The sequence below is a fragment of the Phaseolus vulgaris genome, chromosome 9 (assembly GCF_051622355.1).
Source record: "Phaseolus vulgaris cultivar YP4 chromosome 9, ASM5162235v1, whole genome shotgun sequence".
Classification (NCBI taxonomy): domain Eukaryota; kingdom Viridiplantae; phylum Streptophyta; class Magnoliopsida; order Fabales; family Fabaceae; genus Phaseolus; species Phaseolus vulgaris.
The window spans coordinates 12,018,451-12,090,539 of record NC_143506.1 but is presented as its reverse complement, the minus strand read 5'-3'; the positions used below and the strand labels follow the sequence as shown (position 1 = coordinate 12,090,539).

At 28.8% G+C, this 72,089-nt stretch overlaps 4 protein-coding genes and 1 long non-coding RNA gene across 6 annotated transcripts in view; 4 read left to right on the top strand and 1 right to left on the bottom strand.

The window, feature by feature from the left end:
• TAP46 (2A phosphatase associated protein of 46 kD) overlaps nt 1-2,412 on the top strand; it is a 4,244-nt gene extending 1,832 nt beyond the window's left edge. Inside the window, exons 3-9 of the mRNA XM_068624268.1 lie at nt 1-31; nt 168-272; nt 364-525; nt 925-960; nt 1,045-1,116; nt 1,478-1,755; nt 2,027-2,412. The exon at nt 1-31 is cut by the window's left edge and continues 56 nt beyond it. Coding sequence (XP_068480369.1) covers nt 1-31; nt 168-272; nt 364-525; nt 925-960; nt 1,045-1,116; nt 1,478-1,755; nt 2,027-2,276 — 934 coding nt within the window. The 3' untranslated portion in view covers nt 2,277-2,412. The remainder of the gene's footprint in view (nt 32-167; nt 273-363; nt 526-924; nt 961-1,044; nt 1,117-1,477; nt 1,756-2,026) is intronic.
• A 14,028-nt stretch (nt 2,413-16,440) lies between these two features.
• Nucleotides 16,441-20,543, top strand: LOC137820477 (Ribonuclease P protein subunit P38-like protein). Of its 2 annotated transcripts, XM_068624593.2 has the most exons (5): nt 16,441-16,659; nt 16,770-17,202; nt 17,467-18,647; nt 18,745-19,652; nt 19,888-20,543. In XM_068624593.2, exons 3-5 carry the CDS (start codon nt 17,501-17,503, stop codon nt 20,230-20,232), a joined length of 2,400 nt encoding a protein of 799 aa, XP_068480694.1. In that variant the 5' UTR covers nt 16,441-16,659; nt 16,770-17,202; nt 17,467-17,500; the 3' UTR covers nt 20,233-20,543. The 2 variants fall into 2 exon arrangements, with proteins under 2 accessions (XP_068480694.1, XP_068480695.1); XM_068624594.2 differs by having other exon boundaries at nt 16,529-17,202; nt 17,473-18,647.
• An 8,729-nt stretch (nt 20,544-29,272) lies between these two features.
• On the top strand, nt 29,273-30,545 carry LOC137821973 (uncharacterized). The gene is made up of 3 exons (XR_011082900.2): nt 29,273-29,363; nt 29,515-29,589; nt 30,367-30,545. It is a non-coding gene; the product is annotated as an uncharacterized LOC137821973 (long non-coding RNA).
• Nucleotides 30,546-39,494: 8,949 nt separating this feature from the next.
• LOC137821902 (uncharacterized protein At4g00950) lies at nt 39,495-41,503 on the top strand. Its single transcript, XM_068626698.2, has 2 exons — nt 39,495-40,269; nt 41,309-41,503. The coding sequence occupies exons 1-2, from the start codon at nt 39,724-39,726 to the stop codon at nt 41,399-41,401; spliced, it is 639 nt and encodes a 212-aa protein (XP_068482799.1). The 5' UTR covers nt 39,495-39,723; the 3' UTR covers nt 41,402-41,503.
• A 6,327-nt stretch (nt 41,504-47,830) lies between these two features.
• Nucleotides 47,831-49,416, bottom strand: RKD4 (RWP-RK domain-containing protein). Its single transcript, XM_068625670.2, has 3 exons — nt 49,166-49,416; nt 48,428-48,974; nt 47,831-48,106 (listed from the first exon to the last, which is right to left on the bottom strand). The coding sequence occupies exons 1-3, from the start codon at nt 49,414-49,416 to the stop codon at nt 47,942-47,944; spliced, it is 963 nt and encodes a 320-aa protein (XP_068481771.2). The 3' UTR covers nt 47,831-47,941.
• Between the last annotated feature and the right edge of the window lie 22,673 nt (nt 49,417-72,089).

The following is a 72,089-nucleotide window of genomic DNA, read 5'->3' as shown; positions in this document are numbered from 1 at the left end:
GATTCTAAAGGCTTCCCAGGCAAAATTAAAGGTGAGAGATGATCCATACAAAGGAAACGCCTGCTCCCTTTCACCAACAGCCAATTCAACATAACACGTAGCATTCCTTGTTAAAGCTTTGAAATATTCATTTTAATCAAAGCTTAGCAAAGACATTTTTTTTGTAGGAATTTATCTCATTTTGTGAAGCAATGGAGCTGGTCCCAAAAGAGGAGTTAGAATCTTATACTGAAGGAGCACCAAAAACTGTTGTGGATCAGAGAGCCAGGAAGGTGTTACTTTTTCTACATTTTTTTTGTATAAGTTATATATTATGATTTTGTATAGAATTCAGGCACTGTAAGTTTGTATCCTGTTGTGCAGATTGCTAGGTTCAAGCGTCAGAGAGCTGCAGAATCAAAGTTGTTAGAAATAAAAGAGCGAAAAGAACGGCGCGGACGTTCTACTAAAGCAGCTGCCCTGTCCACACCTGTTGAGGCAGGAGAGGAGGAAGTATTGGATGATGATGGCGAAGAAGAAAGAGAGGTTTGTGTCTGGTCTGCTATTTCTTTTAGTGTGACACTGTTAGTATTCTGTTACTGCTGCTTTATTTTGTGAGCATATGCTAAAGGCCTGTATTGCAGAAAATGTTTTAATGTGATTCATTTGCTTCACACTAGATAGGCTTAAATTCTGCTTACTTCTTCTGACAAGACAGCATATGTATTTATTCCTCACTGGGTATATTTAAATGGTTTGCATAAGGTTTTAAAAATTGGTTGCTGGGACCTGTATTGGTTTTATATGTACTTGACTCTGGCTTATATTTTTGAAATGGATTTTAGCTGTTTCTGATGCCTGAAAGAATTTGTGTTTGTGATTGCAATATTGTGATTTCTATGAAGTATGAGTTATATCTGCTCATTCAATCATTTATTTTTTCAGGCTTGGACCACCACCATATCTTTGGCAATCTGTAAGGTTGGTTTGTACTTACGCAGCAGTTTCTGTTTAGAACTTCTATTTCCATTGTTCTCATGTCTATCTTGTGCCAACTGAATCCAGGCCCTAGATCTGCTGGATATGTTGAAGAAAGAGGAAGAGATGCTTTCTGCTGTGAAGGATAGACAATCCGAGGTAGTTAAATGCTTGATGTGTCAAATACTTCTGAAGCACTGTTGTGTTTGCGTAGTCAGCTGTGGGCCTGTTGCTACTATTTTACATTGATATTATTACACTGGGAATATTTATTATTTTATGAAATGTGGTTAGTTAGTTAAAACTTGAAGACATTTTATGAAGTTGCAGAAGTTAACTTTATTGACACATCATTGCATGTTTCTCAAGCTAATTCTAGAACTCAGGCCAAATGTAGCACGTACAGTACTGTTAATTATAATAGACAGATTATATTTGAAATTGGAACAGGAAATTGTACATTTTTGCTGACTTAGGTTTGGTTTTATTTACTATTTCTTGTAATTTTGCCATGTTTTAGGATGGGGATGAGTTCTCTAGGGATGTTCTGGATGAACGTGCCAAGAAAGCAGAAGCTTGGCATCGTGATGCTGCAGTTCGTGCAAGGTACACTAAGCCCTCTCCACCAATTACATGTGCCACTTTTGCCCAAGATGTTCTAGAAGGAAGAGCAAATGTTTCACAAGCACACGATCACAAGCACCAACCACTGATATTTGGACCAGCCAGCCTTGTGAATGGAAGCTTAACAACAGATAGAGAAAGAATGGCTGCTCAGGTCTTCCAACCTAGTCATAGGTACGTATTACCACCTCTATCAATAAAATGCACGCAGCCTGTCTAATGAAAGGCTTTTGAATAGGGACATATAAGTGTGTTTTAAACAGACAGATCACATGCCTGAAAAGAGATGAAATAATTTTTATTTCCTTTTGTAGTTTTCATTGTTCTATTGCCTATGGTTGATTGAGAGAGTGACTTGGTTGAGTTTTACAAATCCTATGGGAACAAGGTTTAAAACACTCTGGTTATATTTTTTGTGATGCTAAGTTGAATATATTTTTGAAAGGATGCCAACTATGAGCATTGAGGAAGCTGGGCTAAAAGAAATGGAAATAATGAATAAATGGCAAGAGAGAAATGTCAAACTCATGGAAGAAGCCAATTCATCTTGGCACAATGATAGGAAGTCAAAGCCTGGAGAAGACGATGAGGAAGATGACGACGATGCAGCACAAGAGAAAGCAAGGGCTTGGGATGACTGGAAGGATGATAATCCACGAGGTGCAGGAAATAAGAAACTTACCCCTTGTGGGTAAACTGAGTTCTTCCCTCCTAGAGAGTAAACGGGGTTGGGATAAATGTTTTTGGACGAAATCTCGTAATTAGACTGTGTTAAGATTTTATGTGTACCATGATTTCATTTTATTACATGTGCATATTCGAGGAGTGCAAGTATGGTTTTACTCCATCATGCGAATATTTGTGGAATTAGTAGCTTGTTTTGCAATTTGCACCAAAGGTGATAATATGCCTTGTTAATTAATTATATCAACGAAGCTAATTATATTCGCGAAGCATGATTTTCTTTCTTACCGAATGACTGAATAAATTTTTCATTAAACTAAATTTTCTAGAATACAGATCCTTTGCTAGCTAAACAGCAAGAATTTCTCTCCAGCAGATGTTAACCATTGATCATATTCTCCCTCTTTGTTAATTTCTATTGCAATAGCCAATCAATGGTTCAGATTTTGTAGCATTGTGGCTGCAGAGGATCAAGTTCAGACCCTTTAGAGAATAAATTTTATCTGTTCATTTTAGCTACGCCTCAAATTTCACCTTTTGGACCTCCGTTATCCAAAAATAGTTCCCAGTTCATTGAAAAAATGTGGGATGGCTGAAATTACTAATGCTATCTATTGGTCTACATATGTGTACAGGATAATAGAATAATGATATTTTCAAGTTTTTGCTTCAATAGTTCTGTTTAATCATTCCTCTACAAGCGTGCACGGAGATTTGTGTATTTTGCTATGTATCATGATTTATTTGAGTCCATAGGTGCTGACTAAATGATTTCTGTAGGTAACCGAAATGTTTTTTTTTTGTTTTGTAGTACGTTTAACATATATTTATTTGTTTTGTTAGTTATACAAAATGTTAGAAAAGAGAATTTTAGTCTTAGACCATAGAAAAATGAGACTGTGCCTGACACTTTTGCGAGATTGATCATAAAAAAATTATTTAAATAATAAACTATATAAAATAAGTTTATATTTGGATAATAAACTATATATTATTAAGTCGGCTATATACGAAGAAAATATGATAAAATGGTAAGAAGAAGAGATGTTTGTTATTATCTTCATGTATAGGAAATATATAGGGAGTTTCTCTTTCCAATTTACAATCTAATTAGGTAGGGATATTAATCATGAGATTCTATCATTATTAAATTGATTGCATATAATTTGGTACAATATCGTACAATATTGCATATAATTTGATAATTATTATTTCATTAATACTCCCTCAAGTTGGTAGGTGAAGATCATGAACCCCAACTTGTGTCGTAGCGTCAAAAACCGTTTCTTGCCTAATGCCTTTGTAAAAATATCTGCAAGCTATACTGTGTCGGTACATATGAAAGACTAATTATCCCAGCTTGTAATTTTTCTCGCACAATGTGACAGTCTATGTCAATGTGTTTTGTGCGTTCATGAAATACTGGGTTTGCTGATGCCGCTTGATTGTCACATAAAAGTTGAGCTACATGGCACCTTTAAATCCTGCAACAGATATCGCAACCAAATTATCTCCAAACAAGTATTGGCCATCGCGCGGTATTCTGCTTCCGCTGATGATCTTGATACGTTTGTCTGTTTTTTTACTTCCATGAGATAATAGAAGAACCAAGAAAAATGCAATACCCAAATACTGATCTTCGAGTTGTCTGACAACCTCCCCAGTCTGAGTCGCAATAAGCTGTAGGACTCGAATTGCGGCATCCCAATGAGGTTTCCGTGGATCCTGTATATATTGACTTAGGGTCCGAACCGAAAATACTATGTCAGGCCGAGTAACCGTGAGGTATATCAGTCGTCCCACGAGTCGCCTGTATTTGACTGGATCCTTTAATAACTCTCTATCGTCTCGTGTGAGTTTTAGGTATTGTTCCATTGGAAATTTGTCTGGACGAGCACTTGTAAGTCCTGTATCCTGCAAAATATCAGCTTTGGAACAAGAAAATTCAATCCCTAGAAAATATTTTAGGTCTCCAAGATTTTTAATGCGAAATTGTACCATCTTTAACACGCTGAATTTCTGTCAAATCATTTCCTGTCAAAAGAATATCATCCACATAAATCAAAAGGGCAGTAAATGATGAGTTATTCTGTCTTGTGAATAAAGAGTAATCTGTCTTGGACTATTGAAATCCTACAAATTTAATCACATGAGAAAATGTTGAAAACCATGTTCGAGATGCTTGTTTGAGACCATAAAGGGATTTGTTGAGTTGACATACAATGTTCTCCCCTGTCAATGATGCCGAGTGACAAGTCCATGTAAATAATTTCATGCAATGTGCATTTTGCACATCTAGCTGGTGAGTAAACCAATTTCTGGCTGCTGCAACAAAGTTGTTAATTTTGCTGTTGGTGAAAAGTTTCAGAATAGTCGACACCTCCGATCTGAGTGTACCCCTTTGCGACAAGGCGCACCTTATATCTATCGACGCTACCATCTGAGTACTTTATTTTATAGACCCATTTGCATCCGATGGGTTTATGGCCAGCGGGTAACGGTGTCAAGGTCCATGTTTGATTTAGTTACAAGGCGGAAAGCTCTTCATCCATTGCTTTTTGCCAATTTGGATCAAGGATAGCTTGAGCATAAGTGTGAGGTTCTTTGGTGACTGTTGTAAGAAATTATGTAAATTAATTTCTATAAAATGACTCACATGACTTAGAGTTTGGGCTTTGGGCCCAAATATGATTTAATAATAATAATAGAATAAAGGTCCATTGGTTAATGTGATATACCTAATGAAAACCTACATATGATGGAAATTGGGTACTAAAGGTTATAGGGTTCTGTCTCTGCAAATAATGTTGTCTCACTGTTAACCATCACGAAAGTGTGAGACAAGAACGGAATTGCAAGAGATAGATTGGGATAAAGGAGATAAAGTAACTGCTCAATTAGGATCACTCATGGATCAAGGTAAGTGCCTATTCCTTCTTGATTATATGATTGTGTGAGAGTCATGATATGATCAGATCTATTTGTGAACATAAATTGTATGTGTTCAATTTACGTTTATTCATGTTTTGACTTACATGTGGTATCAGAGCCTGTTGCTCATGTTCTGATTCTCCATTAATGCTTTTCCAAAAATCAAAGAACCCTACTTTTAAAATATTTTCAATTTAAGAACTCTAATTTTAAAATTAGGATTTATAGATTAAGGTTTTCATTCCTCTATAATATATCCCTAATTGTCCTAAACCATCAAAATTAAAGAACCCTAATTTTAATTAATCCCAAATTAAAGAACCCTAATTTTAATTAATCCCAATTGAAGAACCCTAATTTTTAAAATTAGGGTTTATGGATCAACGCCATTAACGGCGTAAAACCTTTTGAACCCAAACGCAAGAGAGTGATTGCTGCTGCTGTGGCACGGTGACTCATTGTGAGAGGGGTGGTTAACGGCATCCCTGCAGCATAAGCAATTTTGCTTCATAAAAAAGAAGCAAATTTGATTTATTGTATCTTAGATTATCAATTTTATTAATATTATATTAGAAATATAATATAATGAAATCCGTGAATGAATTATTTACACTTTACGTGCACATTAAAGTTTAGGAATGAAATAAAATATAATTAATAAATTCACGCATGAATTTATTCCTGCAAATTAGATCATTCATTCATGCACTTATCTTATTTTTTATTGTTTTTTTTTTCTAATTCACTTTACGTCATAATTTTATTTTATTTTGATTAATGTTTAATTAAAGTTTTTAATTCAAATTTACGTTATGTTATAATGTAATGCAATTTACATTTAAATTAAAGTTTAATTAATTAATTAAAAGTGAGTAGCGGAAAATTAATTTTTCTGTTTATGTATTATTTTTTTTAAATGTAATTTAATTTGCATTAAATTAAAGTTTTAATGATTATGTTCATTAAATTAAAGTTTAATTAAAGTTTTAATGAAATTTTATTATATTTTAATGTAATTTTATTTGCATTAAATTAAAGTTTAATTAAAGTTTTAATGAAATTTTATTATGTCATAATGTAATTTAATTTGCATTTAAATTAAAGTTTAATTAATTGATTGAAAGTGAGGAATGGAAAATTATATTTCCGCTTTATGTATTTAATTTTAAATTGAAATTTTGGAATTACTTGTATGATGGATTTGTAATCACCAAAGTGATCAAATCTTTAGGTTTTATTTAATTCCAAATTATGGATGAAATTTTATTTCATATAATGATATTATTTATGGAATTATTTGTATGATAGATTTGTAATCACCAAAGTGATCAAATCTTTAAGTTTTATTTAATTCCAAATTATGGATGAAATTTTATTTCATATAATGATATTATTTATGGAATTATTTGTATGATAGATTTGTAATCACCAAAGTGATCAAATCTTTAAGTTTTATTTAATTCCAAATTATGGATGAAATTTTATTTCATATAATGATATTATTTATGGAATTATTTGTATGATAGATTTGTAATCACCAAAGTGATCAAATCTTTAAGTTTTATTTAATTCCAAATTATGGATGAAATTTTATTTCATATAATGATATTATTTATGGAATTATTTGTATGATAGATTTGTAATCACCAAAGTGATCAAATCTTTAAGTTTTATTTAATTCCAAATTATGGATGATGAAATTTTATTTCAATTAATGATATTATTTATGAAATTATTTGTATGATAGATTTGTAATCACCAAAGTGATCAAATCTTTAAGTTTTATTTAATTCCAGATTACTGATAAATTCTATTCCAATTACCTATAGAATGGATGCTAAATTATTTATATATATGGATAAATGGAAATTCATTATTATAGGGCATTATGGATCACCCAAAGGTTGATTAGTTGTCCTTATTATAATTAATGGATATGATTGTTGGTAGTGCGTATGTGTTATTAGTTTTGCTTGTATATCCAAAGATAACAAGTGTTTCTAGTTAATGCATACATCTTGCCAAATAAAGTTAATACTATTAGCATCATTATGTTTTGTGTATTAATGGATCTCCCAAAGGAGAACATTAGTATACATATAATGTTTTCTGAATCTGTATAGTATGTTTAGTTTATGACTCGAAGTATTAATGTTAAGCATGTGTGATTGCAGTATCTGTTCCTGTAGCCTTACGTTCACAAGTTACGTCTGTTCCAGTCTTTAATGCTTATTATGTATGTTTTGAATCAAACCTAACTGAAGTTCCACATAATTCTTGGTGGATTGATTCTGGATGCACAACTCATGTTTCTAACATGATGCAAGGATTCCTTTCAACCCGAACCATAAAGCCAAATGAAAAGTTTGTCTTCATGGGAAATAGAGAGAAGGTTCCAGTGGAAGCAGTCGGGACTTATCGTTTAATCCTCAACACTGGATTTTATTTAGACCTAATGGATACTTTTTACGTACCTAGTATATCTAGGAATTTAGTATCATTGTCTAAACTTGATGTTGCCGGATACTCTTTTAAATTTGGGAATGGATGTTTCAGTTTATATCAGCGTACCTATTTGATTGGATTTGGTACTCTTTATGATGGATTATATAGATTGAATATCGATAATCTATATGTTGAAACTCTTATGACCTCGCATCATGATGTTGGCATTAAACGAAGTTTGGTGAATGAATGTTCTGCTTTCTTGTGGCACAAACGTTTGGGACATATTTCCAAGGAAAGAATGGAGAGATTGGTAAAGTATGAAATACTTCCAAGTTTGGATTTTATTGATCTGAATGTATGTGTGGATTGTATTAAAGGCAAACAAACAAAACACACAAAGAAGGGAGCCACAAGAAGTACTCAGCTTCTTGAAATTATACACACTGATATATGTGGACCTTTTGATGCAAGTTCTTTCAATAAAGAAAGGTATTTTATCACCTTCATTGATGATTTTTTCACGTTATGGTTATGTCTATTTACTGCATGAAAAATCGCAAGCGGTGAATGCCTTGGAAGTTTATATAAATGAAGTGGAAAGACAATTAGACAGAAAGGTGAAAATTGTCAGGTCAGATAGAGGTGGTGAATATTATGGAAAGTATGATGAAAGTGGACAACACCCTGGTCCGTTTGCTAAGTTCCTTGAGAGACGTGGTATTTGTGCTCAATACACAATGCCAGGTACACCATAACAAAATGGTGTTTGAGAAAGGCGTAATCGAACCTTAATGGATATGGTTAGGAGCATGTTAAGTAAGTCAATTGTACCTGTTTCATTGTGGATGTATGCTTTAAAAACTGTCATGTATCTGTTGAACAGGGTTCGTAGTAAGGCAGTTCAAAAGACACCTTTTGAATTATGGACAGGAAGGAAACCCAGTTTGAGACACTTGCATGTTTGGGGATGTCAGGCAGAAGTCAGAATATACAATCCGCAAGAGAAGAAATTGGATGCAAGAACAATCAGTGGATATTTCATTGGTTATCCAACAAAGTCAAAAGGGTATATGTTTTACTATCCTACCCATAGCACAAGAATTGTTGAATCTGGAAATGCACGGTTCATTGAAAATGGTGAAACCAGTGGGAGTAATACTTCACAAAATGTGGAGATTAAGGAAGTTAGAGTACAAGTTCCTTTAACTAGTACCTTTACTTCAAGTATTGTTGTTCTTAATGTAGCTGAGTCACTCAACGATGAAGAAGAACAACAAATTAATGATCATGAAGAAAACAATGAACCCGTAGTAAAACAACCACAAGAAATAGTATTAAGAAGATCTCAAAGAGAAAGAAAGTCTGTTGTTTCGAATGATTATGTGGTTTATCTACAAGAGTCAGAAAATGACTTAAGTATTGATAATGATCCAGTTTCATTTTCAGACGCCGTCAATGATAATAATTATGATAAGTGGTTAGATGCTATGAAAGATGAGCTTAAATCAATGGCACAGAATGATGTATGGGACCTTATAGAATTGCCAGAATGATGCAAAAGAGTCGGGTGTAAATGGGTCTTTAAGACTAAACTTGACTCTCATGGCAATATCGAACGTTACAAGGCCCGACTTGTTGCCAAAGGTTTTACTCAAAAGGATGGCATTGATTATAAAGAAACATTTTCACCTGTTTCTAAGAAAGATTCCTTTAGAATTATCATGGCATTAGTAGCTCATTATGATCTTGAGTTGCATCAGATGGATGTCAAAACTGCTTTTCTGAATGGGGATTTAGAAGAGGATGTTTATATGGACCAACCAGTGGGGTTTATTGAAAAAGGAAAGGAACACATGGTGTGTAAACTTAAGAAATCAATATACGGGCTTAAACAGGCTTCTAGGCAATGGTATCTTAAGTTTAATGATACCATTGTGTCCTTTGGGTTTAAGGAAAACATCGTTGATCGGTGTATATATCTGAAGGTCAGTGGGAGCAAGTTTATATTCTTGATTCTGTATGTTGATGATATCTTGCTTGCAACTAATGATCTTGGTCTATTAAGTGAGACTAAGAAGTTTCTCTTTAATAACTTTGAGATTCTAATAACTTTGAGATGAAAGATATGGGTGAGGCATACTATGTGATAGGAATTGAAATATTCCGTGACAGATCACAAGGACTGTTAGGTTTGTCTCAGAAAGCATATATTAATAAAGTTTTAGAGAGATTCAGAATGGATAAATGTTCGACATCTCCTGTTCCAATACAGAAAGGAGACAAATTTAGTCTCATGCAATGTCCAAAGAATGACTTGGAACGGAAACAGATGGAGAATATACCTTATGCATCTATTGTTGGGAGTTTAATGTATGTTCAAACTTGTACACGACCAGATATTAGTTTTGCAGTTGGTATGCTTGGTAGATACCAGAGTAATCCAGGATTGGATCATTGGAAAGCTGCAAAGAAAGTTTTAAGATACTTGCAAGGAACGAAGGATCACATGCTTACTTATAAAAGATCTGATCATCTTGAGGTGATTGGATATACAGATTCAGATTTTGCTGGCTGTGTGGATACACGAAAGTCTACATTTGGTTATGTGTATCTTTTAGCCGGAGGAGTGATTTCATGGAAAAGTGCGAAGCAGTCAGTCATCGATGCGTCCACTATGGAGGCTGAATTTGTGGCATGCTTTGAGGCCACAATTCAGGCTAATTGGTTGTGGAATTTTATTTCAGGACTTGGAATTGTTGACAGTATTGCCAAGCCGCTGAAAATTTATTGTGATAACTCCGCAGCAGTCTTCTTTTCTAAAAACGACAAGTATTCCAAAGGTGCTAAACATATGGAATTCAAATACTTTGCCGTTAAAGAAGAAGTTCAGAAACATAAAGTGTCAATAGAACATATTAGCACCGATCTTATGATTGCTGACCCTTTAACAAAAGGGTTACTGCCCAAAACATTTACTGGTCATGTTGTAAATATGGGCATTATGTTTACTAGTGAATTATGAATGTTGTTAATGCTTATTTGACACTCTGAGCTCATTGATAAATAAAGTTTCTGAAATTTATGTTGTTTTCTACTTTATGTATATGCATGCAAATTATGTTATTATGGTGTGGAAAACAAATTATGTTGTTATTGATGACAATGACATTATGTTTGAACCTATTATGGATTTCTCACTATAAAGTCATATTAAGGAGAAAGAATGATATAGTAGTACATGGAAGGAAATGTGTTGATTCAAATGACATGTAACCGCCATGACTCTTATTATTTCTGTATTCTTGATTATGAATATTGATAGAACCAATTTATGTAAGGCCTTTTAAATGTGCATTTATGTAATTATTAAACCATGAAAGTATTATAACTCATATGAGTCAAGTGGGAGAATGTAAGAAATTATGTAAATTAATTTCTATAAAGTGACTCACATGACTTAGAGTTTGGGCTTTGGGCCCAAATATGATTTAATAATAATAATAGAATAAAGGTCCATTGGTTAATGTGAGAGAAATATATATATCTGATGATATACCTAATGAAAACCTACATCTGATGGAGATTGGGTACTAAAGGTTATAGGGTTCTGTCTCTGCAAATAATAGTTGTCTCACTGTTAACCATCACGAAAGTGTGAGACAAGAACGGAATTGCAAGAGATAGATTGGGATAAAGGAGATAAAGTAACTGCTCAGTTAGGATCACTCATGGATCAAGGTAAGTGCCTATTCCTTCTTGATTATATGATTGTGTGAGAATCATGATATGATAAGATCTATTTGTGAACATAAATTGTATGTGTTCAATTTACGTTTATTCATGTTTTGACTTACAACTGTGATGTTAGCAAGATATGCACTATGTGTAGAAGAAAATCGTGAATTAGAAAGAAAATGATGCATAGGATACCTGGTTCCATTTGGCCGATCTTGGGCAGTGGTCGAATGATTGGCTTGGGATCTCGTTACGTAGTCTTGAAGCCAGGAAGGTGGGGTTGATGTGCGACTGGATCGTCGAACAGGAAGGTCGGTTGGAGAAGGTTTGGTAATGGGTGCTAGACTTCTTGGCATGGGAGAAGAAGGTTGATCTACTGGAGGTTGATCGAGTGAAGGTTGGACAAGAGTGGGTAAGTCAATGTCAACAGTGGGCAAAATACCTTGTAATGGAGGTGAGTATTGTGAGGATAACCAACGAAGATGCATTGTCGGGCGCGCGAATCAAATTTTTGCTTAGGTGAAACAACAGTTGCATAACAGAGGCAACCAAAAGTTTTTAGGTGAGAAAGTGAAGGTGGTTGATTATATAGTAGCTTAAAAGGTGATTTATTTTTTAGTAAAGGTGATGGCAAGCGATTAATGATATATGTGGCGGTTAAAACGCATTCTCCCCAAAATTCTAATGGTAAATTGAACTGAAATAGGAGGGTCGTGCTGTGTTTAAAACATGTCTATGTTTGCGTTTTACTACTCCATTTTGTTGAGGAGTGTAGACGCAAGTGCGTTGACATTCAATACCTTTTTTGAGAAAAAAATCATACATTGAAATAAATTTCAGTACGTTGTCAACGCGGATGGTTTTAATAGATGCCTGAAATTGATTTTGTGCAAATGTAATGAATGACTCTAAGAGATGTTGGGTTTCAGATTTGTGATTCATAAGAAATAGCCAAGTACATCTAGTATAGTCATCGACTATAGTGAGAAAAAAACGTTTTCCAAAATGAGTTGGGGTTTTATGAGGACCCCAAATGTCACAATGCAATAGATTAAATGGAGAATGAGATTTTATTGTGCTTGTTTAGCTTTGGGACAAATACTACAATTATTATGAATGAGATTTTTAGTGATAGGGATATGTATTAAGGAAGATACATGTTGTAGACACGCCAGAAAAGGATGTCCGAGGCGCTTGTGCCATAAATCAAGGTCGGTTGATATTTGAGATGCGTGGGCTTGGTTTGGAGGAGGGGACATGTAGTATAAGCCTGCGTGTTTTACCCGAGCCAATCATCCTCCCCGTAGCCAAGTCCTGTAAAATGCAACCATGTGAACTAAAAACGACAAAACAATTTAGTGAACTAGTTATCTTACTAATGGACATGACATTTAAATTAAAAGAAGGAACATCTTTGAGAGTGATTTTGTCATTGAATTTAATTGTGCCTGTAGATGAGATGGGCGCAGTTGAGCCTGTAGGCAGATTAACATTTGAAATAAATGATGATGAAGTGTGTAGAGGAAATTTGTGAATCAGAAGCAATGTGATCGGTTGCTCCGCTATCCAAAATCCATGGTTTCGTAAAAGTAGAATTAGAAGAGGAGTTATGGGCAAACAGACCTGTAGAGCTAACAAACGTGTCACTTTTACCGTTATTGTTAAGCGAGTAAATAGCATTTTCCAATTGCTAAACTTGTTCGGCACTGAAGGCTTGTACGAGGTTTCTATCGGACTCGTTACTGATGCCTTCTTTGCCAAACATGATTTTTTATTTAGGGGATAAAAATGGAGAGGTTGTCAGGGCACCAAGATCGGTGCTCTGATACCATATAAGAAAATGATGATAAAATGGTAAGAAGAAGAGATGTTTCTTATTCTCTTATGTGTATTGTTACATCACTTCATGTATAGGAAATATATATAGAGTTTCTCTCTCCAATTTACAATCTAATTAGGTAGAGATACTAATCATGAGATTTTATCATTATTAAATTAATTGCATATAATTGAGTACAATATTGCATACAATAATTGTATATAATTTGATAATTATTATTTCTTTAATAATTCAAAACGAAGTAAGAAAAAAATAGAAAATCAAAGTTAACTTAAAGCAAGGTGCTGAAGAGTATGCCAGTAGTTTTTTTTTTCTTCCACCAATCATATTTTAATCTTTGAAAAAACCTTAATCTAAGTTTGTTGAGAATTGAACTTTTTAACCTGTAAGGAAGCGAAATCTTAAATTTAACTAGGGAGGAACCGGTTCAAATGGCGAATCCACTGTGTATTCTTTGTAGGTGTGAGGAGGAAACAACTTCCCATATCTTGTTAAAGTGTATGGTGACTTGGTGTGTTTGGAACTTATGCAATGGATTGGGATTAGAGCATCAAATCACAATTTGTTGTATGAACATTTTAACTAGTTATGTTGTCCATGGTTCAACAAAAAAAGGTAATATTTTATAGTAAGGAGTGTGGATATCCATTATTTGGTGTATTTGGAAACATAAAAATAGGATAGTGTTTAACCAAGAAAAATAGATGCCGTGAAAATTTTATCCCTGAAAGAACTACAATTTTGGGCATGTTGAAAACAAGGCTCCAAAGGTTAGTTTTCCTTTTCTCTGACTGGGTACAGTTGCATTCTTATGACTTCTAAATTACAGTTGAAAAATAGAGGAAGGCTGAAGGATATTGGGATGTAGCTGAAACAGACAGTATTGGGGACTAAGACAATATTGTTTTCTCCCTTTAAAAATCAGCAGAGAGTATGAGGTGTTGTTCATTGTTCGGGTGCAATTGCACAGGACTAAGGGTAGTTGCATAATGCAGGAATTTTGTGGTGGATATGCTGTTTGTGGCAGCAACTTGTTTATCTTTCTATCAAGGAGAGAGCACCTTTAAGTGTTATATTCTTTTAATATATTAATTTGTTGTTTGATGTAATAAACATTCACCATAAATTCTTTTGATATCTTTATATTAAATGTGAAAAAGTCAATTTTAATATTTTTAAATTTTTAAAATAATTTTAAATAAATCATAATCTCACATTTTCAAATAAACTCATGCATTTAGCTTCCTTTCAACATCATCACTTTCATTTTTTTTGTCAGTTGTAGCATTTAAAAGAACGGTTTCATCATTTGACATGTTTTAATTTACTCCATAAGATAAATTCACACTAATCCAAGGACTTGATATTTTGTAATTAAAAGTTTTTCCTCAGACAATATCGTAAAAATTCTATCAAGAACGTAAATATTGTTGCACTCACAATGGTTCCATGAAGTGGACTCTTATTGTAACTTGAAGCAAATTCAAATTACTAACCCTCAAAACTAGAATTTTTCTCGAAACTAGAATTTTTTTCTACTTTGCAAAGATTTTTTTTTTAGTTTTGCACTCCATTTTTATACTCCACTAGTTTTCTTTGGAAGGTTCGTGACTAAATTCAAATTACTAACCCTCAAAACTAGAATTTTTCTCGAAACTAGAATTTTTTTCTACTTTGCAAAGATTTTTTTTTTAGTTTTGCACTCCATTTTTATACTCCACTAGTTTTCTTTGGAAGGTTCGTGACTAAATTCAAATTACTAACCCTCAAAACTAGAATTTTTCTCGAAACTAGAATTTTTTTCTACTTTGCAAAGATTTTTTTTTTAGTTTTGCACTCCATTTTTATACTCCACTAGTTTTCTTTGGAAGGTTCGTGACTTATGGATCATACAATATGAGAATGAAAAATACACTTATCACTAGTAAAAATATTACAAAAATTATTTTAATTTTATATCAATTACCATAAGCCACCATCACCAATTGAAAATCACATATTTTAAATATTGTTAAAAATTAAAAAAAAGTATGGAGGTGGAAGATGAATGTAGGGAGAATTTGCCACATTCACTCATCACCCAATGAACACTGCTATCGTATCAATTTGCATGGGCCCAATATAAGCATCATCAAAGTTCGAGATCCCTGAAGGGAACAAAGGCTACGATCTTCTTCCGCTAAGATCAAAATTTTCTCACACTTCGTTGTCGTACTAATACTACTCAATAAGGTGGATAAATATCACATCAGCCTTTGGCCCCTCCAATCTCCTTGTCTTTTAAAGTTTTAAAATCAAAATTAAAATTAAAAAAGTACATTTCTAAAATTAATGTATGGGAGAATTTGAAGCAGGCATTGCCGAGTTCACACTCCAATAACAGATCTTGAATTTTCCAAACTGCAAAATGTTAAAATTTTACATAGAAACTGCAAAAGGTCCGGTGAGTGATATTCAGGTCAATAATAAAGGCAAAATTATAATGTATGATATGATATAGCTATAAGAAAACAATCATTGTCTTGATTCCAATCAAAATAAATCTCACAAAAATACCAATGATACTTATGTCTGGCTGACTCTCCTATTAATTATTGAATAATCATTATAAGAGTCTATTAGCAATATACTTCCACAGGTTTACCATTAATTGCTTCAACTTAGGAAAGTGTTTGTGACTCAAAAATAAAAATAAAAATGTAATTTTAAGTAGTGAAAAATCATTGCAATGTATTACATAAAAAGAACACATATCAACCATGAAATTCCATAGAAGTTCTGTTTTCCCTTCAATTGTTTTGCTATGTGCCCTGACATAGTTTGCTGTTGTATAGCTTTTGTTTAACAGAAGGCAGCTTTTACAGATCTCTACAGTGAAAAGGAAATAAGTTAAAGAGAAGCATATCCCTCTAGTGCATTTGGGGTTCATGATGACCCTTTAACAACTTTATTGCTTGGAGTTTGAGAAATATATGTACTGAGGGCGACATATATATTTTTGCCCCACAACCATGAAGGATCTGAGATTGTAGAATTGGTGGAGAAGATAACTTGTGAAGGTATTATATTTATATGGATGCAAACAATTGGGCAGTAATCGTAGGATTAATTAACGGATAAGATAAGTGGGTGGTCCCGGTGAAGATATTAATTGCCTTGTTTGTATTCTTGTTTTTATACTATATAGTACCAATCACCACAGGGACCAATTTTTCAAAATTGGGTAAACAACGTTACAAGCCAACCCCTTCTTCTTCATCTCAACTTGTGTTACTTACTTGTATACTTATTATATGAAGAAGTGAAATTGGAAAGGAAAATATACTTCATGTACTGTTTATGATAACTTATTTATATAAATTTTTTTATACCCTGATGAAACTCTGGTCTTGAAAGACTATTATTTATTATTATTGAGTATTTTGATCATCAATGGACAGGTAAGCAAGTCTGATTTTGTTGAATATTCCACAGGCAAATTGATTTTAGATATCTATTCTTTTTGTTGCTGAGTTTCTCTCTCTTGCAATTAATGGTGACAACCATCCAGGAATCTAGTGCTTTTTGGTTGCTAAAATGGTTAAGGGCTTAGGCAAAGAGAAAGGAGGGTGAAGAGTGGGGGGTTGGTGGTGGTAGGAGAAGAAAGGGGAATTAAAATAAAAAGAAAGGGAGGAGCATGTGGGGTTGATATAGGGCAGTGTTTCACTGAAAACCAGGGTGCACAATTCATAGTTTTCTTTCTATTGAGTGTAGAGTGGTAGAGTGCCCTTTTTCAACCGAATGTGCAGTGTTACACGTGCAAGAGACCATCTTTTATGCATTTCCATGGTCCTTTTTTGGAAGATACCTTTCACATCAGTTACGTGAGATTTGCTGTTTGGTGTGACGGGTGGAGTTAAATCGTCCGTTGGGATGCTTTTTCCCTAGCTGCAGTTTCTGCTTCATTGCCTTGTTTTTTCCCTGGAAGTTGCAGCAGTGGAAGTGTAAGTTGTTGAATGTTTTTTAAGGATACTGTTGCTTTAGTCACATTCTGCACCCATCAATTTCACCGGGTATTGCTGTTCCTCAATTATTGCACTGCCAATGTACTAAGCCTAGTTGGTTCCCAATTATTGAATCATTTCGTGATCTGTTTAATCAGAAGTGGGTCTCTGTTTTTCCCATATATGTGGTCTGAATCATGTGAGTTGTAAGGTAATGTGGGACTTCAAGTTTGCTGGTTTTGTTTTTTAACTTTTGGTTTTCAGTTGCAGAGGTGCCAGAGAATCCGATCTCACAGGAATGGGTGAGAAGGAAATTTCTGTTTTGGATAGAGTTGGGTGTGACAACAAGAGTGACACTGAAAGCATGTATCCCACGTATTTTGGTGTTTCTTGTGCATTCTTTGCGATCCAAGTTCTCACAGAAGTACCACAAGTTGAAATCGAAAGATGGTCTAAAATCCGCGACACCATGCTTCAAGGGAGTGCTCAGCTCTTGGGGTTGGCCGTGTGGAGGCTTCAAAAGGGAATGCCAGATGCGGGAGAGTGCCGACTCAAAAGTGCTGAGAGAGAGATTGAGAATCTGAAAAGGATGAGGCACGAGGATGCCAAGGCCAATGAGAAAGTTGTGGGAATCTTTGCAGCACAAGAGCAAAGCTGGTTGAGTGAAAGGAGAAGACTCCGCCAGCAGATTGGGGCTCTACTGAGTGAGTTGAGAGTTTTTGAGAGAAACAAGGATGCTGCTATTTGTGAATTGAATCAGAAATTGAAGGACATGGAGGGTTTGGTGGAGTCAAGAGAGAAGGAGATGGATCAAGAGGAGCAGAAGAGGAAGGAGCTAGAAGAAAAGCTGAACAAGGTTGAGAGGGATGCAGAAGAAATGAGAGAATCTTCTAGGCGTGAAGCTCAAGAGCATTCTTCTGATCTAAGGAAGCACAAAACTGCTTTCATTGAACTGGTGTCAAACCAAAGACAGCTGGAGGCTGAACTTGGTCGCGCAGTTAAGCAAGTGGAAGCTACTAGACAAGAACTTGCTTCTGTAGTGGAGAAGAAGGAGGAATCAGATTTGATGGTCCAGAAGTTGTCTTTGGAGATTTCAAAATTTCACAAAGATTTGGAACAGAAGGATAAAATTTTGTCAGCTATGTTGAGGAAGTCTAAACTGGACACTGCAGAGAAGCAAATGCTGTTAAAGGAGGTTAAGTTATCGAAAGCTAGGAGGAAGCAAGCTGAGCAGGAGACACAACGATGGAAAGCAGTTTCAGAAGGAAAACATGAAAGACATTCCTTAAAAAGCATGTTGGTGAACTTGAGTTCAAGGATGGATGTTTTCCCTAGTGCTAGAGGTATGCAGCATAGTTCCACAGGGTCCTCACACATTGCAAACGAACCAGACCAACCTTCTCCCTTTCCTGATCACTATTCGCAGCAAAGAATTGGAGACCTGTGTAAGAATAAATTCTTCAAAGTTCTATTGTATCTCATTTTATTTGTTGCTAGTATACAGAGTTTCCTTGACCCCTTCTCCCATTATTTGGTGTTCAGCCATTCCTGCTAATGCTAAACGTTTGGAAGATTGGATGCGAGCTGAGGCAGAAAGGTACGCAACCTTGATTAAACAGCGGCATCATTTGGAGCTAGATGCTTTTGCTGAACAAATGCAACTCAAAGACGAGAAAGTAGAGGCGTTTCGCTGGCAGTTGTTGAGAACAGAATTAGAAATGAAACAGATGCAGGCACATATGGAGGAGCTGGTCAAGGATGTGACACAGCTAAGACATGACAAGATGAGATTGGAGACCTTACTGTTGGAGAGAGAACATGAACTGACTTCCCTGCAAGAGAAATTTGTATCAAAATTGAGGCCCTTTAAAAGTAACTCAAATTTCCCTCCACAATCTTCAGAACTAGCCGAAGATGCTGTCTGGTCAAAAGTCAAGGTTGTCAAGAGAAAGCCAGGTGAAAAAGTGCTAGAAATGATGGAAACTTCAGTTGAGGAAGATTGTGAGAAGGAAGTACGCTGTCTGCCCGATGATCAGCTTAACAGAGCTAGTTTACTGGTTCAATCTCCAGAAAATGAGATTGAAGAAGAAGAAAAAGTTTCTTGGGAGGATAGTCCTACTCCTATTCAAAACCAATGTCCAAATAAAGTAGAAGCTGATGCTTCTGAAAAGATGGCATCTACCAGCCAGATCCCCAGTACAACAAAACAGCCCCTATGGAAGATGGATCTACATGCTCTTGGAATATCTTACAAGATCAAGAGGCTGAAGCAGCAACTTGTTCTTGTTGAAAGGTTAACAGGAAAGCAAGCGAATGAGGAACAAGCAGAAATTACTGATGATAGCAAAGTTGGTATGAAGGCCTATCTGTCCTTGACTACTTTGCTGAATAAGCAAGTTGGAAGATATCAAACCCTCCAAGAGAAGACAGATGATCTTTGCAAACGGATGGTAAGCACTAATTCTATGTAGTTCTATTTTTGTTTTTGTTTTAACAATACAATCCATTGCCTGACAACATGCTCAGAATATCCATGTGAACATTTTTGGCATCTTTTTGAAACCCGTTTATGACATAGAAAAATGGAGCAATGAAGCATTAACTGCTATCTAAATTCTAGTGTCCAACTCCATTTGGCATTGCAAAGTTGAGCATGAATCAATCATTTCTTGCACATGATTTCAGCACGGGAATGAGCTCTATGCAAACCGTGGAGATGTGAATGGTGCAAGAGCAAAGGAGAAGACATCAACACTGGAACACTTCCTAGAGGAGACATTTCAATTACAGAGATACATAGTTGCAACAGGACAAAAATGGATGGAAATTCAATCCAAGATTGTTTCTGGCTTTGTTGGAGTGGCTGAAGAGATGCAGAAAAGTTCTGGCATTGACATGAACCGGTTTGCCGACAGTATTAGAAATCTGTTCCATGAAGTTCAAAGAGGTCTAGAAGTTAGGACGGCAAGAATTATAGGAGACCTTGAGGGAACACTAGCTCGTGAAGGAATGACATGTTTTAGAAGATAGCAACCAATTCCTGTGGCTTAGGAATGACCTTCATGTGTTTATTTGTCTATACTATACCTATTACTCTACTTAATAACACCAATTTGTATATGGATTTCACACAAAGATTCCAATGGAATTCAAACTTCCATCATTTTTCCTGTCTCCTTAGTTGACTTGAACCAACTCATAGTCCCACCTTGTTAAAACTTCACAGGGCATACCATACCCCAACCAACAAAAACCCAATCTAAACTTCACCTCAGCCTTAAATTATTTGTTGTTTGTTAGGTTGGATAAATTAATGAAGATTTTAGTGCATTCTTGTTTTATTCCAAAATTTTCATATTCCCATTTATAACACACTCCACCAAATATACCTACCTATAATAATTATGTCGCTCAGATTTTTAAATAATCTGTTTTGAAATTATAATTTTTTTTTAGCATTTTCACTTTCAAAGTACAGTGAATGAAATACTGGAATGTCATGACATTATGATCTTTCTGAATAATTAACTTTTTTTAGGTAGATCTGTGTGGGACATGTGATTGGTGATAATTAATTTTCTTTGAAAATATGATTGAACATTTTCAATAAAAAATTATTTTTTCCATAGATCTAACTAGACTTATTTATATATATATATATATATATATATATATATATATATATATATATATATATATATATATATATATATACACATAATGCTTCTTTAAAGTTTACAACAATTTCTTTTATAAAATGCATCACATAATGATTGTAACAATACATAATGCCCATACGTGTATAATTTTTTATTTTATTTTTAATAATATTTTGAAATCATAATATAAAATTTGTAATGAAAATACTGATATAAAAAATAAAATAAAATAAAAATATGGCAGAATAAATAAAGAAAACAGAAAATAAAGAAACACATTAGATTAAAAATAATTACTCACTTTTTAGGTATAATTAAGTTGTAAGTATTTACAATGGTTGATTTATATATATAATTTTCTAAACAACATAATTTTAAGTACACTATATTATAAATAATATATTCAATCATTTTATTTTTATATAATAAATAAAATTACATAAAAGAGATAATATAGAAAGAGAAGAATGATATGCAATTAAAAGAAACACCTCAAGCGGTATGAGTTTAATTTACTCTTCCACTCATAAGTCTCTGTCCCCACTTCTCATTTCTAATCACAGTTTTTTTTAATTAAACTTTGGTAATCACATGAGTTTTGATTAGACTACGTGAAATATCTTCATTTTGTTGAAATAATATTTCATCAAATAAATAAGGTGGGTATATGATGCCTGAGTGAGTGATGTAACAATCTCTCTCTCTCTAAGTTGAGTGAACAAGTCTCATACATCTAGCTTTCAAATTGAAAAAGTAGAAGAAAAGCATAAAAGCAAAAAAATAACAGCAAAAGTGTAAGCACCAAAAAAAAACTCATTGTCTATAAAAATCAGTTTCATTTTGAGTGGTGTAAGTGTGGAAAAGACGTCTTCAGTACAACATACTAATCCAATCCTTTATTGGGCCACTAAATAAACCCTAAAAGTTATCCTTTTGGGTTCCCTAACCATCCATATTGGCAAAAATTCTCCCTTCATCACCTCCATACATTCTTCATATTAATGTGAAAAGTTGTTCTTCATATTAATTGTCTGTGAAAATTTGTTTTTAAGTATCTTTTAAAAATTTAAATAACCTTAAATAAAGGATAATAGTATATTTTTAAATAACCTCATTTGTATCATCTACATGTACCTTTTTTCTAGTCGCATATCTCTCTTTCAGCCGTAACACTTATATTCGTCTTCAATTGTAATGTTTGAGAGAGCAGTTTCATCGTTAGAGTGTGTGAGAAAGTTGACGAGAAAATTCAATGCATTAGACGTTTCCTAGTGTAAAAATATTGTTAATTTTGTACTTCATTCTTGTATCTCACTGATTTTTTTTCTAGGTTTTATGGCTTTCAAAATAAGAAAAAAAATAAGCAACAAAAAACGTAACCATCACTAATAAAAACACTACAAAATTTACATCAATCACCAACATTTACCACCATTTACCATAAAAAAAAAACACTACAAACAAAAAGTCACCACTTAAAATAAATTAATTATAATATAATTTGGCTCCATATATACAACCAGTATCGTTCATCTTACACTTCAAATAAAAAATTGAGGCTATTAATATATTTTGTATAATTTTCTCAAGCCGTTTTAAGGCTGGACAAGCTATTTATCAGATACATTAATTCACCAATAAATATGAGGTGGACATTTCAGAAGTAGGCAAGTGTTTGGTATAAGTTGATTTTCCCTTTCACTTAAGTAGGTTGCTTCAAGAGAAAAAACATAAAAGGAAATGAATATTGGATTAGCATTAAGTTCAAAATAACTTAAACAAATCTACTTTTATTTTTTTTCCTGTTTAAGTGGCTTATCACTTCAACTAAATCTGCTTTTTTTCCTTTATCATCTTTACATACCATGTTTCTCTGCTTTTAGTGTCGCACTACGAAGGGAAAAAGAAGCAATAATAATTTTGAGAGGAAAGAAAAGCGAAAAAAAAGAAAGAAACAAGAAAATAGCATAGAATTTAAGTAGTGGATGCTTTGGAATTTAGACAATTTATTATTCTCCTCCACCAACTCGACTAGAGCTTCTTTCATATTTTTGTTATAGTACAAAGCTTTCTCAGCTCATGATAAATATATGAATGAGAGAGTTACGTAAATCCTAAACCTATATTCAAACACTATTTTTAGTGGCTCTCTCATTCATACTATACCACTGTCAAAACGTGGTTACAATCACCATTTGAAAATGTTTCAGCTTTATAAATTTAAATATTATAATCCTCACAATCTTTGATTTCCGTAAAGAATTTATTTATTGTTATTTCATAGGTTAAGTAAAAGGTTAATAATATATTATCTAACAGACTTTATTTATTTAATGTATACAAGAAAATTAAATAATAATTAAATTTAAAAATAAAAAATAATTAAATATTAATTAAATTAAATATTATTTAAGAGACTACAAAATTATTGGTATATTTCTATTATAAATAAATAAAATTATAATTTTTTAAAATTAGTATCTAAATTAACTACTAAAATTTTTTAGCTACTAATATTTTAGATTCTAAATTAATTTCTACAATACTAATTATTGAGACTAATTTAAAAATATAAAATGGTTAGTAACTAAAACCATAACAGATAATAGTTAAATAAAATACTAATTTAGACACTACTTTATAAATTTTTATTAATAATAGAAATTATTTTAAATATTAATAATTTATTCAGTTTATAAAATATTTTTAATTTAATAAATAATTTTGTTTATTTATAAAATTAATTTTTATTTAATAATTTTTTTTATAGTGATTTTACTTTTTATTTAATGAATCATCTATTCATCTTTTAATGCATTTTAACTAATAATAATATAAGATAAAAAAAAATATTGCTAATATTCAACCAGGGAGATATATTTTTTACGCGTATTTACTACTAATATATTAAATAATATATTTTCTAATATAGTATTGCTTATTGAACAAACTATAAAAAAAAAAAAAAACATAAGTTCACTTTTCAAATGCATTATTTTTTATTTTCATTTTACAATCTTAATTTATTATAAAGTCTATTCATAAAATAGTATTAATTCATATCCATCGTAATTGAGTTGGATAATCTATACTTTTATTTATTTTTTTTTATAAAAAAAACATAAAATACTATTAGTTTTTCGTAAAAATTAGTGTAAAATCATTGAACTATTAACAATTTGAATCATGCTTATCACTTAACAAAAATATCTCTAAATTATTAGTGTCAATTAATAACTATTAATTAAATTATTTAACTTATGATAATTTCTAGAATAAATTTAAATTTATAATAGTATTAGTTAAAACTAACCAATACAATTATTTTTTATGCATAGGACTACTGGTAATATTAAAAAAATATAATGTATATTGTAATGGATGCACTGGTAAATAACTTTGGGATTTGAATACTTATTATTATTATTTCTTACCCTATTTCAAGTACTAAGAATCTGAATCTGCGAATAGCCTGTGAAAATTCCTAAGACTTGTGCCGACACTGTACATGACTGTATGGAAAATTTAGATCATAATTTTAATCAGAATCGCAAGTTAAATGTTTTGGAGTTCTAAAATTTCTGGCATAGGAACTTTTCAAATCATAAAAGCATGCATGCATGCATGAGATTGGAAGACAGTGGTGACGATGGAGTTGGTTGTCACAGTCACCATGAATGAATGGGCATGTTCCCTATCGGTGCAACAGTTTCTAGCACAAGTTGTTGTGCTTTGGTTCTAGCCATTAAGTTCTGAGGAAGATTAAAGATGTTGTAGTTTCCGTTTACTTTTCAAGAAGCCCTGAATTTGGCCTTCAACTGATAAGGTAGCCTCATGCCATAACTTGTCGGTGCTATATCATAGCATTAATATTTTGAACTTGCTAAAAAATCAAACAATAAACCAAACTCAAAGAGGAAATTCACTGTATAAATTGTTGTCAGATTTATTACGATGGAGAGAGATTAGAAAACGAAAGCTTCCTGCACTGCTACATCATGTATCTTCAATAACCATCACTATACTGTTCTACAAATATATATATATATATATATATATATATATATATATATATATATATATATATATGCATACGTTACATCTTCATTACTTCATTTGACTTCAATTTTTCAGTGTATGGAATACGTATATGGATCAGTAAGGAAGTGATTGTTAGTATAACATGGCACACTGTTAGTATAAATCCATTGTATATATATGGTTTAATTTCCATTAGATAAATATGTTGGGAAATTCAGAATTAATGTGTAAATACAAAATAGGTATTTATGGAAGGAATAAACAAATAACAGAAAATATAACAAAATAAAATAATGACACTAAGAATTTTTACCGTGAAATTCCTTCAACTTAGAAATAAAAATTCACCGGACCTCGTCGAGAAATATGCTTTCATTATAAAAGTATGATTACAATATTTGTTTCTTTTCACTTTGTGAGGATAACACTCAATTCTATCTACTTTTTTTTTTCTCTATGTTGCTCTTCTTACTTGCTTTATTTTTTCTCTTTCCCAGAAGTTCCTTTTATAAAGAGAATGAAAGACTTCTTCATAAATAGATTAATGCTCATTATATTTTCAAAAGAGAATTACAATTTACAAAAAAAATAAAAAATATTAAATGGTCATCATTGAATATATTTAATGGATCAATTACCAATATTCATTGATCATAATCTCCCATTAAATTAAGGAGGGATTCTTAACAAAAGACTATGTCATTAATGAAAGTTTTTTTAACATTATTAACCCATTAGTATATGAAAATTAAGTTCCTATGGAATAAGAATTTAACACGTCTTAATGTTAATTATGAAATGTTGTTAAGGGTAATTTTTAAATAGATTAAGCAATGATAAAAAATTAATCTTATGGTTGACATTTACTTAGATTTAAAAAAATATCTTATACACCAAAGTTAACCTGTAAATAACTTACTTTAAAGTATATAAATCTTTTATAAATTAAAAATCTCACCTACACTGGACTACTAGAAAATTATTAAATAAATATTAATTTAAAAAATAAATAATAAATTTTTATTATATTAAATAAATTAAATACTATAATTTTATAATTTTTTTAGTTTAAAATATCATTTTAAAACAAAAAAAAATTAAAATAATATATTTGTATATATACACATATTTTAATAATTTTTTTGGAACAAATTCTAACATAATACTAATAATCGAATTAATTCTAGATACTAAAAAAACTGTTGATATCTAAATTAGTTTTTATTATTCATAAATAGTTTTTAAATTGATATATAATTAACTATATAAGTTTAAACTATCAATTATTTAGATTTTTGGTCATTAATTAAATAATAATTTAAAAACTATTTATAAATAATAAAAACTAATTTAGATACTAATAACATTTTTAGTATTTAATTTAATAATTATTCTTGGTCTCTAAAAATTGGTTTCTATATTTTCTTATAGTAAGATTAGATCATTTCATAATATATAAGTGAGTGCAAACCTCATTTTATAAGTTATGATTTTATAAGATTGAGTTAAACGACTCCAGTTCCTAATAATATGAAATTAGATTCATTTAGAGTTAATATTAACTAGAGTTTATCGACAACGAACTTTTATAATAAGTAAGTTGATGACACTTATAAAGTTGAATTAGACTTAAAGTCTAATTTTTAATATTATATACTTAATTTATTTATTATTTATTATGAACTTTATTTTGATTAAAATTAATTAATATTTATCTTAGTCTTCAATATGTAACCCTCACAATAATAACTAAGCGTATTACAAGCAATGTATTTATCTTACTAATAGTCAACATCACAAGTTCATGTGATTTTTTTACTAATCACTACAAGAAAATCATGAAATAGAAATCAATTTTTAGAAACCAAAATAATTAGTTGCAATAGTAACTAAATTAGAGACCATTTTAGAAACTAAAACAAAAATTGATTTCTAAATTAGTTTCTATTGTTGTTAAATAGTTTCAAAATTGGTATCTAATTAACAACCAAGGTTTTAACTACCAATTATTTAGTTTCTAAATTTGGGGTCTAAAATCTTGGTTGCTAATTAGATACCAATTTAGAAACTATTTAACAATAATATAAACTAATTTCGAAACCAATTTTTGTTTTAGTTTATAAAATGGTCTCTAATTTAGTTACTATTGTAACTAATTATTTTGATATTTAAAAATTGGTTTATATTTGAATGAATTGGGTAATCCAACACCGTGTCTTCCTTTTATAAGATTGTGAAAACGTGTTCCATTTTTTTTCTTCTCAAATTTATTTCCATGTTTTACAGTCACTAAAAGAGACTCTTAGGAAGAGGATGCGTAAATTTGAAAAGTGAATTCGAGTCTCAAATCCTCGTAAGTAACAATGATTGAGATCATTGAGTGAAAAATATTTTTTCTTCTTTATCTTCTGATTCTTGGTTTTGTAAGATTGTGATTTTGTATTTGGTTTAGCATTATAAACAACTAAACATATAAGACTATAATAGACTTTATGTATGAGATTTTTTTTTTCAATTTTTTTTTTCGTGAGATTACCTTACATTTGATTTCCTTTTATGACCAATTTTAAATTGTATTCTACTTAATGGATTATTGATGACCATTCATAGTCAATTAGTGGGAAAAATTAGAAATGTCAATGAAAAGTAAAAAGTTGGAGAGGTTTTATAATATCAAAAGAGGAATATTCTGAAAGAAAGATAAATTCTCCCTCATTTGTGTGTTTTTTTTAAAAGTGCTTGCATGATCTGATAAAAATGTATTTAATTTCTTAATTTGTATACACAACTTATGTATAGTTTTCTTTTTGTATAAAAACTATTCTCTTTGGCAGTAAAAAAGACTAATGACCAACCAGGAAAATTTATCTGGAAAAAAATATTATTTATTGATGGTGCATATGACACCTGATATAAGAGATTATTGGATTTTTCAGGAAAACTTTGCATTATTATTTAAAAATAAGGTTGAATAGTTAAATATAAGGGAAATATTAATCCTTACATAATTGAATATTTATTGGCATGAATTTAATTATTACCTTTCTTCACTCTTGATATCTTTATTTAGATTTGCTAATAATGAATCTTTTCTTGTGTGAATTCAATTTCACCTTTTAGATTACTCTAAATAATAAGATTTAGACTAGCTAGAGAGCATGAAATTCTTTCAAATGTGGTAACAATTATTTGTTCTCTATGGGTTGACATTGACATTTAAAACTCTTTGATTCGATTAAGCCTACTCTATTGTATTTGTCAAGCTTTTGGCACCATTTAGTGGGAAACAAGTATAGCAATATCAGAGGGGGGAGGGAATCCTATTATACTCTAAATAATGATTCCATTTCACTTTATTTATTCTTATAGTTACTAGTATTTGTATGCTAATTCATTCTCAATTTTCTCCCTTATTATTTGCACTCCAAGAAAATTCTAAAATAGAAATCGTTTCTATTATTGTTAAATGATTTCTAAATTATTATCTAATTTATTATCAAGGTTTTTGCTACCAAATTTAGAATTTAAATAATTGGTAGTTAAAACCTAATTAGTTATTTAAAAGCTATTTAACAATAATAGAAACTAATTTAGAAATCAATTTTTTTAGTCTCTCCAATTGGTTTCTATTTCATAGTTTTCTTGTAGTGTTGGACCAGATCATGCTCTTGCTCTTTTTTAAAAAATTACTAAAACCACATCACTTTACACTTTAAAAATTATTAAATTAAAATTAATTTTTAAAAAAATAATAATTAATTATTATATTAACTAAATTATATATTAAAAAATTATTAATATTTAAAATATTTTTTATTATTAATAAAACTTCTAAATTAATTTCTAAATTGTTATCTAATGAGCGACTAATTAATAAATTCAATATTAATTTAAAAACTACTTTAATATATCAACAATTTTTTAGTCTATAAAATAATATAATTTAATTGATATAATATTTTTTTTTTTAAATTAAAACTTCTTATTTAATGATTCATTAATGTTAATTCCTACTATATATAAAAAAAATAACACAATACTAAAAATAAAAAGCTTATAATAAAAAAGAAATATAACAAAAAATTACATTATACCATAAAATGGAATAATAAAATCAATTTAAAAAATTGATATATTTTAAAATAATAAAACTCCATAAAAAGATTTTTTTTGGCCATCGCATGGGAACCATAGTTACAATAATAAACTATCAAAAGATAACAAATAAAAAAAACAAAATTAGTAATGTAAGAGCACTTTTTTTAAAAAACAAGACAACAACCCCTGCACGTGCACGCATATTTTTCTTTCCTTCCCTATCTCCATTTCTCTCTCTCTCCATATTCTTTTCTCTCTCTCTTAATTTTCTCTCCCAATCTTCATCTATTTTAGAATCTGATCGGACCACATTGTAGCTGGCAAGTTAAGGAACATTTCTACCCGATCAGATTTTTAAACAGAGTAAGTTCATTTTTGTTCTAAAGTTCCTTTGTTCTCTATTTTTCCTTAGAATTTAGTCATCAATCTTAGTGGGGACAGTTGAGAAGTTTAATCCTCTCAACTTATTCTATTATATACTAAATTTTTGTTCTGTTTGGATAATTTGCATTAGACCCGTAAATCTTGAAGCTTATCCAAACGGTGGGGAATAAAATTCTAGAAGTTGCTTGGAAAGCAAGCAATTGAGGTAAGGGAAGCTAAATTTAATTTTTAATAGCACCCTAGGATAAAAGATCTGAATGCGAAAGGGACGTGGTCCCAATATTCAATTTTCTCTTGCAGGAATGTTGTGTGTTCATATATTGGGTTGTTTGTTTGTATATTATTTAAATTTGTAAAAATATTATATTTTGATGATTTAGTATTAAAGTGTTATTTTTTTCATGTCAAATAGACTTTTGAATATTGTGGATCAATTTTTTGAATGATATTGTATGACAGAATGGTATGGAATTGAATTCATACATTTGGGATAATGTATGGACAGATGTTTGTTGTGTATTAAGTATTGATGCCTATGTGGTAACAGAGATCTCTGAGCTTCACTGATGATCTAAGTCACACAGACTAAGATATCAGGTGGTGAGAAGCTGATGGGGGAGTTCATGCACACCGTGACATATGAGATGCACAGCTTGGGTTGTATTGAACTTACCCTGATCCTTTTTGTTGGATTCGCTGGTAATCTTTGGATCAGGTGTTAATCTCTGGTAGGACTTACTTAATACGGGTCTTCCGGAAGACGTTGTTTGTTGAATATTCTGGATGTGTAGATCCATGTGAGATCTATGTGATTGATTTATGTTGTAATTTGAAGACGATTGAATAATTGAGAAATTGGCCATGTAATTTGATTTTCTCTTTTAATTTAATTTCGTATATTATAAAATTTTATTTTCACTAGCTTACCCTTGCTTTTTGTGTTGTGTTTAAACTGCGATGACTGTACTATGTGCACGAGCAGATGACCATACAGGTGCAGGAAAGCCTTAGAGGTTTCAGAGTTTTATTTTGAGCTATGGATATGTAAATATTTGTATTTCTATAAATCCTAATCATGTATTAGGAATGTTTTGAAAAACTCCAAGTTTGTATAGAAATACGTAGAACTTGTATTGTAATAGTTAGATGTTATTTTCTGGGGTGTTACATTTAATGGTATCAGAGCGGTTCATCCTTAGGATAACCTGAGGGTAGTGGGTTTATTCTGTTTCTCCTGCGTGTAGATTTTTGTTTAAGTCTAGCCTCAAGACTTAGTTAAAAGTTTCTAATAAGATGTTTGACAAAGTTGATTTCTTGAAATCTTGTTTGTGTTTGAGTCAAATAAATTTAATTGTTATGAATAAAGATGAAAGTATTAAGAATGAAAAGAATCTTGATAGAGTGGTGAGGGTGCACACTCATGACTGGATCAAGATTATTTTCTATCTTAATTCTAAGTAGCTAAAGTATATTTTAGAGATAAGTTTTGATTGGTTTTGTATCTATTTTGTGTGATTATTTCTTTTAAGTCAATTTGTATTAAAGATGTAGTTGGAAATTTTTAGTAATTTTGAACCCAATTATTTATGTGCTTAGTAGATAGCATGTAGGCCACCTACTCCTCCACCAGTAGATATGCCCAACTTAGCTCGGGCAGTAGAGATGATGGCAATAACCTTGCAACAACAGAGTGCTACTATGGCACAACAACATCAGGCCGCCCTTCATCAATTAGGAAAAACTAGATTAGCAGTTGAAGCATCTCAGCTTCATCAACAACCCCATACCTTTAGTTTGGAGGATTTTCTGAGACATAATCCACCCAAATTTAATGGCAAGGTAAATCCGGATGGAGCAGACCAGTGGGTGAGAGACATAGAAAGAATCTTTGAAGCTACTCAATGCCCTGAAGAGAGAAAGTTATCCTATGCCATTTATGTACTAACTGAAGAAGCTGAATTCTGATGAAGCAAATGATGGAAGACAGAGGAGAAGATGCCACTTGGGAGAACTTCAAAGTAAGATTCCTGGAGGAATATTTTTCCTGATAGTGACAGGTATGCAAAAGAAATAGAATTCATGCAGCTGGAACAAGGAAATATTTCAGTCACTGAATATGCTACTAGGTTCAAACACCTAGCTAGATTTTACACCCAGACCATGACTGAGGCTTGGAGATGTAGAAAATTTGAGTTTGGGTTGAAGCAAGAGCTTAAAGAAGTGGTGATTCATATGTCCGTTAGAGATTTCCCTACTCTAGTGGAGAAAGCAAAAGTAGTGGAGAGTTTGAAAAATAGTAGCAGACTTGCTAAGCCTCAAGTGGGAGGACCTTCTAAAAGCATGCCTAAATATGAAGATAGAAAGAAACCTTATTTCAGACCTCAATTTTATAGTAGTGGAAGACCCAGTTCTCAATCACCACCTAGTTTCAAATGTTTTAGATGCGGTGGGCCACATGTTGTTAGATTTTGCCCTCATTCAGTGTCAAATGTGACATGTGATAGATGTCACAAGTATGGTCATGCAACAAAAGACTGTCGTGTCCAATTGGGAGCTCCAAATTCTGGTGGAGTGCATCAAGTACAACAAAATAGTAATAAAAAACCCAAAGCTGCTGGCAGAGTTTTTGCTATTAGTGGAGCTAAAGCTTCACAGTCTGATAGCCTTGTTAGAGGTATTTGTTCTATCCTTGGAACACAGTTATCTGTATTGTTTGATATTGGGGCAACCCATTCTTTTATATATTTTGATTGTGCTAAGAAGCTTAAGTTGTCAGTCCGAGAATTAGAAATTTAGTTGGTGGTATCTACAGCAACAGAAGGTATTATAGTAACCTCTTCCATGTGTGTTGAGTGTCCAGTAATTATAGATGGGTGGAGATACAAAATCAACATGATTTGTATACCTCTAAAAGATTTGGAGGTTATATTGGGAATGAATTGGTTGTCTGCTAATCATATCCTTATAGATTGTGGTCGAAAGAAGTTAATTTTCCCTGGATTAGAAGGAATGCAGGTTATCTCAGCTCATCAGTTTGAGAGAGAGATACAAAAAGGTGCATAATGTTTTATGCTTTTGGCTTGTTCTATAGTTACTGATAAAGTACAAAAGGATATGTTTGTAGTTTAGGAGTTTATGGATGTATTTCCTAATGATATTCCTAGACTTCCACCTAAAAGAGAGATAGACTTTGCAATAGACTTGATTCCTGGAGCAGGCCCTATGTCAATTTCTCCATACTGAATGGCACCAGCAGAGTTAGCTGAATTGAAGAAACAACTAGAAGACTTATTGGAGAAGCAATTCATTCGACCTAGTGTTTCTCCATGGGGAGCTCCAGTGCTATTAGTGAAGAAGAAGGATGGTTTGTCACGTCTATGCATAGATTATAGACAATTAAACAAGTTAACAATAAAGAATAAATATCCTCTTCCTAGAATTGATGACCTGATGGATCAGTTGCATGGGGCAGTTGTCTTTTCTAAAATAGATTTGCACTCAGGTTATCGCCAAATTTTAGTGAAAGCGGAAGATGTTCAGAAGACTGCTTTTAGATCAAGGTATAGTCACTATGAATTTCTGTGATGCTTCATATCAGGGATTGGGTTGTGTTTTGATGCAGAATAAGAAAGTTGTTGCCTACGCTTCTCGTCAGTTAAAGGTGCATGAAAGAAATTATCCAACTCATGATCTAGAATTGGCAGCAGTTGTCTTTGCTTTAAAAATATGGAGACATTTTCTTTACGGAATTAGTTTTAATGTGTTCAGTGATCATAAAAGCTTGAAGTATTTGTTTGATCAGAAGGAATTAAATATGAGGCAGAGGAGATGGATTGAATTTTTAAAAGACTATGATTTTCAGCTAATATATCATCTTGGGAAGGCAAATGTTGTTGCAGATGCGTTGATTCGTAAAAAAAATACAAATGTCGTCCCTTATGATTAGAGAGCTAGCATTGATTGAAGATTTTAGGAGTATGAATTTGGAGGTTTCCATGTCTTCAAATTGCATTAGTTGTAATACACTTGTTATAACTAATGAATTTTTGGAGAAGGTGAAGGAGAAGCAGTTGGAAGATTCAAAATTGAAGAACTTCATGGATTTATTAAATACTAACAAAGCTAAAGACTTCTCTTTAGGAGTGGGTGGTATTTTGAGATTCAAAAATAGAATATGCATACCAGAGGATAATGAACTAAAGCAAACAGTATTATCTGATAAAAGCAAACTCAGTTTATATCCAGGAATGACCAAGATGTATCAAGATCTCAAGAAGTCTTATTGGTGGCATGGCATGAAGAATGATGTAGCTAAGTTTGTAGTTGCTTGCTTGACTTGTCAGAAATCAAAGATTGAACATCAACGACCTGGAGGCATGTTAACCCAGTTAGACATTCCAGTGTGGAAGTGGGATGGTATCTAAATGGATTTTGTTACCCACTTACCACGTACTTTGCGGAAGCATGACTCTGTTTGGGTCATAGTGGACAGGTTGACAAAGACAACACACTTCCTACCTATGGATTTGAGAATCTCTATGCGAAAGTTGGCCCAAATTTACATAGATGAAATAGTCAGATTTCATGGTGTACCCACCAGCATAGTTTTTGATAGAGATCCTAGATTCACCCCCAGATTCTGGCAAACACTTCAAGAAGCTTTGGGGACTAAACTCAGACTTAGTTCAACATACCATCCTCAGATTGATGGACAATCAGAGAGAACTATCCAGTCCTTAGAGGAATTGCTTAGGACTTGTGTGTTAGATCATTTGGGCAGTTGGGATGAAATTCTACCTTTTGTAGAGTTCACTTACAATAACTGTTACCAAGCTAGCATAGGAATGGCTCCTTTCGAGGCATTGTATGGAAGAAAGTGCATGACACTTTTGTGCTGGTTTCAGGATGGTGAGAGTGTATTAATTGGACCAGAATTAGTACAACAAACCAATGAGAAAGTCAAAATGATTCACGAAAGATTGAAAACATCTCTTAGCAGACAAAAATCTTATGCAGATCAAAGAAGAAGACCTTTAGAATTCTCTGCGGGTGAGCATGTCTTTTTGAGAGTTACACCGTTCACTAGTGTAGGAAGAGCACTCAAATCCAAGAAATTGACTCCTAAGTTCATAAGACCTTATCAAAATCTCCGAAGAATAGACCATGTGGCTTATGAAATTGCTTTGCCTCCTCCTTTAGCTAACATTCACAATATTTTCCATGTATCCCAGCTAAGAAAGTATGTACCTGATCCCAACCACATTCTAGAGTCTGATTTAATCCAGGTGAAAGAAAATTTGTCATTTGAAGTGTAGCCAATCAAAATTTTAGATTCACAAGTGAAACAACTTCGTGGAAAAAGTATTCCCATGGTGAAAGTATTGTGGGATCTCATCTCTAGAGACTCCACTTGGGAAAATGAAGAGGAGATACGAGCATCATACCCTAGTCTCTTTATTGGTAAGTTCATTTTCGAGGACAAAAATTTTTGTAGTTGGAGATAATGTAAGAGCACTTTTTTTAAAAAACAAAACAGCAACCCTCTGCAACCCCCTGCACCTGCACGCATATTTTTCTTTTCTTCCCTATCTTCATTTCTCTCTCTCTCCATATTCTCTTCTCTCCCTCTCTCTTAATTTTCTCTCCCAATCTTCATCTATTTTAGAATCTGATCGGACCACGGTGTAGCTGGCAAGTTAAGGAACATTTCTACCCGATCAGATTTTTAAACAAAGTAAGTTCATTTTTGCTCTAAAGTTCCTTTGTTCTCTATTTTTCCTTAGGATTTAGTCATCAATCTTGGTGGGGTCAGTTGAGAAGTTTAATCCTCTCAACTTATTCTATTATATACTAAATTTTTGTTCTGTTTGGATAATTTGCATTAGACCCGTAAATCTTGAAGCTTATCCAAACGGTGGGGAATAAAATTCTAGAAGTTGCTTGGAAAGCAAGCAATTGAGGTAAGAGAAGCTAAATTTAATTTTTAATAGCACCCTAGGATAAAAGATCTGAATGCGGAAGGGACGTGGTCCCAAAATTCAATTTTCTCTTGCATGAATGTTGTGTGTTTATATATTGGGTTGTTTGTTTGTATATTATTTAAATTTGTAAAAATATTATATTTTGATGATTTAGTATTAAAGTGTTATTTTTTTCATGTCAAATAGACTTTTGAATATTGTGGATCAATTTTTTGAATGATATTGTATGACAGAATGGTATGAAATTGAATTCATACATTTGGGATAATGTATGGACTGATGTTTGTTGTGTATTAAGTATTGATGCCTATGTGGTAACAGAGATCTCCGAGCTTCACTAATGATCTAAGTCACATAGACTAAGATATCAAGTGGTGAGAAGCTGATGGGGAAGTTCATGCACACCGTGACATATGAGATGCACGGCTTGGGTTGTATTGAACTTACCCTGATCCTTTATGTTGGATTCGCTGGTAATCTTTGGATCAGGTGTTAATCGCTGGTAGGACTTACTTAATACGGGTCTTCCGGAAGACGTTGTTTGTTAAATATTCTGGATGTGTAGATCCATGTGAGATTTATGTGATTGATTTATGTTGTAATTTGAAGACGATTGAATAATTGAGAAATTGGCCATGTAATTTGATTTTCTCTTTTAATTTAATTTCGTATATTATAAAATTTTATTTTCACTAGCTTACCCTTGCTTTTTGTGTTGTGTTTAAACTGCGATGACTGTACTATGTACACGAGCAGATGGCCATACAGGTGCAGGAAAGCCGAGGTTTCAAAGTTTTATTTTGAGCTATGAATATGTAAATATTTGTATTTCTATAAATCATAATCATTTTTTAGGAATGTTTTGAAAAACTCCAAATTTGTATAGAAATACATAGAACTTGTATTGTAATAGTTAGATGTTATTTTCTGGGGTGTTACAAGTAAAATGGTCTTTCTATATAAATAGATAGAAAAAAAAGAAAAAAAAAAGTTAATCTCATCATGGAATCTTTATTTTCTCATTGTTGTTGTGATCATGTGTAGGATCAATTCGCACTAATTGATGTGAAATTTATAAAACGAAAATCTCAATAACTTTGTTATACAAAAAATATTTTTAATTAATTGAAAACTTGTATAAATTAAAATCAGTTTTAAAAAAATAAAATAAAATCATGTTTATAATTTTTTATATAATTTTAAAATTATTTTGCTTATTTTAGAAGATAATACATGTTTCTTAATATATATAAATAAATAATGGTGGTAAACAACATGGAGTGAAAAAGACCTAGTATTAGTGCGTTGGTATTCTCTTATCCCTTCCTTTTGTTTCCTTTTCAACTTTTATGAGCTGGAACTTTTTTTTTTGTCGGATCCAACTTGTTTTCCTAGTTGGCTAGTGTTTATGTTACGTACCTTCCATCAATTCTTTTTGTAACATACATGCCTTTTAATTATTTTATAATTTACGATCTATAGAAACGTATTTTTGCATTATGCTCAATAATTTAAAATTTATTTTATCCTTTTTTATATATATAAAAAAAAAACACATGCCTTGTGTTCAGAACTTGGCATATGGATACGACTCTCTTCGTGCAATGTTTCAAATATTTTCCTTGATATCCCAAAGCTTATTCATGAAGCAAGTAAATTATTTAGAAAATTACCTTAAAAGATTCTGGGATCAACAATAACAAATTCAAAACTCCTTTACATCCCTCAAATCGAATTAATAATTTGCATAAATTTTATTTTATTCTTCTTTTTTCTTTCATCAATGTTTTTTTTTTTAATTTCTACTTCATCATAAAGGCATGTACTTTTCTTTGACTCCCTAGTGGCCATTTTATTTGGCAAGCTTCTGTCATAATAATTGCACTCAGTCTGCATGCACATTAAGAATAAAACTGTTGTGTTTTAAAATGTATAAAATAAAATTGTTCACTTCTCTTCCTTCTAACTCGAAAAAATATAAAAGTGGAACTTCTATTTAGATTCTTAGTATATGCTAATAAACAATATATTTCCCTTCTTAATTAGTTTTGCTCTTTTAGTTTTATACTTTTAACAAATTTTAGCCAATAATAAAATATGCATCGAGGAAGTATGTCACTCACGTTGAAATATTTTATGAATTAGCTTATTGAAAAAGTTAAAAACGTGCGAATAAGTGTAATAAAAAATTATTCCTCCAACCTTCTTTTGGAACAATTGATATTTTTTTTTTCTTTTTCGGATCACCAAATTCAACTTAGCGTTAAAGCTATTTTATTATCTATATTATTGCATAAAAAATGTTTATATTTATCATTTGCTCTCCAAATTGGATCAAGAAGATGTATTTGTACAAAATGATTTGAACCAACGTGTTTAAGATGTATCTGAATTGAAAAAAAAAAAGTTTAAGTCGCGCCGAAAATTCAAATCTTTGTGCCGAAATAAGTTCCCCAACAAGACTGAAACCCTATAGAAAAAATGAGTATCTAACCAAGCTATTTCAATGTTTAAACCGGTAAATATTTCACTAGAATTGAACCCACATTATACTTATATAAACATAAACATAGTACTCTCAAACAAAATATTCTCATTGTTTGTGTAGAACAAAAATAAATTTTTACTTATTGATTAAATTTGATCTTGAGTTTTGAAACATCTTATATTCTAAGATTGTTATAACTGTTCTGTATCAATTTGTATCACTTATATCCTAGCTGAAAGCTAGGAAAGGTTTTCTGGTTTTTGATTGGAACAGGATACTATGGTTTGCATGGAGAGAATGGTACAAGATGGGGAAACTATGGTTAATTGTTATGCTGGAAGGTGTGTACTAATACAAGGAACAGCTTGTGGAGATCATGCACAAAGGACTAACGCATTGCTGCTGTCTTTATTCTTGGTGTGGCTGGTATGGGGGAATGGTGTTGTCAAAGGTTATTCTGCTGCACGAAATTCTAAGTAGCCAAATACAATTTGTGTTTTTAGTGCAGACCTTGAGCTACTATTATTTTGGTTTATTGCGGATGTTGATAATAGTATTAGGAAAAACTGGTACAGAATTTACCTGTGTACACCAGTTTGGAATCATTAGTTGTAGGTTTTTGACATCTAAAGTTTCAGAACCTTTGGGTAATTGATTTTGCTCAATACCACAAGGAATGGAACTTTGTGATTGTGTATACGGGTTGGGTTATCCCTGAAGTAACCCTCTAATTTAATTTATTCATTGCTGATCAAAAAAAATTTCAATTTTGTTACGGTTCTTGCAAGGCCAAGTTCCTCTTATAGTAACTTCTTATGTTTTCATCTTTTCGTCCTTCCGGCTTCTAGGCTTACTGATTTTTTGTTTGTACTTTCCTTCTCTGATATGAGCAGGAGGGGTACCTGCGAAGGCGCTATGACGTTCAAGTTAGTCCGAATACAATATGCCGATGAGTTAAGAATAAAAGATTATCTTTGAGCTGGGTTGTTATTTATAACTTTGGGATGTGGCTTAACTGTTATGGGTCTGTTCTTGAATTCAGACGAGGGCCCAATTGTGTCTTAATCATTAATTTATAATTAAACTGGTTTAATAACAGTTAATCATGAATTTATTGTCTGTTCTTATGTTCATTCAGTCTTATCAACCATTCGATCATTCGGCCTCTCAGCCGTTCGGTAGTACAATTAGAAAATTTAAATGTGAGTTTAAATCTATAAATAATATATTAAAAAAATAATCAAAAACTCATTACTTTAATATTTTATCTAGGTTTCACTATGATTTTATTAATATCAATATCTTAGGAATATAAATTTTTATAATTACAAATATGAATGTGAGTGTTTTAAGTGTTGTGAATAATTTTTTAATTAAATTATTTATAATATTTAATTCCATTTTGTAATGTTAATTATTAAGTCGAATTATTTAAATAGGGAAAATTATGTAATGATGTGAGTATGGTGAATTATGAAGTGATAGAGTGAAGATTTAGTGGTACCTGCGGTTACCCTATAATTGGGGGTAGAGTGGAGTGTGACTATTTTCTTTCTACATTTCTATCTTTAGTACCAAAAGTCCTCAACTAAGTCGCAAACCAAACACACGTAATTTATGTCATCTCCATGACTTTTCAAAGGACCTGATGATACTTCTTTTACTTCTCCATAACAACCACAATGCACTCATTCACCTCCTCTTCTCTCTCTCTCTCTCTCTACCAATTAAATCACTGACACGTTTCCATCTCTATAAAACCACACCCACCCAGTTCACTATCTCATCATGAGCTGCCCCTACCACCACGCTACTTGGTTAGCTCCACCGATTCAGTCTTAGAGAGAGAGAGAATCAAGAACAACAACCAATGATGGAGTCAGACTCAGAGAACAAGTTTTATCATGTTCACGAACCAACCTACACCCCGACAAAGCTCCCTCTCTTAATCTCACGGCCAAGCATGGCGGCGGAGACTCCTCCTCCACTGTCGCCGCCGCAGACCACGATTTCGGTTCCTTTCAAGTGGGAGGAAGCACCGGGGAAGCCCAGACATTACCACACCGAATCGGAGCCGGACAACAGTGTTAAAAAAACCTTGGAACTGCCTCCGAGGTTGTTGTTTTTGTTGGACACCAACGTTGACGGGCCTTCCCCTACAACCGTGTTGGATGGGCCTTACGTGGGCCGAGCCATGTCCTTCACCACCTCCTACAGAACTTCCAGGGGCTACTGGAATTCCAACTTTGGGTCCTCCAGGTGGAACGGTTACAAGAAGATTACCACCGACGACGCTGAGGGCACTTTTGACTTTTCACCTCACTCTTCTTCTACTACAATGCCTAATGTGAACATCACAAGGGTTCCCAGAAGAGGATCCTTCTGGACTGTATCCAAGCAAAGGTCACACTTGTGGGTAAGTCATACTCTAAAATCAACAAACGCTTCGTATTTACAACTATTTTCTTCATTTATTCACTGTATGATAATGGATTATCGTCATAAATTTTTAAAGAATTTAAACAACTTATCGTTGTACAATTCACATTTTTTAGTAGCTTAAAGTATCATGAGAAAATGATGTTGTCCAAATCATGCATAGATAAAGCAGAGCCAGCTAAGGTATTAGGTATGCATTATGATTTTTCTTGGACAAAAGTGATGTTTGACTAAGACTATAATATTGCTCTTTGCTTTAATCATATTATCTGGGTGGATTATAACGCCACCGAAATTATAATAAAAAACTTATATGTACTATTGTGCTTTATTTTCTTTGTAAAAAAAGTTACTGATTTCGTTTTTTAAGAGGACTTTCCGTCTTTGATTTTTTCTTAAGCTAAGTCGACCCTACACTTACGCAAGAATGGAAAGATTTGGTTACTTTTTGTGAGTCCAGAAATTAAAACAGTCAAACGATAACAACATCTTGGTATCCAAAGCTGGACTTTCACTCCCTGGCTAAAGAAAAAACACCCACTAAAAAACCTATATGTTTTGCATTTTCTTGAACTAAAAACACCTAAAATAAGTTTAATTATTACAGCTCACAGATAATAAAGTTATTTATACGTTCAGATATTCCTGCTAGTTGCGATTGAGAAATGCTTGTTGGGTTTTGGAAAAAAACAAAAGACATTTTTGAGAAGTTCCCCATCATAATATTTTTTAGATCTCGCAAATCATACAAGTCAATGATGAAAGGTGATATTGAAGGAGAAGATTTGAAAAGGACACTGTTTTTCTCTTGGTTGAAATGTTGTACATTAGTCAGACTTATGAACATAAATTTTTGCATAATTGATTCGTCAATTTCCTACCAATAAAAATAGTGAGTGATTCATGGTTGGGTGGATTTTTTTGCCTGCACCGTTTGGGTATTTAATCCTTCCCTGTGGCAATGACTTGGTTAGGTTCATATCTCATCATCTAATTATACTTTTTTACAACTGCAGGCAAGCATTTATGAAAGCTTTAAGCAAGTGGTCCCATGGAAACGCAAGCACCCAACGCAGAAAAAATGTGCTTCCAAATTTGACACTGTTTGATCTTTTAGATTTTTACTCTTGTCAAATGGAGTTCTTTCACAAATTATTTCCTTCTCACAAAAGATGTCATTCAGTATATAAATAAAAAAAAAATATTTTACACGTCGCAGTCCTCTCCTATCTCGTAGCGTAGCGTAGCATAGGGTCATACCTTTTGTAAATATAATTTTTGTGGTAAACTTGTATATATATAAACACAAATAATTACTGAATTGTCATATAATTATATAGCCACGTGTGCTCAAGTATTACAAATTAAAATTATAATACTAACTCTGTATAAATAATATTTATCACAGCACAGTCATAATAGCAAGCGAAAGTAATTCTCACGTTATATTATATCGTTACTGTAAACACACTTAAGTAAATTTTACATCTAATTTATTTGGGTTTTGGGTTTTGGAAATGTGAACTATGGAAAAGATTTGCCCTTTACCATTATTTTCCAATGTTATATATACTAAAGTTAAGCATTGAGTTTGTTTCTGTATGTATAGTTTTGAGTAAATGAAAAATAAATTACTAATATAAATAGCATAAATTTATATCAATATAATGCAACTTATTAAATAATAGTTAAATATATTTTTAATCAAAGTTAGTATAATGCAACGCCACTTATATTAAATAGCTTCAATAATGCCAAATAAACAGGTGTAACGTGTCCTTTGATACGTGTTTATAAAATTGATTTCGATTTGTAGAATTGATCATCATAAGTATATTTGAGTTTGTAATAGCATAATTTTGTACTAACAACATGAACATGAGTTTTATTAGACAATAAAAATTTAAAATCAATTTCGGCGATGCATAATGTTTCAAAACTTGTAACTAGAAGTGAAAATTTTAGTCAAAGTATGATACCCACAATAATTACTGTAAATTCGCCAAAGGTTATTTCAATAGCTTTAATGAAACTTTGGTCTAAAACTTGAACCCACATTTTCAACACAATGAATGACAAGTCTAATGGTCAATGAGAAAATTCATGTTTAACTCATTTTAGACTCAAGTTAAGGCGTGTCAAACATACATTCAAAGTCCAAATACACTTTTAATACATCTTTAATAGGCTGAATACTTAGTTGATACCTATACAAAATTTAGATAAGTGTTGGGAATACACTATTTTTTTAATACACACACTTTTATTGATTAAAATTTATTAAACTCGATAAAGAAAATCTTTAAATAAAATAGAGACTTGCAACATTTTATATTTTGTGATAAATTTAAGTCAACAGCACAGTGTGCGTTCAATAATGTTGCTAATCATTTGTTTAGATTTCATTCAAATGGCATCATTGTTCTAAATGCCTGAATTCACACAGTATAGTAACAAGGGTTTAACAAGTTCTAAATTTTATTAATGACCCAAAAAGATTGTCATGAAAACAAGAGGAAAAGGTCATGAAGACGATGGAAATAAGCAAACTTTTTTTAAAAGAAAATTGAAAAGAAAAAATCCTTAAAAATTGAACTGTAATTCAATTTTAAAAATGGCTTATAAAATAAAATTTATTCTCATGAAATATTATTATATTTAATAAATCAATACAAAAATAAAATTAAAACAAAAGTGGGATTCACAAATAGATAATGAAATTAGTGAGATGATAAACTCATTAAAATCATAACATTTTTATCAAAATCTTTATGCTGAATTTATTTCTAATGTTCTAAATATAAATGGTGAATTTTATTGATTCTTATATTTTTTATTAAAAAAAATTGTCAACTAATTAAAACATTTTTTTTGTGTTTGAATTTTGTAAAATATTATTCTTAAAATTAGGGTAAAACAATGTTTTTAAAATAATTTATATGACAGAAAATAGTTTATTCAATATCTGTTACATTTATTTAATTAAAGAATATGATGAGACTACTCGAACACAATTCAAAGTGGCCATACTTCTGTTGATATTCACGTGGATTTTATTTCTTTTAACTAAATGAAATAAGAAACTTTTCAAAAATTAAAAACAATAATTTGCAAAATTAAAAATATATTTAAGTTAACAATATAATTATTTTTAAAATATATTTAATCGGTGTAATGGCGTATATTAGGGTTTCAAACGTAACTCATAATTCAAAACATTTCTATTTCTACATCATTCTTTGTTCGGTCCACACCACAAACCATTAATTAAGTCTCCGCAAGCACCTTTCAAATTTAATTTCTCGGTCACATTTCATTAATTTAATTGGTTAATTAATGCACTACCATTCTACAACTCTCCAACCATCTACATATGTTAAGGAAAAAAAAAGTTCACATTAATGATTCAAAATATTTTAAAAAATAATTAATACATATAATTTAAAGTACAAATAAATCAAGGAAAAAATATTTTAAAAACTACACATAAAATAAAATGTTGGAGATAGGAGAAAACGTTCTATACTTTTTTATTACTAAATTTTAAATAAATATATTAAATGTAAGTAATGCATGCATAAGAGGTAGGGTAACATTTATTTATTTTTGAACAGATAATATAATATAATAAAATATAAGAGAATCTCTCGGAGGAGTTTATTATTTCCATTGAATTTAAGAAACTTGGCATTGCAGTAATTAATTTGAGTAAAACCTAATTCAAAGCCCACACCAGATTGGAATGCAAGTGTTGACCATCACAGATAATATTTGAAAGCTTGCAATTACAGTTCGATGACTTAACAGCATAGGCTTAAAAGTTAAAAAGCGTGTCTTGCAAGTCATTTTCTTTATTAATGATAAGCACGAGTATAACTTTCTTTATTTAAAAAAATACAAAAAAATTATATATTTTACTTTTAGAATGAATTAAAATAAAATTCCTTAGTAATCTGTTTTCAAATTTAATTATCTTCATGCTAAAAGATTCGAGTATAATGTTTTTAAAACTTAAAATATCACATGTAACACATCATGTATTAGCCTAACTGAGATGTCAAGTTGCATAGTGATACCTAACATGAAATTTTTTATTAAAAAATATATTAAAACTTACAACCTTTTTGAATGCATGAAGAAATTATAAAAATTAAGTAATGAATAAAATTAACATTGTCTTAACAATTACACAACAAAGTAAACAAAAGAAATTTGAGTATTGCTTTTTTTTTTCTGTTAAATGTATCCTAACACAAGTTGAAACTAATCCATTGAAATACATGTTTTTCAGTTGAGATCAGTGAAACACACTAAGTAATGACGGTATTGTATGTTGTTGTAATATAAATGAAAAGATTATTCTTTGTGAATAATGTTTATATATTGCCATTAAATTTAAATTTATTTGTTATCTCGAACCTTAATAGTTGAATTTTGAGATAAACAGAGTATATCAACATTAAAATTCAGTGGAAAAATAAGTCCAAAACTTCAGAATCAACAACTAATGTTGCCAAGGAAAAGGGCCCATAAAGTTAAAGCCCACACTTTCTATCCAATTACAAAATGCAGATACTGTCAGGGATAGTTGAGATTTGATGTTAGTTATATTTATTTAGATAATGGAAAGAAATATGATTTTTTAGTTAAAAATTAAATTAATATTTTATTTATTTGAAATTTTAATAAGATAATGCAATATATGTATAGAATAAAATAAATATTTATTATATATATACACACACGTTATTTTAAGATGAGATAAACTGCATTACATTCATAATTTTTGTTATCTTCTTATTTTCTATTTATATTTTAAATTTCATAATAAAAATTTATTGTTTAATTATAAAACATGATATTTAATATCGTTTTTTTATTTTATATTATATACTTTTTTTCATTTATTAAAATGTCTAAAGATATTTCCCACGTTCGGGTGGATTAGGTCAACCCAACCCAATCCTTTTATTGGATATATTAGATGGAATATTGAACATAGTTTGGAAAAATTTGAGAGTGAAATCACAAGTATTTTACTTTTTTAATAACAAATAATTTTATTTTAATTAAAACTATAAAATTGGTAGCTGGTGATTGAAAGATGTTAAATTAACTTGTTAAATTATGCATATTTAACAAAATTACATGTTAAAACAAATGATAAATTAAAACTGAAAGAAATAAATATATTGATATAATATTTTTATACAAATATTTTAAATTTTAACGATAAAATTAAGAATATTTATAATTCCAGTTTTTAATTGATTTTAATTTTTCTAGTTTTTTATTTATCTTGATTACTTTTTATTAATAAATTATCTTAATTACGTTTTTTTCAAGTATTCTGTGTGTGTATATATATCTACAATATTGTGTATTTTATTCATTTACATAATACTTTAAAATATTTTCAATCAAATTTAAAATAAAATAAAAAAGACATATATGTAAATATTATACTTTCTTTATATTAATAAATATTATGATCAAGAAAATAGTGTAATACAAAAAAAGTTATCATTTATCAATACCAGTGTATTGAATCTTACTGTTAGAATAATAAAATATTGTAAATAGTATAGCGGTTAAAATAAATTGAATAATATAAAAATATTTGAAAAATAGCAATAAATAAAATCAACTTATTATTTATCATTATCAATAAGTTATGCAATAAAAAAAGGGGAAAAAATATTTTGTATAAAAATATGTAATAATAAATTCTTAATGTAAGTAACTTCTATTAAAATGCTAAAAAACTAGTAAAATTGTGCATCAAACATTATTTATATATTTTTTACATAACACAATTAATAAAGTTAAATAACTTGTTTAAATAATAATAAAAAGTAGAAAATAACTGACAATAAGCCTTATTAGTACATATATAATTAAATTATGGTTATCGATCTTATTCAGATTTTTTTACTAAATAGATTATTTTTTATTTTCAAAATAAAGGGGATTTAACCAACATAAATTTAGTAAACTTATTTACTTTATCAAGTAGTTTATTTGTTATTATAATTTTTTTATTAGACATAATAAATTTCAGAGTCCTGAACACCAAATTTTAATTTGTTTGATTGAGGCATTCCATATATATAGATTTAATTTTAAAAATTAAGAGTTGTTTGTTTATGTGGTATAAGCATTTAGACCAAATGACATGTGATACACTATAATTCCCAAGTCCCAACAAAATAGATCTTCATCCAACATCATAACTACCAAACAAAAAATCACATTCAAGTGCATCAAAATAGAGAACCATCATGCAATAAGTGACCACACTTTCATGCCTGCATATGATAAACAAGTCACATGAAATTAAAACCACCATTTGTACTGTTGTCACATTTTTTTTCTACACAAGGGTTCCACAACTCTACACTATCTTTTATAAACTAATGTATGGATCATGAAACTCATCAAATTAAGTTAAAAACCTAATTCATAACCTTAACATTTGAGTGAAAATTTGTGTATAATAGTTCATGTATACATTTTTTCAACATAACTTTTTTTTAATTTAAATTTTAAATCAATTTTATATCCAAGTGTATTAATATTTATCTAAAATCATGTTGATAAACATTTCATTATAATTCTTTATCATACCCCCATCATACTGTAACAAAGTGTGGGTGAGAAAAAAAAAAGTTCCTAAAATGCATGTCATTTAAGACTTTAATGTAATATTAATTACTCATCTCTATTCAAACACTTAGTTTTATAAATAGACAACACAAATTATAAAAAAAAAGTACAGCATTCTGCCTTTTAAATTTAGATTTATGTAAAAAAAATTAAAGAGGGAAAGAGTAAATCATAAATCTAAATATTATATAAATCATGTAGTTTTACAAACACATTGAGCAAATTCTTCCAATTGGTTCTACAGAAAATTGGTCAGAAAAGAAATTATTAAGATTTGTTCAAGTGTTAGAATCAGATTGTGTCGATGCCACTTGATCGTGTTAAAAACATTGCACTAGAATGAGTTATTGCCAATATTTTTGCCCAAAATAAGTTTAGTATAAGTTTAACAAGGAGTCAGATTTTCTTCAGCAAAATCACGTAAATTTGAACCAACAATTTTATCCTTAAACAGTGTCTGAAAGTTAAGGAGCTAAACTGGCTGAGACCAACTTTGAAATGAGTTTGATATGTAACTAGGATATTGTCCTAAAACAATATTTTGTGTAGATTAAGAAAAGTATTTATAAGATACTCTCCTAAAAGCAGAGGCAGAGGATGATAAAAGATGTTAAAAATTACATCCGTGGTGGCTCAGTTATTTTGGGAAGAGAAATTAGTTAATCATTTTAACCAGTTGCTGGGTAGTTGTAGAAGAATAAAGAATATAATAATAGTAGGAATTAATGGACAAGAATAGTTGAGAATAAGATCTGATATCATAGGTTCCAAAAGTAAGATTGTAAGTATTAAAAGACATAAGATGAGGTAAAGAGGTGATGAACAAGATGAGTTGTGAAGTCAAATCAGTTTCCTAATTCACAATATGAACCTATGTTACCTAGTAGAGTCCTCCACTGTCCTATTTTATGTAATGTTTCAAATTTCTATATACTCCTATTCCTTTTATGTTCATCCACGAATTCCAGGCATAACCATGAAGCTCAAGCTTGGACTGCCATACCCATATACCTTCTCCTCTTGTAATTAGCTTTGAAACAAGCTTGCCTCAGCTTCTTGGCTTTTGCACTTATTTCCAGTCCTGGTAATTTCTCCAACAACCTTTTATGCTTCTCCAACATGGACACCTCCTCTGCCAAACCCAATTCCTGCACCACATACCAACCACTTTCAACCATTGACCACAGAAAAGTAATAAAATCAGTGGTTAATTAGTCTTCACGTTGGTTTTCTTGTCACCTTCACTGCCCTTTTATGGGGCACAAACTATTACAAAACAGTACAAACTACAAAGTTCTTAATTATGATTCCGCGTGGGGTCCAACTCCTACAATTGTAAACTCACAATTTCTCAGCAAATAAAAGCAAAATTGTTTACTACTTGAGTAATTAAGAGACATGGGAAATAAGGTAATAAAAAGAGAATGTTGTTTCAGTTGATGCTCATTAAATGTTACAAGGTACATTACCTTAACATTGTCAATGAGTAATTGCAAGCTCTTGAGTTTCCTATGGGGCCACCTCATGATGTTAAGCTCCCTGCACCTTCTTTTCAACATGGTTAACCCCACATTCATTTGCTTCGCAGCTTCATTAATGGGAACATCAAAATGTTTCTTTATCTCCTCAAATTCCAAAGCACATGGCTTCTTCTTCTTACTGCTACCGCTACTACCACTACCTCTACCTCTAGCTCTAGGCACTAGCATCTGCTCAATATTCTGCACCTCCTCTTTCTTCACACAAATGGCAGACCCACTTTCAATCGCCAATAAAGCATCCCCAAAACCCTTCTCGCGACTGCAACGACCGTTTTCAGGAACAACAATAATGTTCAAGGGCTTCTGGTCCACCTCCTCCAAATCTTCACCCAGGGGTGGGAGGCTAAAATCGATGTCCAGGTTTTCCAAATCTGGGAACTCATTCAAGCTTAGTTGCTTGCTTGAATATGACAACTGCTGTGTCCAATCGTGGTCGGAAAAACCCTCGAGTGGTGAAAGTGAAACCTCCATGGTTCTGAAGTCACACACACCATTAAAATAAAACTCATCCCCAGACACACACGAACAAAAAAAAAAACAATATAGTACTGTTTATCATATAAGACAAAATGAAACAAAGAAAGTTCCAATCAACCTCGAAAGTCACGAGAAACTGTTTCATAGGAATAATACTAAGGAAAAGACAATGAAGAAAGAGGAACTTACTTGTCCGTGGGGTATAGTTGAGCAGAGAAAAAGCATGAGTTGAAGGTATGAGGAATGATCTCAAGATTTGGGAAATCACGTTCGGAGACAAAGTCCATGTCGGAGAGAAAGAGAGAACGCAGAATAGGTTTGGAAGGACTAAGGAGAATGCGAAAAATGAGAGTATTTATAAATGTGTGTGTGAAGTGATGTGTGGTTTGGGAAAAGAGGGAGGGGGTTACAATTTTCAGACCAACTCTTGTTCCGTTCATTTTTTGAGACATTGAACCGCCAGTTTAGATACATCATAATCATATTCATCCTCGTTTCAGCTTTCATTAACGCTTAATCACTAATTAATAACTCATCACAACCACCCTTCTTCATCCATTCTCACTCATCTCATACATCTGCATGCTGCATCATATCTCATTCTAATCACAAATTAATAATCTCATTAGTAATAATCACAGATTAATAACCTTTCTTTTGGGATATAATCTTCCCAAAAAATGCATAATAATTAAATTACTAAAAAGAAACCGATGTTTGTTATCATGTAATGCAAGTAAGAATGTTATAGTGGTGGGGAGATTTGTGATTGGTGTTTTGTTTGTACGTGTAATTGAGGGGTTGTAAAAGCGTGTTTTTCCATACATATTTTGTCATCATTTAGTGTTTTAGGAAATGCTGCTATGTTCATAGCTGTTCCTAAAGTAACGCATCAAAACTATTATAAAACAAAATAAGACAAACGCATTGTGTAGTGCAGTCACGATATTCATCCACACAAGAACTTAAAAAGAAAAGGATAAATAATAAATGAGGTGTCAATAGTAAAAAATACGAGTTAGTCCGCTGTTTTTTTGGACTGGTCCACTCCATCACAGTATGGGCTGTCAACCCGTCAGTTTTTTTCTATTTTTTTATTTTTAAATCATAAATAATATTGTTTTTAAATTACTTAAACATTTTTTTATGTTAACTTAATTAATACTATTAATAATCAGAACTTAAATATTTATGATTTTAATTATAATAATATGACATACACATATGTAATATAAAAAATTAATCTCAGAGTTATTTTTTAATTTTTTGTTTTGATTAAACAGACCAGGCTAAACTCAAAATTCAATATGTCCAGTTAAATTAATGAAAGGCTGATAAACCAACTTTTTTTTCCTAACTGAATATAATAAAATAAAGAAGAGATAAAATCAGAGACACATTTATCTTTTCAAATTATTTAAGTTTTCTTATATTTTTTAAAATTAATTGTCAGTTGAGTATGGAAACTAATATTAATTATTACGCTTAGTCATAAAACAGGATAGGTGAGTCAGAATGTTGTTCAACAGTATTAGTTCATTTAAAGCAACAATCATTCTTATTCATAAAATCGTATACAGATCAGATAGATGTGTTCATAGAAATATGTAATCATGATTTATTTTAAAGCGTAAGATTTATGAAAAATAAAATAGAAAAAAGTAAGAATATTTTAAGAAAAATATATATTCAGTGACTAATTTATTATTTTTTAATATTAAGAAAATCTTAAACATAAGATAAAATGAAATGAAGGGAGTAATCCATTTCATTATTGAATTACTTCAAAGAAGAAAAAACTTTGGTACGTACTTTTTAAATATACTATTTTTTATTGCTTAAAATTTATTATAGATTATAAATATTTCTTGGACTTATATTTTATTTAATAAGTTTTTATTATAACGATTGAAAAATAATATTTGATAATAAAATATGATAAATAGAATGGTATTAATGTCACTCTCTCAGTTGAATATATGAGTATATTTTAGAAAATAGTTAAAAGACCAAAGGAGAGAAGAAAAAGAAAAGTATATGTGTATTTATCCAAATCTTTTCATTTATATAATTATATAACATTTTTATGAATATAGTTACTGAGGTTTTATAGAGTTGAAATGTGATATTAAAATTATATGAATTTGAGAAATTTAACCTCGTTATGTATTATATTATGATTATGATTACTTTTGTAAATTATTAATGAATTAAAAAAGCGTCAGTGTTATCCCAATAAATAATATAAAATGAACTAATCACGATTATAGAAATAGAAAAGTAAATTAAGAAGAATTACCGTTGCGGTTGAAGTGGTAGTCTTTTATATCTACCCTGCAACCAAAAAATGTTTGAAGTTATTTCGATATTTAGAAAATACTTGTAGAGTTTGTTGTTTAGAAAATATTTGGAAAGAAAAATAATATTTTCTGCTGACTCTCTTTTCCTATTTTACAACCAAATCATGGTGATGTGTTTGAGCTTTCGTCAAGGAAATTGGTGCAAAAACTCAAGGAGTAGAGTTTTTCTTGCCAAGAAAACTTAGCACTAATTACTATCTTTACTTCCAACTAAGAAAAAACCTTCATGCTAATTCACTTTCCTTTTCTTCATCTCTTTATTTCTAAAGTTTTTATCATATAACCTATACCTCGTGCAAATTTCTTGATTATTTGGTTATCAAGAACAAACAACAATTGTTATTGTTTTTCTTAATATTGTTATAAAATGATGAACAAACTTTTCTTAACTTGTTATTTTTTTATTATTATTATTATAAAAATTTATTGTTTTTTAATATTATATATTTTTATATTATTAGGAGTTGAATGCTCTTAAGATCTATTGATATTTGGTACCCATCAATCATCATAAGAAAATATATTAAGGTAAAAGTAAATTAACATAAGTTAAATCATGCACAAAGTTAGATAATGCAAAATGTTAATCGTGGTACATATCTTAATTTTGACCCAACTGTAAAAGAGTTCAACAAGACCCTATAATATGTACAACAATCAAGACAAATATATGTCATTGTTATAACATATATTACATCCAACATACCGAGTACTCACTTAAGTATCAGATAATCTTTATTAAGTGTAATTTAAGTCCAAAACCAAAGACCGAGGATAAGAAGTCATAGTTGGAAGAGGAATCACAAGGAGTTATTGTCTCACCCCTACTCAAGAACAAATTTAATTTGGGAAATTAATTTCAATTTTGTTGTTTATGTTTCATTATTATGAATTATTTTTATTTGAATTCGGAAATAAGAAAATTAAAAAAAAGTTGAATTGTTTGAATTAAGAAAAATTAGATGGAAAATAAAAGAAAAACTAATTATTTCTTTTCACTTTTCACCCATTTTTTTTAATAAAAATAATTTAGTCTTTCACTCTTTTTTTTGCCTTTTCCACTTCTTATATCAAATAAAGTTAAAAAATGTTAATTAATTTATGCTAGAACTTTGAATTATAGTTTTTTTTTTTAAATAAAAGCTTCTATGTTAGGTATCACTATGCAACTTAAGATCTCAGCTAAGCTGACACCTCAAGTTACAACAATCATTTACCATCACATGAAAAAAATATTATTGAACAAAAGAAAAAAAAAAATACAAAAATACGGGGGACTAGACCAAAACCCATATGTTAACAAAAACGATACATAGGTAGACTATACATATTCATAAAGAATTCTAAGAATAGACAAGGTGGAAGCCTATTATACCAAAGAAAAGGCTCTCTATGAAAAAATCCTAAATTAGCCAACTTATCAGCACACGCATTTCCTTCACGAAAAATATGAGTAACCCTAAACCTAATTTTCCCACAGTAATTAAGACAAGCATTCCATCGATTACGAAGCATCCAAAGAACAGTTGTCCTAGTAGTAAACGCATCACAAACCAAAGTAGAATCACATTCCAACCAGACATTAGTAAGCCCCATCTTTTGAGTTTCCTCCATAGCATGTATAACCCCATAAAACTCAGCAACCAGAGCAGTCTGAACTTCAAGAAATGCAGAAAAAGCTCCAATAAATTTCCCCATACTCCCACGAAAAATACCTCTGCAAGTAGCAAGACCAGGATACCCCTAGCAGCCCCATCAGTGTTAATTTTAACCCAGTCTGGTGAAGGAAACTCCCATCTAACAGGAAGAGGACGTAAAACTTTACCAGTACGAGTGTTAATACCAAAAAACTTGAGCACGTTGAAATCGAACATATCATTCTTCATTGAAGCTTTAGACGAATTACCCACTAGACAAGTTAAATCTTTAATAACCAAAATAACCCTAGAAACCTCAATTTTATCCTGAAAACGAGCATAATTCCTCATACGCCATAACATCCAAATAGAAAAAGTTATCACAACTAGCTTAATCAATTTAACCAACGGACTACCATCACTCTTAATAAAAGAAAGAAGATCATCCTTATTAGAGAAATGATAAGTAGGAAAAATGTGTTGAACCCAACTCCAAATACGCAAAGCATTAGCACATTCAAAAAATAAATGTTGAATAGATTCCTCGTGCTTTTCACAAAGCGTACACATATATGCAAACCTTTATTTTGAATATGCTGATCTGTAGGATGCCGCCTTTATGTAAATTTTTTGTTTATCTTATTGAGATCATGAACATTTTTCTTGTTTCTTGTGTGATTAATTTAGTCAACTTGTGATTGTGATTGAGTTTAAGTAGTTATGTATGGTCGGTTGGTGTAGGATGGGAAATTTGACTTATAAGTTATTTCATTAAGGTTAATTAGAGAATTTGAATTAATAAGCCTCTCTTATTATATTATTCTTAGTTGATTAGATAAAATATTATATTTAAATAATGAGAAATTGAAGTTTAATTTGAGATTTAGTTGTCTAAATTCGAAAATGAAAAGAGATATTGAATTAAATCTGTACTAGTTATATAATTGCTGTCCTAATCAATCTCTCTAGGACCATCTTGATATATAAACAGGAAGCATATCTTTATGATCCCAAATGAAAAAAAAGAGTGATATTTAGAAGTATATAAAATTGGAAATAAAAGGGTTTGAAAGCAACTAGATCTTCGGATAGTATTGCGTGTGTTTATAACATGAAAAAACTGTGATGCGTGGAGGTAGATATAAGGAATTGAACTTTATTCTATTAATAAATCTAGAGAAGTGTAGAAAGTAAATTGGAGGTGTATTTGGCAATTTCTGAAGTGTAGAGAATTTGGAACATAATTATGTATTTTAAATTTTAAAGTTTAGAAGGTATTTTTTTTAGTTTGAAAACCTATTCTAAACTATAGGATTTGAAATATAATTTGTATTCTAAATTTTATAGTTTGAAAGGCATGCATTCGGAATTTTGAAATTTGGAATATAAAATTGTATTTTGAATTCTAAAATTTAAAATACAATTTTATATTTCAAATTTTTAAGTTCGGATGTATGAATTAAAAAAAATGAGAAGAAAGGTGTCAATAAAAAAGATAAAAAAGGAAAAAAATTGTCATTTCATGTGTTATATGAAGATATCCATGGAGGTACAGGTAGATATTGTCTTAAATTGAGGTTAATATGGCCCATCAACAAATCTGTTCACGAATACAGAATGATTATTTCTTCCTATACCTCCATAAGCTTATCATGGTACTCCCAAATTTCAGATAAAAAATCATTTTATCATATTTTAGATTATATAATTTGAAAATATTTTCTTTTATTTACATCTAAATTATATGTAATCCTAGAAAAAAATTATGAAATAGAAAAATTGATTTTTAAAATTTGTTTCTATTTCTAAAATTTGTTTCTATTTCATGTTTTTCTTGTATTTTTTTTAGTATAAATATTTTTCAAATTCTACCGTTTAAATTTTTTTTCTTAAAAAAAATATTATAAATTATAAAATAATAAATATTCTCAGATCCAAAAATACTTTATAGATTCTATAATTAAAAATACCCTACATATTTCACAATCCAAATTATATTCTTTAAAAAAATTCATTATGAATTATAAAATTAAAAATATCTTAGATTTTATAATCCATCAACCAAATAAGAGATGAGATGCTTTTAGTATTTTAAAAAGTATAGTAGTACTTTTTTGAAAAGTATTGTTGGAGAAAGTGATAGATAGAAGCTCGTGCGTGGGACTATATATTTTGGGTGGTCCGATAGCGGGTGACACGATAAGCCCAACAAATACTCGCTAGGATAGACTCAAAATGGCTCTGATACCATATTATGAAGTGGACTTTAAGCCTAACTCAACCCCATAAAACCGGCTCATAGGATTGAGGTTTGCACTCACTTATATACAATGAAATGCTCTAATCTCTAGTCGATGTGGGATCTCCAACAAGTATAATAGTACCGCAACGAAAGGTGCGTTTTTTTTAGTAGCATTAAGTTATATTATATGTCTATAGTTTTAAAATTTTAGTGTGGCATTTTTTGTGTTACGTGTTTGCAGTGGATTAAATAAGATATTACAAAAAAAAAATAGCTCATTAAATAAAATAACAAGCAAATGTGTTTTAATCTTACTTGTAAAACTTAGTTTTTTACTCATAGTCTGAAATGTGGAAATAAACAAATTATAATAACGGTTTTAAACTATCCATGTATCTTGAAAAGGAATAATTTTTCATTTAAAATAACTAAAAATATAGTAGTATACTATAAAGAAAATTGTTCAATAGTTTTTAAATAACCATTCCAAAAGAAAAGAAACTAACAAAAAAGTATTTTTTGGTTCTGCCATTTTCACGTACTCATTCAATGAATGGTGTTTTTCTACACATGTTATTACTACCTACACTTCTATCTATGTATAATACATAATACAAATAGAAATAGAGAAAATCTCAGGGAAACTTTTGACACGAAGAAAAGAAAACTTCAAAATAAATCTATACTTGTTTATAAAGGATTCTCCCAATTAACTATCATTTTACTTTATTTCAATTTTATTCTTATATATTTATATTTTATTTTATTATTTTAAAAATATATATGAAGATATATTTATCATTTTGTGATATCTTTATTTTTAAAAAATAAATTTTAAATTTTAAATTTTAGATTTTAAATTCTAGATTTTAGATTTTAAATTCTAGATTCTAGATTTTAAATTCTAGATTGTAGATTTTAAATTCTAGATTCTAGATTTTAAATTTTAAATTTTAAATTCTAAATTTTAAATTTTAAATTCTAAATTTTAAATTCTAAATTTTTAAATTTTAAATTCTAAATTTTAAATTCTAAATTCTAAATTCTAAATTCTAAATTCTACATTCTAGATTCTAAATTCTAGATTTTAAATTCTAAATTCTAGATTCTAAATTCTAGATTTTAAATTCTAAATTCTAGATTCTAAATTCTAAATTCTAGATTCTAAATTCCAAATTTTAAATTCTAAATTTTAAATTCTAAATTCTAAATTTTAAATTTTAATATGTAAAATTTAAACTCTAAATTTTAAATTTTAAATTTTAAATTTCAAAATTAAAACAATTTAAATTTAACTCAAAAAAATGAATCTCAAATGCATTATAAGAGTGATTGACATGCTCCATTGCTTACCCAGGACACAACTCTCATTTTAAAATCCTTTGTCACATGCCTCTTTTTATTACTTCTTTAGTTTCTCCACTCTCTTTCATTTATTTTGACGCTTTGTATTTTTTTTATATTTTTTACATTTAATTATCTTTTGTTTGTTTCTCTCTTTCATTTACTTTGATACTTTGATGATGTGTGTCATCTGTCTCTCACATTTTCTCTTCTCTCATTTCATTTGGGCTCTGCTTTTAGCCACTGGTATAAATGGAACCCACTCTCATGACAAATCTCTTCTTTTAGGTATTTTTCATTTGACACGATTTTTTAATTTTGAAATGGCCAACACCATGGATTTCTAAGTTTATATAAGTTCTCATATAAAGAGAGACTCATTCATTTCTCATTTCTTCTTTCATTTTTCATTTTTCTAAAGAAAAAGTGAGTATTTTATCATTTCTTTTCATTTTTTGGTGTATCCATATCCTACCTCTTCATATTTTTTGCCAAAATGTTGTTTCTTGTTGTTTTGATGTTTATCGTTCTTTATTTCTTACTATTTTTAGGATTTTTGATCAAAGTTGTGAACTTTTATCTTTTTCTAAAAAAAAATGTGAGTCTTTTATCATTTCTTTTCATTTTTTGGTGCATCCATATCATTCTTCAAATTGTTTTCCAAAATCTTTTTATTTTTATTTTCTCCCATCGTTTTTATATCTGTTTCTTACTTTTTTTTCGTTGATGTTAGGGTTTCTGATCAAAGTTGTGAACTTTTATTTTTTCCAAAGAAAATGTGAGTCTTTTATCATTTATTTTCATTTTTTTTGCATCCATATCATACATTTTCATATTGTTTGCCAAAATGTTTTTTTTGTGTGCTTTCTTCCGTTGTTTTTTATGTTCTTGGTTCTCTGTTTCTTACTTTTTTTCGTTGTTCTTTAGATTTCTGATCAAAATTGCGAACTTTTATCTTTTCTGAAGAAAAGGTAATTCTTTGATAATTTCTTTTCATTTTTTTGTGCATCCATAACATCAGTTCAGATTGTTTGCCAAAATATTTTTTGGTTCGTTTTCGTCGATCTTACCAATAGTAAAATAGGAACCACAACGACTACAAGACTAAACATAAAGTAGAAAGGTAAGTAAAGTTTTCATTTTTATCATCATGCACAAAAAGGGTTAATAATAAAGTTACAGATATTTAACGATTTCAGAATTTTGTTAAAAAATATTCTTACATTTCTTTTATTTAAAATTTTATTTATATTTAATTTATTACAATTTTAAAATTTTATTTAAATTTGATTTATTAGAAATTTAAAAATTTATTTATATTTTTTTTTTCGTCAACTTAAAAAATACAGATCATGAATGCGAAATCGGGTGGGACTTTGGTTTTACTCGAATACAACAAGATATATTATATATATTTTATAATTATGTATTAGATATTATTTATATGTTATTTGTTTAATGGAATTATTATATTTATTATTATTATTATTATTATTAATTAATTAATTGTATTTTATTTGATATTTGATATTTGCAATTTATTATTTGTTATTTGTTATTTGTTATTATTTTTTATGTATTATATATTATTTGTTATTTATTATTTATTATTTGTTATTAAGTATTTAGTATTTTTATTATTTAGTATTTATTATTTATTATTTAGTATTTAGTATTTATTATATTTTACTTATTATTTAGTATTTAATATTTAATATTTAATATTTATTATTTAGTATTTATTATTTATTATTTTTATTATTTATTATTTATTATTTATTATTTAGTATTTATTACTTATTATTGATTATTGATTATTTATTATTGATTATTTATTATTGATTATTGATTATTTATTATTGATTATTTATTATTTATTATTTATTATTGATTATTGATTATTGATTATTTATCATTTATTATTTATTATTTATTATTTATTATTTATTATTTATTATTTATTATTTATTATTTATTATTTATTATTTATTATTTATTATTTATTATTTATTCTTTATTCTTTATTCTTTATTATATATTATTTATTATTGATTATTGATTATTGATTATTAGTTATTAATTATTAATTATTTATTATTTATTATTTATTATTTATTATTTATTATTTAGTATTTAGTATTTAGTATTTAGTATTTAGTATTTAGTATTTAGTATTTAGTATTTAGTATTTAGTATTTAGTATTTAGTATTTAGTATTTAGTATTTAGTATTTAGTATTTAGTATTTAATATTTAATATTTAATATCAATTATCTATTTATCTATTATCTAATTATCTATTTATCTAATTATCTAATTATCTAAATATCTAAATATCTATCTAATTATCTAATTATCTAATTATCTAATTATCTAAATATCTAAATATCTAATTATCTAAATATCTAATTATCTAATTATCTAAATATCTAATGATCTAATTATCTAATTATTTATTTATCTATTTATCTATTTATCTATTTATCTATTTATATAATTATATAATTATCTATTTATTTATTTATCTATTATTTATTATCTATTATTTATTGTTCACATAGTCCCTCTGATCTTATTTTTCTTGTACTTTTACTTTCTAAATTAATTATAGTTGACTTATTTAAATGGTTGACAATTTGAATATAATATTATTGCGACAAAAATATGTCAACTACAATATCAACTGCTTCACATCTTATGTTTATTATTATTTTTTCATGCTTATCATTTTTATGTACATGTTAAGTGTTTTTCTTAATCATTTACTCATTTGTTTTCTTCATTTTCTTTCACTTTTAATTTCTAAGTTAATTATGGTTGACTTATTTAAATGGTTGAATATTCGAATATAATATTGTTACGACAAAAATATGTCAACTACATCATCAACTGCTTTTCTCACGAATTTTGTTTTTATACGTTATATCTAATAATCTGATAGAATGCAGTATAATTTAATTTTGATCACTTTAGTTGTACTGATTTTATTATTTTATGTACATTATTTTTTACAACTTGTTTGGTTATACGTGCATTATTTACCCAACTGTTCAGTATATATCAATATTATGCTCAACAAAAGAAGATGAAAGTTATTATTTAATAGATTTATGTATTCCAATTTCTTGCACATGCATATTGTATGTATATTCTGTAATGTTGTTCTTTGGGTCGAAGTGATTATCATTTTAGTAGTTTTTTTTTATGTTATGTTTCTCATTGTCAATTTTCTTTAAAATTCTCAACTTCATTATTCAAATAAATGTATTAAATGTAATAACTACATATACACATTGTATTGACAAATGTCATGTTTATTGATACATGTGTGCATTAAATACTTATATGAGCAATTAGGTCACTACTTTATTTTTTTCTTTTTCGCATACATTGCGGTTGTTCTCTATTACTTATACACTGTTCTCAACATATTCATTTTTGTTTTTGGTCAATTTTATGTATTCCTAGATGATTTAGTAATAATTATCTATTTATCTATTTATTTAATTATCTAATTATCTAACTATCTAACTATATATTTCACTATTTATCTATTAACTATTATTTATTGTTGCACTTCTAATTTCTAAGTTAATTACAATTGACTTATTTAAATGATTAACAATTTCAATATAATATTGTTACGATCAAAATATGCCAACTACAACATCAACTGCTTCACATTGCATGTTTATTATTATTTTTTCATGCTTATAATTTTTATGTACATGTTAAGTATTTTTTTTAATCCTTTACTCGTTTGTTTTCTTAATTTTCTTTCACTTTTAATTTTGCTAAGTTAATTACAGTTGACTTATTTAAATGGTTGATAATTCGAATATAATATTGGTACGACAAAAATATGACAACTACAACATGAAATGTTTTTCTCATTAATTCTGTTTTTATACGTTATATCTAATAAATTGATAGGATACAATACAATTTATTTTAGATCAGTTTAGTTATACTGATTTTATTTTTTATGTACATTATTATTTACAACTTTTTTTGATATACATGCATTATTTACCTAACTGTTAAGTATATATCAATATTATGCTCAACAAAAGAAGATGGAAGCTACATCATTTAATAGATTTATGTATTCCAATTTCTTGTACATCCATGTTGTATGTATGTTCTATAATAATGTTTTTTGGGTCCAAGTCATTATCATTTTAGTAGTTTTTTTTATGTTATGTTTCTCATTGTCAATTTTTTTTTAAATTCTCAATTTCATTATTCCAATAAATGTATTAAATGGAACAAATACATATACAACATTGTATTGACAAGTGTCATGTTTATTGATACATGTGTGCATTAAATACCTATAGGAGCAATTAAGTCACTACTTTATTTTTTTCTTTTTCGCATACAATGTGGTCGTTCCCTGTTACTTATTCACTCTTCTCAATATATTCATTTTTGTTTTTGGTCAATTTTATGTATTCCTAAATTATTTAGTAATAATTATCTATTTATATAATTATCTATTTACCTAATTATATGTTTATCTTTTTATCTATTATTTATTGTTCACATAGTCCGTCCGGTCTTATTTTTCTTGCACTTTTACTTTCTAAGTTAATGACATTTGGCTTATTTAAATGGTTGACAATTTGAATATAATATTGTTACGATCAAAATATGTCAACTACAACATCAACTCCTTCACATCTTATGTTTATTATTATTTTTTCATGCTTATCATTTTTATGTACATGTTAAGTGTTTTTCTTAATCATTTACTCATTTGTTTTCTTAGTTTTCTTTCCCTTTTAATTTTCTAAGTTAATTACGATTGACTTATATAAATGGTTGATAATTTAAATATAATATTGTTACAATAAAAATATGACAACTACAACCTCAAATGCTTTTCTCATGAATTAAGTCACTACTTTCTTTTTTTTCTTTTCCGCATACATTGTAGTTGTTCTCTATTACTTATACGCTGTTCTCAACATATTCATTTTTGTTTTTTGTCAATATTATGTATTCCTAGATTATTTAGTAATAATTATCTATTTAAATAATTTATGTATTTATCTAATTATCTATTTATCTAATTATATATTTATCTATTTATCTTTTTTTATCTATTATCTATTGTTTATTGTTCATATAGTCCGTTCGGTCTTATTTTTCTTGCACTTTTACTTTCTAAGTTAATTACGGTTGGCTTATTGAAATGGTTGACAATTTGAATATAATATTGTTAGGACCAAAATATGCCAACTATAGCATCAACGACTTCACATCTCATGTTTATAATTATTTTGTCATGCTTATCATTTTTATGTACATGTTAAGTGTTTTTCTTAATCATTTACCTATTTGTTTTCTTAATATTTTTTCACTTTTAATTTCTAAGTTAATTACGAATGACTTATTTAAATGGTTGACAATTCGTATATAATATTATTACGACAAAAATATGTCAACTACAGCATCAACAACTCTTCTCATGAATTTTGTTTTTAATATGTTATATATAATAATCTGATAGGATGCAGTACAATTTATTTTTTATCAGTTTAGTTGTATTGATTTTAGTTTTTTATGTACATTGTTTTTTACAACTTTTTTGTTATTCATGCATTATTTCGCTAACTGTTGAGTATATATCAATATTGTGCTCAACAAAAGAAGATGGAAGCTACATCATTTAATAGATTTATGTATTCCAATTTCTTGCAAATGCATGATGTAGGTATGTTCTGTAAATTATTTTTTGGGTCGAAGTCATTATCATTTTAGTAATTTTTTTATGTTATGTTTTTAATTGTCAATTTTCTTTAAAATTATCAACTTCATTATTCCAATATATGTATTAAATGGAACAAATACATATACAACATTGTATTGACAAGTGTCATGTTTATTAATACATGTGTGCATTAAATACATATAGGAGTAATTAAGTCATTATTTTTTTTTTCTTTTTCCCATACATTGTAGTCGTTCTCTATCAGTTAGACACTGCTCTCGACATATTCATTTTTGTTTTTTGTCAATTTTATGTATTCCTAGATTATTTAGTAATAATTATCTATTAAAATAATTTATGTATTTATAAAATTATCTATTTATCTAATTATCTATTTATCTATTATCTATTATTTATTGTTCACATAGTCCGTTCGGTCTTATTTTTCTTGCACTTTTACTTTCTAAGTTAAATACAATTGACTTATTTAAATGGTTGACAATTTGAATATAATATTGTTACGACGGAAATATGAAATATGCCTACTACAGCATCAACTGCTTCACATGTTATGTTTATTATTATTTTTTCAATCTTATCATTTTTATGTACATGTTAAGTGTTTTTCTTAATCCTTTACTCATTTGTTTTCTTAATTTTCTTTTACTTTTAATTTCTAAGTTAATTACGGTCGACTTATTTAAATGGTTTACAATTCGTATATAATATTGTTACGACAAAAATATGCCAACTACAGCATCACCTGCTTTTCTCATGAATTATGTTTTTATGCGTTATATCTAATAATCTGATAGGATTAAGTACAATTTATTTTTGATCAGTTTAGTTGTTCTGATTTTATTTTTTTATGTACATTTTTTTTACAAGTTTTTTTTATTATACATGCATTATTAACCTAACGGTTGAGTATATATCAATATTATGCTCAACAAAACAAGATGGAAGCTAAATCATTTAATAGATTTATGTATTCAAATTTCTTCACATGCATGTTGTATGTATGTTCTGTAATGTTGTTTTTTGGGTCGAAATCATTATCATTTTAGTAGTTTTTTTTTTATGTTATGTTTCTCATTGTCAATTTTCTTTAAAATTCTCAACTTCATTATTCCAATAAATATATTAAATAGAACAAATAGATATACAACATTATATTGACAAGTGTCATGTTTAATGATACGTGTGTGCATTAAATTCCTATCCGAGCAATTAAGTCAATACTTTATTTTTTTTCTTTTTTCCGCATACATTGTGGTCGTTCTCTATTACTTATATACTCTTCTCAACATATTCAATTTTGTTTTTTTGTCAAGTTTACGTATTCCTAGATTATTTAGTAATAATGATCTATTTATGTATTTATCTAATTATTTATTTACCTAATTATCTAATTGTCTAATTATCTAATTATCCAATTATCTAATTATACAATTATCTAATTATATATTTATAAATTTATCTTTTTATCTATTATCTATTATTTATTGTTCACATAGTCCGTCTCATCTTATTTTTCTTGCATTTTTACTTTCTAAGTTAGTTATAGTTGGCTTATTTAAATGGTTGACAATTTGAATATAATATTGTTACGACCAAAATATGCTAAGTACATCATCAACGGCTTCATATCTCATGTTTATCATTATTTTTTCATGCTTATCATTTTTATGTACATGTTAAGTGTTTTTCTTAATCATTTACTCATTTGTTTTCTTAATTTTATTTTTCTTTTAATTTCTTAGTTAATTACTTTTGACTTAATTAAATGGTTTACAATTCGTATATAATATTGTTACGAATAAAATATGTCAACCTCAACATCAGCTGCTTTTCTCATGAATTCTATTTTTATGCGTTATATCTAATAAACTGATAGGATACAATAAAATTTATTTTTGATCAGTTTAGTTGTACTGATTTTATTTTTTTATGTACATTTTTTTTACAACTTTTTTTTATTATACATTCATTGTTAACCTAATTGTTGAGTATATATCTCTATTATTCTCAACAAAAGAAGATGGAAGCTACATTATTTAATAGATTTGTGTATTCCAATTTCTTGCACATGCATGTTGTATGTATGTTCTGTAATGTTGTTTTTTGGGTCGAAGTCATTATCATTTTAGTAATTTTTTTTATGTTATGTTTTTCATTATTCCAATAAATGTATTAAATAAAACAAATACATATACAACATTGTATTGACAAGTGTCATGTTTATTGATACATGTGTGTATTAAATATCTATAGGAGCAATTAAGTTAAGTCACTACTTTATTTTTTTTTCTTTTTTTCGCATACATTGTAGTCGTTCTCTATTACTTATACATTGTTATCAACATATTCAATTTTGTTTTTTTGTCAATTTTATATATTCCTAGATTATTTAGTAATAATTATCAATTTATGTATTTATCTAATTATCTATTTATCCAATTATCTAATTATCCAATTATCTAATTATCCAATTATCTAATTATCCAATTATCTAATTATCTAATTATCTAATTATATATTTATAAATTTATTTTTTATCTATTATCTATTTAAATAATAATTATCTATTTAAATAATTTATGTATTTATGTATTTATCTAATATTGTTACGTCGAAAATATGCCAACTACATCATGAACTGCTTCACATCTCATGTTTATTATTATTTTTTCATGTTTATTATTTTTATGTACATGTTAAGTGTTTTATTTAATCCTTTACTCATTTTTTTTCTTAATTTTCTTTTACTTTTAATTTCTAAGTTAATTAAAGTCGACTTATTTAAATGGTTTACAATTTGTATATATTATTGTTACGAGAAAAATATGTCAACTACAACATCACCTGCTTCTCTCATGAATTCTGTTTTTATGCGTTACATCTAATAATCTGATAGGATGTAATACAATTTATTTTTTATCAGTTTTGTTGTACTGATTTTATTTTTTTATCTACATTTTTTTATTATACATGCATTATTAACCTAACGGTTGAGTATATATAATTATTATGCTCAACAAAAGAAGATGGAAGCTACATTATTTAATAGATTTGTGTATTCCAATTTCTTGCACATGCATGTTGTATGTATGTTCTGTAATGTTGTTTTTTGGGTTGATATCATTTTAGTAATTTTCTTTGTTATGTTTTTCATTGTCAATTTTTTTAAAATTCTCAACTTCATTATTCTAATAAATGTATTAAATAGAACAAATAGATATACAACATTGTATTGACAAGTGTCATGTTTATTGATACATGTGTGCATTAAATACCTATACAAGCAATTCAGTCACTACTTTATTTTTTTCTTTTTTCGCATACATTGGTCGTTCTCTATTACTTATACACTGTTTTCAACATATTCAAAAAATTTTTTGTCAATTTTATGTATTCCTAGGTTATTTAGTAATAATTATCTATATATCTATTTATGTATTTATCTAATTATCTATTTACCTAATTATCTAATTGTCTAATTATCTAATTATCCAATTATCTAATTGTCCAATTATCTAATTATCCAATTATCTAATTATCCAATTATCTAATTATATATTTATAAATTTATCTTTTTATCTATTATCTATTATTTATTGTTCACATAGTCCGTCCGGTCTTATTTTTCTTGCATTTTTACTTTCTAAGTTAGTTATAGTTGGCTTATTTAAATGGTTGACAATTTGAATATAATATTGTTACGACCAAAATATGCCAACTACAACATAAACTGTTTCACATCTGATGTTTATTATTATTTTTTCATTCTTATAATTTTTATGTACATGTTAAGTGTTTTTCTTAATCTCTTACTCATTTGTTTTCTTAATTTTGTTTTACTTTTAATTTCTAAGTTAATTACTGTTGACTTATTTAAATGGTTTACAATTCGTATATAATATTGTTACGACAAAAATATGTCAACTACAACATCAACTGTTTTTCTCATGAATTCTGTTTTTATATGTTATATCTAATAATCTGATATGATACAATACAATGTATTTTTGATTAGTTTAGTTGTACTGATTTTATTTTTTTAAGTACATTTTTTAAAAAAAAATGGTTATACAGTCATTATTTACCTAACTGTTGAGTATATATCAATATTATGCTCAACAAAAGAAGATGGAAGCTACATCATTTAATAGATTTATGTATTCCAATTTCTTGCAAATGCATGTTGTATGTATGTTCTGTAATTTTGTTTTTTTTGGGTCGAAGTCATTATCATTTTAGTAGTTTTTTTTATGTTATGTTTCTCATTGTCAATTTTCTTTAAAATTCTCAACTTCATTATTTCAATTAATGTATTAAATGGAACAAATACATATACAACATTGTATTGACAAGAGCATTTTGATTGATACATGTGTGCATTAAATACATATAGGAGCAGTTAAGTCACTACTTTATTTTTTTTCTTTTTTGCATACATTGTGGTTGTTCTCTTATACACTATTCTCAACATATTAATTTTTTTTTTGTCAATTGTAGGTATTCCTAGATTATTTAGTAATAATTATCTATTTATCTATTTATCTAATTATCTAATTATCTAATTATTTAATTATCTAATTATCTAATTATCTAATTATATATTTATCTATATATCTATATATCTTTTTATCTATTATCTATTATTTAATGTTCACATAGTTCGTCTGGTCTTATTTTTCTTGCATTTTTACTTTCTAAGTTAATTACGGTTGGCTTATTTAAGTGGTTGAAAATTTGAATATAATATTGTTACGACCAAAATATGTCAACTACAGCATCAACGACTTCACATCTCATGTTTATCATTATTTTTTCATGCTTATCATTTTTATGTACATGTTTAATGTTTTTCTTAATCATTTACTCATTTGTTTTCTTAATTGTCTTTCACTTTTAATTTCTAAGTTAATTACGACTGACTTATTTAAATGGTTGACAATTCGTATATAATATTGTTACGACAAAAATATGTCAACTACAACATCAACTGCTTTTCTCATGAATTCTTTTTTTATACATTATATCTAATAATCTGATAGGATGCAGTACAATTTATTTTTGACTAGTTTAGTTGTAATGATTTTATTTTATATGTACATTATTTTTTGCCAATTTTTTGGTTACACATGCATTATGTACCTAATTGTTGAGTATATATCAATATTATGCTCAACAAAAGAAGATGGAAGCTACATCATTTAATAGATTTATGTATTCCAATTTCTTGCAAATGCATGTTGTATGTATGTTCTGTAATTTTGTTTTTTTTGGTCGAAGTCATTATCATTTTTGTAGTTTTTTTTTTTATGTTATGTTTCTCATTGTCAATTTTCTTTAAAATTCTCAACTTCATTATTTCAATTAATGTATTAAATGGAACAAATACATATACAACATTGTATTGACAAGTGCATTTTGATTGATACATGTGTGCATTAAATACATATAGGAGTAGTTAAGTCACTACTTTATTTTTTTTCTTTTTCGCATACATTGTGGTTGTTCTCTTATACACTATTCTCAACATATTAATTTTTTTTTTGTCAATTTTATGTATTTCTAGATTATTTAGTAATAATTATCTAATTATCTAATTATTTAATTATCTAATTATTTAATTATCTAATTATCTAATTATCAAATTATCCAATTATCTAATTATCTAATTATATATTTATCTATATATCTTTTTATCTATTATCTATTATTTATTGTTCACATATTTCGTCTGGTCTTATTTTTCTTGCATTTTTACTTTCTAAGTTAATTACGGTTGACTTATTTAAATAGTTGACAATTTGAATATAATATTGTTACGACCAAAATATGCCAACTACAGCATCAACGGCTTCACATCTCATGTTTATCATTATTTTTTCAAGCTTATCATTTTTATGTACATGTTTAGTGTTTTTCTTAATCATTTACTCATTTGTTTTCTTAATTGTCTTTCACTATTAATTTCTAAGTTAATTACTTTTGACTTAATTAAATGGTTTACAATTCGTATATAATGTTGTTACGACAAAAATATGTCAACCTCAACATCAGCTGCTTTTCTCATGAATTTTGTTTTTAATATGTTATATCTAATAATCTGATAGGATGCAATAAAATTTATTTTTGATCAGTTTAGTTGAACTGATTTTATTTTTTTATGTACATTTTTTTTACAACTTTTTTTATTATACATGCATTATTAACGTAATTGTTGAGTTTATATCTCTATTATTCTCAAAAAAAGAAGATGGAAGCTACATTATTTAATAGATTTGTGTATTCCAATTTCTTGCATATGCATGTTGTATGTATGTTCTGTAATGTTGTTTTTTGGGTCGAAGTCATTATCATTTTTGTAATTTTTTTTATGTTATGTTTTTCATTGTCAATTTTCTTTAAAATTCTCAACTTCATTATTTCAATAAATGTGTTAAATAAAACAAATACATATACAACATTGTATTGACAAGTGTCATTTTTATTGATACATGTGTGTATTAAATACCTATAGGAGCAATTAAGTCACTATTTTATTTGTTTTTTTCTTTTTCGCATACATTGTTGTCGTCCTCTATTACTTATCAAGTGTTCTCAATGTATTCATTTTTGTTTTTTGTCAATTTGATGTATTCCTAAATTATTTAGTAATAATTATCTATTTATCTATTAATGTATTTATATAATTATTTATTTATCTAATTATTTAATTCTATATTTATCTTTTTATCTATTATCTACTATCTACTATCTATTATTTATTGTTCACATAGTCCGTCCAGTCTCATTTTTCTTGCACTTTTACTTTCTAAGTTAATTACAGTTGGCTTATTTAAATGGTTGACAATTTGAATATAATATTGTTACGACCAAAGTATGTCAACAACAACATCAAGTGCTTCACATCTCATGTTTATTATTATTTTTTCATGCTTATCATTTTTATGTACATGTTAAGTGTTTTTCTTAATCATTTACTCTTTTGTTTTCTTAATTTTCTTCCACTTTTAATTTTTTAAGTTAATTACGGTTGACTTATTTAAATGGTTGATAATTCGAATATAATATTGTTACGAAAAAAATATGACAACTACAACATCAAATGTTTTTTTCATAAATTCTGTTTTTATACGTTATATATAATAATCTGATAGGATGCAGTACAATTTATATTTGACTAGTTTAGTTGTACAAATTTTATTTTTTTATGTACATTATGTTTTACAACTTTTTTGGTTATACATGCATTATTTACCTAATTGTTGAGTATTTATAAATAATATGCTTAACAGAAGAAAATGACACCCAAATCATTTAATAGATTTATGTATTCCAATTTCTTGCACATGCATGTTGTATGTATGTTCTATAATGTTGTTTTTTGGTTCCAAGTCATTATTATTTTAGTAGTTTTTTTTATGTTATGTATCTCATTGTCAATTTTCTTTAAAATTCTCAACTTCATTATTCCCATAAATGTATTAAATGAAACAAATACTTATACAACATTGTATTGACAAGTGTCATGTTTATTGATACATGTGTGCATTAAATACATATAGGACCAATTAAGTCACTACTTTATATTTTTTCTTTTCCGCATATATTGTAGTTGTTCTCTATTACTTATACGTTGTTCTCAACATATTCATTTTTGTTTTTTGTCAATTTTATGTATTCCTAGATTATTTAGTAATAATTGTCTATTTAAATAATTTATGTATTTATCTAATTATCTAATTATATATTTATCTATTTATCTTTTTTATCTATTATCTATTATTTATTGTTCACATATTTCGTCTGGTCTTATTTTTCTTGCATTTTTACTTTCTAAGTTAATTACGGTTGGCTTATTTAAATGGTTGACAATTTGAATATAATATTGTTACGACCAAAATATGCCAACTACAGCATCAACGGCTTCCCATCTCATGTTTATCATTATTTTTTCATGCTTATCATTTTCATGTACATGTTAAGTGTTTTTCTTAATCATTTACTCATTTGTTTTCTTAATTTTTTTTTCACTTTTAATTTCTAAGTTAATTACGAATGACTTATTTAAATGGTTGACAATTTGTATATAATATTGTTACGACAAAAATATGTCAACTACAACATCAACACCTTTTCTCATGAATTTTGTTTTTATATGTTATATATAATAATATGATAGGATGCAGTACAATTAATTTTTATCAGTTTAGTTGTATTGATTTTAGTTTTTTATGTACATTGTTTTTTACAACTTTTTTTGTTATTCATGCATTATTTCGCTAACTGTTGAGTATATATCAATATTGTGCTCAACAAAAGAAGATGGAAGCTACATCATTTAATAGATTTATGTATTCCAATTCCTTGCACATGCATGTTGTATGTATGTTCTGTAATGTTTTTTTTGGGTCGAAGTCATTATCATTTTAGTAATTTTTTTTATGTTGTTTTTCATTGTCAATTTTCTTTAAAATTCTCAACTTCATTATTCCAATATATGTATTGAATGGAACAAATACATATACAACATTGTATTGACAAGGGTCATGTTTATTGATACATGTGTGCAATAAATACCTATAGGAACAATTAAGTCACTACTTTATTTGTTTTTTTCTTTTTTGCATACATTGTTGTCGTTCTCTATTACTTATCAACTGTTCTAAACATATTCATTTTTGTTTTTTGTCAATTTTATGTATTCCTAGATTATTTAGTAATAATTATCTATTTATCTATTAATGTATTTATATAATTATTTATTTATCTAATTATATATTTATCTTTTTATCTATTATCTACTATCTATTATCTATTATTTATTGTTCACATAGTCCATCCAGTCTCCTTTTTCTTGCACTTTTACTTTCTAAGTTAATTACAGTTGGCTTATTTAAATGGTTGACAACTTGAATATAATATTGTTACGACCAAAGTATGTCAAATACAGCATCAACTGCTTCACATCTCATGTTTATTATTATTTTTCATGCTTACCATTTTTATGTACATGTTAAGTGTTTTTCTTAATCATTTACTCATTTGTTTTCTTAATTTTGTTTTACTTTTAATTTCTTAGTAAATTACTTTTGACTTAATTAAAGGGTTTACAATTCGTATATAATATTGTTACGACAAAAATATGTCAACCTCAACATCAGCTGCTTTTCTCATGAATTTTGTTTTTAATATGTTATATCTAATAATCTGATAGGATGCAATAAAATTTATTTTTGATCAGTTTAGTTGAACTAATTTTAATTTTTTACGTATATTTTTTTTACAACTTTTTTTATTATACATGCATTATTAACCTAATTGTTGAGTATATATCTTTATTATTCTCAACAAAAGAAGATGGAAGATACATTATTTAATAGATTTGTGTATTCCAATTTCTTGCATATGCATGTTGTATGTATGTTCTGTAATGTTGTTTTTTGGGTCGAAGTCATTATCATTTTTGTAATTTTTTTTATGTTATGTTTTTCATTGTCAATTTTCTTTAAAATTCTCAACTTCATTATTTCAATAAATGTGTTAAATAAAACAAATACATATACAACATTGTATTGACAAGTGTCATGTTTATTGATACATGTGTGTATTAAATACCTATAGGAGCAATTAAGTTAAGTCACTACTTTATTTTTTTTCTTTTTTTCGCATACATTGTGGTCGTTCTCTAATACTTATACATTGTTATCAACATATTCAATTTTGTTTTTTTGTCAATTTTATATATTCCTAGATTATTTAGTAATAATTATTTATTTATAATATTTATCTAATTATCT

What these genes read in the sequence shown, in the direction of transcription:
- LOC137821902 (XM_068626698.2), top strand. Translation starts at nt 39,724, where the DNA reads ATGATGGAGTCAGACTCAGAGAACAAGTTTTATCATGTTCACGAACCA. An exon ending in AGCAAAGGTCACACTTGTGG is followed by an intron (nt 40,270 to 41,308) that starts GTAAGTCATACT and finishes TTACAACTGCAG; the next exon opens with GCAAGCATTTATGAAAGCTT.
- RKD4 (XM_068625670.2), bottom strand. Translation starts at nt 49,416, where the DNA reads ATGAACGGAACAAGAGTTGGTCTGAAAATTGTAACCCCCTCCCTCTTT. An exon ending in CAACTATACCCCACGGACAA is followed by an intron (nt 48,975 to 49,165) that starts GTAAGTTCCTCT and finishes GTGTGACTTCAG; the next exon opens with AACCATGGAGGTTTCACTTT. An exon ending in TACTCATTGACAATGTTAAG is followed by an intron (nt 48,107 to 48,427) that starts GTAATGTACCTT and finishes TATGTGGTGCAG; the next exon opens with GAATTGGGTTTGGCAGAGGA.
- LOC137820477 (XM_068624593.2), top strand. Translation starts at nt 17,501, where the DNA reads ATGGGTGAGAAGGAAATTTCTGTTTTGGATAGAGTTGGGTGTGACAAC. An exon ending in GCAAAGAATTGGAGACCTGT is followed by an intron (nt 18,648 to 18,744) that starts GTAAGAATAAAT and finishes TTTGGTGTTCAG; the next exon opens with CCATTCCTGCTAATGCTAAA. An exon ending in ATGATCTTTGCAAACGGATG is followed by an intron (nt 19,653 to 19,887) that starts GTAAGCACTAAT and finishes ACATGATTTCAG; the next exon opens with CACGGGAATGAGCTCTATGC.